Below are 72089 nucleotides of genomic sequence, written 5' to 3'. Positions count from 1 at the left end.
CCGCAATACAATAAAAACCTTGGTATGTAAATTGCAAAACATTTAGATATTGTAGAATATAACAATAACCACTAAACCATAGTAGGGCCGTTCAAATCGCTCGCCGCTCGTCACTCGCTCGACGCTCGTTCGGAAATTGCTCGTAAAATGCTCGTTCGGTTTGACGCTCGGTTGTAAACGAGCCGCTCTGATCGGTTCGGTTTGTAAACGAGCCAAGCATGAGCAAAGGTTCGCTCGACTCGGTTCGGCTCGAATTATTATTTAATTAGTATATATATACATATACATATACACATACATCTATAAACATGTATATACACATATATATACACAAATATAAATTATACATATATACACACACATACACCTATATATATACTCACACTTACACATACATATATACTTAAATATAAATTAAATTTATAGTTTTATATGTACCAATCTATTAGATTTTGGTCAACTATATACAAATTTACAACTATTATACGTACTAGCCCAACCACGCCAATAAAAAAATTAAAATCAAAACTAAAAGTTAAACCCTAAACGATAAACGAAAGTCTGTTCATCGCCTCAATGTTTCATGTCATTACCCTAAGTCGATCATCTTCTGCTCTCAACGTAATTGTTTATGCAATATGATCATCGTCTCGTCAGCCACAACATTGTTATTCATAAGAAAAATATTATGCCATGAAATATGCTTGTTTTTAAAGACATAAAAACGTGAGACCCAACATTGTTACTATCTCTCAGCAAATTTAAATTGGGCGACACGGTTGTCCAAATCGCTCGAACTTCGCTCGATGCTCGCTCAGAATTTTTACTGCTCGAAAAATGCTCGCTTGATTTGATGCTCGGTTTTAAATGAGCAGCTCCGCTCCGTTCGGTTTGAAAACGAGCCAAGCACGAGCAAAGGTCCGCTCGGTTCGGCTCGGCTCGTGAACAGCCCTAAACCATAGGGACCAAAACCACAATTTACTCTTGAAAAAAAGTATCATGATCTTTTCTCATATGAATTACTCCTCCCCTTGAATTTCAAATGATCTTTTTTAGAAAAAAATAATACACCGTATTAACGATCATTTCATTCTCCTTAATTTAAATAGGCTATTGCTATAGTTTTCTTAATTTAAAGAAAATTATTTTACAAGCTATAGAGTTACGTGATACGTACTAGAACATAATCAATGAATACCTAAATTATGTACCATATATGCAACTAGTAACAAATTCTCAAAGTAACACTACATCAATAATCACATACCAAATGATCAATGAATACCTAAATAGCGTACCAGATACTCAATGCATACCTAAATCTAGAATCATGTGTCATGTGTGCAAAAACAGTAACAAATGCTCAATGTGATAATCACGTACCATGTGTGCAAAAACAGTAACAAATGCTCAATGTCATAATCACGTACCATGTGAAGCAGTAACAAATGCTCATTATAATAATCAGGTACCATGCGAAGCAGTAACAAATACTCAATGTAACATTACATCTATAATCACGTAACGACTTATATTACAAATCTGATCACATAATAACAGAAAAACAATTAAGTTCTCATAATATTGAATGTATAATTATGTAATACGCATAACTTTAGTAAATACATTACACAATCAAAAAAATATAATAACGTAATTACGTACGAATACAAAATCACGTGACATTACACTTGTCATATATGGTACATTATTATAGATGTAGGGTTACATTGAGAATTTGTTACTCCTTGCATATATGGTACTGAAACATAATCACGTGACGTTATAGCTTGTAAAATTAAAAAACAAAAATTAAGCAACTACAGTAATAGCCTACTCAAATTAAAAAGAATGAAATGCTCGTTAATACGGTGCATTTTTTTTAAATATCCCCGTATGAAAAACTTATAAACGTTTGAAAATCGTTTGGGAAATAGGTCATGCGATGAAAAGACGATAATACCATTCCCACCCTAAATTAAAAACTACATGTGTCACACTGAGATTGTCCCGTACACTCCGTATGGTAATTCCATCTTGTATGTGATTTGTTGCCTATAAATGCATTGAGACTGATATCGTATTTACTCATTTGTTTTTAGGTTTGTAAATGAACTGAACGAACACGAACGATGTATGTTCATGTTCGTTCATTTACCTTCAACCGAACAAACGATCGGACACGAACATTTAAATGAACGGGTTTTCTTATTCGTGTTCGTTTGTCAAAAAATTGAACATGTTCATGTTCGTTCGCTAAAAGTATAAACGAACGGTTCACAAACATAAACGCACATAAACACACATAGTTGAACATAAAAGAACATAACAAATCATAACGAACATAATTGAACAGGGATTTGAATTGTATAGCAATAGTAGAGGAGAAGAAGAACCTAAATATAGGTAAATCTTAATTCACGTTTCATATGATAGAAAAGATTGCTTCTAAATTGGAAAATATAAATCAAATATATCAATACCAAGAAAGTTTTGAAACGGAAAGTCAAAGCTAGTTATGGGGTGATAAAGAAAATTAAATAGGTTTTTAAATTTAATTAGTAATAACTAAATTTAAAAGATGAACATAAACAAATGGATATAAACGAACACAAACGAACGAATTTAAATGAACGGACATAAACGAACGTAAATGAATGAACATAAATGAACGAACACAAACGATCGTTCATGAACGTAAATGAACAAACGGGACATTGTTCATGTTCGTTCGTTTATTTAAATGAAGAAAAAAATTGTTCATGTTCGTTCATTTATAAATAAACGAACATGAACGAATTTTCTACCGAACGATTCATGAACGGTTTACTGAACGTTCGGTTCGTTTACAAGCCTATTTGTTTTTTAATAATAAATAAGACTTTTATAAAATTGATCGACAAGTCTACTTATTGAGCTTGTATAATTATCTTGAACGAGTCAAGCAAGCCAATTCAGTTTTAACTCTTCAACTTAAGCTCAAAGTTAATGCAGTCAACTCAACTCGACTCGTTTATTTCTAACAAGATGAAATTTAAGCGAGCTCGACTCATAAAAACTCGAACCAGGTCATTTATTTTTTAAAATTGCAACTAAAATCAATATATTTTGGATAAATGCAAAGTTTATTACACAGATTCAATATATCCCAACGGTATATCAATGTAAAACTTGGTCTAAGATTCATAAAGATTGGATAGCTATTTGGATTATAAGTTATAAATATTAAAACTTTGCTTAACATAAACGAGTCAATGAGTGAGTTTACCTTGACATTGACTCATTTGCAAAAAGAAGCAATTTCAAGTGTGCTTCTCTCGAACTTTCTATAAATGAATTTCGAGTAGCAAGCTTTTTGAATACCCCTACCTTATGAACTTTAATTTTATTATAGCAAAAGTGATTTCAGCAGTTAAAAAAAAAACATTTCCGACTGAGTGCATGTTTGGGATTCCTTTTCAGAAGGACTTTTGGAGCTTAAAAGGAATTATTAACTTCTTAAAAGTTAAAAGGAATACCAAACACCCATCTGAGAAGGAATTTTGGAGATAAAAGGAATCCCAAACACCATTTGAAAAGAACTTTTATGCTTAATATTGGCTTTTGGGTTAACAAATGCTCCTGCAACCTTTCAAGGTTTAATGAATTCAGTATTTCAGAAATTGTTGAGGAAATCTATGCTGATTTTTTAACGATGTGTTAGTATATAGTAAAAACCTGGATCAACATTTAAAGGATTTGGAAGAAGTGTTGCAATTATACAGACTTAACCAACTTTATGCTAAAAGATCAAAGTGTAGCTTTGCTGGGGCAAAACTGGAATATCTTGGGCATGTAATTTCTAAGGAGGGAGTCTCCACTGATCCATCTAAAGTTGAAGCTGTGAAAAATTGGCATGTTCCTGCAAATGCTAAACAATTGAGAGGATTTTTAGGTTTAACTGGTTACTACAGAAGATTTATTTCTTCTTATGGTACCATTGCTAAACCATTGACAAATTTATTACAAAAGGATGCATTTCATTGGTCCGAGGAGGCACAAAAAGCATTTGAAGTACTGAAGTTAGCCTTAATACAAGCACCTGTCTTAGCACTGCCAGATTGGGCTCAGGAATTTATTGTGGAGACTGATGCTAGTTCAAAGGGTTCGTTTGTTGTTTTAATGCAAGGCAAACATCCTATAGCTTTTGTAAGTAAAGCTTTATCTGCTAGACAATGTATCATTTATGTTTATGAAAAAGAGCTGCTGGCAATCCTATTAGCAGTTAAACATTGGCATCAATATCTTATTATGAACCACTTTACTATCCGCACTGATCAGAAAAGTCTATAAAGCATTTGTTAGAACATAAAATTACAACACATTTACAACATACTTGGTTAAGTAAATTGATGGGATATGATTACAATATTGTTTATAAGAAAGGTGTGGAAAACAATGTTGCTGATGCACTTTCTAGAGTACATGGGTCGACTCAATTTCAGATGGCAATTTCTTCTTATGAACCTTTGTTACTGAATAAGATCAAGTCACATTGGGAACAGGATCCTACAGCTCAACAGTTGATTCAAACATTATCACAAGGGGTAGAGGTGAAACATATGAAGTGGGATGGTGAGCTATTGACTAGAAAAAATTGTGGATTGGTAAGAATGACGAGATAAGGCAAGAAAATTTGTGGTTATGTCATTCTTCAGCAATTGGGGGACATTCTGGAATGCAAGCAACTTTACAACGATTTAGAAATATGTTTTATTGGAAGGGAGCTTCTAAAGATGTGAAGAAGTTGGTAAAGACTTGTGACACTTGTTTGAAGGCCAAATATAAAGCTATAGACAGTCCGGGATTAGTAAATCCTCTACCTACACCTCAATCCGTATTCACTGACATCTCTATGGATTTTATTAGTGGATTGCCTAAATCGGGTGGAAAAGATACCATTCTAGTTGTAGTGGATAGGTTTACAAAATTTGACCATTTCATTTCCTTGAAACATCCGTTTACAGTAGTACAGGTTACGCAAGTAATGATGGACAATATATTCAAGTTGCGTGGTTGTCCACAGACAGTTGTATCAGATAGAGACCCTATATTTTTTTAGCAATTTTTGGAAGGAGTTCTTGAAGTTACAAGGAATAAAGCAAGCCCTTTCTACTGCATATCATCCATAATCAGATGGCCAGACTGGAGTGTTGAATAGATGCTAAGAAGCTTATCTAAGATGCATGGTTATGTCCGAACCTAATGCTTAGATCAAATGTTATCTCTTGCTCAGTGGTGGTACAATACCACTTGGCATTCTGCTATTAGAATGACCCCATTTAAGGCTCTTTATGGTGTTGATCCTCCAATACATTTACCTTATATTCCTTGCAATACAATTGTGGCAGACTTGGAAAGTTGGTTTAGGAGTATAGAGGAGATGTTGGTGATTTTAAAGTAGTCCTTGGAAAGAGCAAATAATAGAATGAAACAGTTTGCGGGTCATAAAAGGAGTGATAGAAGTTTTGAAGTGGGAGATTAGGTTTATTTGAAATTACGGCCATATGTTCAAATGATGTGCGTGAAGTGTGTTATAATTTTGATGTCTATTTAAGCCCCTTTTTACACTTTTAGCCAAGTTTTAAATTTATAAAACACGATATTTACTAACACTAAACACACATATGGGCAAGTGCACCCATCGTGGGCGTAGTATAGTGTTGGTAAGATACCGAGGTCGTCCAAGGACACAAGAGCTTTTAATACCGGTTTATCCTCAACGTCTAATCAAATCAAAAAGTGAGAAAAATGTTTTAAACTAAGAAAAATAAAAACTAACTAAATGCTGAAAAATAAAATAAAATAAAAACAGATAGACAAGATGAATCACTTGGATCCGACACGTGTATTAGTATAACCTTTGATTATCTTCGCACTTTTGCACTTGTTTAAGAGATTATCTTAGTTATTGTAGTAGGCCCCTCTTTTGAAGGCGACGGTACCCTCAACCCAGTAGTTTGAGTCAGCAAGGATACAATCCTAAAGGGTCGGATTATTGAAAGATAATGAATTAAGTTATTAATGCAAATTGTGGTAGGCCCCGCTTTTGGCGGTGACGTTACCCTCGGCTAAGTAGTCTGAGTCAGCAGGGATACAGTCCTAAATAACCGGGTTATAGTATTAATAGTAGTTAACTTATGAGGGGGTCAAAGAGTTTGGATCCCCGCCATCCAATACCTATGGGTATTGAAGGAGATCCTACTAAATTTGACCCAGGTCCCAAGCAGGACCTCTAAACGCTGAACAAGGGCAAGACCCTTACCAAACCGTTCCCTTAACCCCCGACCAGGTAGCCAATATACCTCCATATAGACCGTGGAGATATGAATGGTGAAAATCTTTTATTTTATATAGACAGTAAAATAACGCCAAGACACCACGGACAAACGATAAGGAAAGATCACCTTCAACATAAGTAACTAGTTATTAAAGTCATTAATACAAAACCAAATAAAAAGTGCAAAAGATTAAAAATAAAAAGTATTATACTAAACACTTGTCTTCACCAAGTGATGTAAGAGACTTAGGCAAACATGGCCTTGATTGTCAAGAACTCTTACTATCAATCTTGGATCCCGAGACGACTCACACACTCTATGATGGACAATGGATGATGGTGGTGGATGATGGTGTTATGGTGGTGGTGGGTGGTGGATGAAGTGTGAGAGAGGTGGTGTGCCAAGGGATGAAGTGGAATGAAACCAAGCTCCCCTATTTATAGGCTGAACAGAAGGCTGGGCACGGCCCCGTGTCCGCTGGACACGCCCCCGTGCCCGTCTGACATTCTCTCTCTTCATTAATTGTAATTCGCAATTACAATTAATGCGCCTGCTGTACTTTCACCACGCCCCCGTGCCCGCTGGACACGGCCCCGTGGTGGGCAATGGAAGCTTCTACTGGTTTGTCTTTTCTGCTGCTTCCTGGGCACGGCCCCGTGTCCGCTGGACACGGGGCGTGTTCAGTCTTCTGTTTTCTCTTCGTTGCCTTGGGAGGTGCCGTTGAGGATCCGGGCAGTCTACTTTTATTCCTTTTCTTGTATTTATGCTAGAATTAGTTGTCTTTTTGCTTCTTTTGTGATTTTGAGCTCATTTCATCCTGAAAATACAAAAGGAAGACAAAAACACTCTTTTTCCAACATTAGTACTTAAAAAGGGTTAGTTTTATGCCTTAATTGATGTGATTTATATGTTGCATTTTACACACATCATCAAACTTCTTTAAGACTGCACAAGTATTCAAAGTTGTCTCAAAAGTATTTTGGTCCTTTTAGGGTATTGAGGAAGGTGGGCGTCGCAGCTTATACCTTATAACTTCCTAGGGGATCTCACTTACATCCTACGTTTCATGTTCCGTTGTTAAAGAAAGCGTATGTACCTCCTATTAAACCGATAGTTCTTCCAGATGTGCAGTAGAGTCTGCATTGCAGCCTTTGGCTATTTTAGACAAGGAAATTGGCTAAGCAAGGGAATAAGCCAATTGTGAAATTTTTGGTTCAGTGGAAAGATATGCCTATTCATGATTCTACTTGGGAAGTTGCTAATGAGTTTATGTTGAGATTTCCAGATTTTAAAGTGGATTCTTGAGGACAAGAATCTTAATGGGGGGAGTTTTGTTACATGTCATAATAGTTTTACTTAGTTTTTACATATTGTAATAATCGAGAGTCTGTTTTGTAATAAGTGAATTGTTGTAGGGGTAGGTTGTAAGCATGCAACGGGCGGTAGTTAGTCGTTATAAGCAGTTGTAATCAGTGAGTTACTTAGTTTGGTAATGAAATTGGTTTTCTCTCCTATTTATGATTCTCTCAATTTCATATCCTAACAAAATTATAAGTAAACATACAACTAGAAAGAGATAATTATTCAAAATGTTGCATGTGGATAAGTATGAAAGCTTTAGAAATCATCCCTAGGGGTCTATTTCTTGGCTCTGAAGCAATCTAAAACTTTGTATATTTACTTAAGATTTAACATATTTCCGTAGGTCGAAGCCACTGCCCACCTGTGCTGTGCGTCCGAAGTATTTGCTCAAGACACTACAAACAAAATGCCATTTAGTGACACGCAAAAAGTGTCAAAAAAAAAAAAAGTGCCACCAAAGGCCCCTATGAGAATGGGCGGCACATGAAAAAGCTGCCACTAGAAGCTGTTTTAAAATAGGCAAACTTGGTTAAAATAGGCAAGCGAGAGAAATTCCAAAACCAAAAAAGCTATTTTAAAGGCAAGAAACTTATCACAACCAATAAACAAAGTTTTAACCACAACAGCAAGATACTATTTTGATCCATTAACCGGCTAGCAATGTCACTTGGTTGACTACTTTAATATCTAACATTGGAAGCAAATTCAAATCCTTGAAGCCCACATAAGTGGCTCTTTTGACATCTGGCTGGCTTATGGTCGCTTGCTTCTCCATAGGCCAACAACTGCAACAAGAGTAACACTCACAACAACAGCTGGTGCAGCAATGCCAGTCACCCCACCTGTATAAATTAAATACAACAAAGAATCAAGCTTACCATAATGTCGGTTACCAAATCCGTTTCAAGAATTTGTACCTACCCTTCTTGAGACGACACTCTACCAAATTTCTTGAGAATTATTGGCTCTTCCCACTCTGGTTCAATCTGTAAAATTTCAGATATTACACTCCACTATAAAGAAAATTCATATACAAGACAAGAACCCAAAGGGGAGCCTTTTTCTTTCTTGCATATAAGATTAAGGAGTACAAGTTTCATGATCGAGGATATGGTACCATTAGACAACTATCAACAAAACCCTTGCTTTTCTTGTAGTCCCCCTTCCGGAAGTATCCGACTGCCAACATATATAGATGTACACATTTTTCACCTTCATCCACGTAGTCGCCCAATACACTTTCAAGATTGTCTATTCCATATCGTACATCTTCCGGTTCTTTTGAATGAACAAGAGCCGATACGTAGTGATCAAGATCCATATTTTTCATTGAAACAGAAACCTCATTTTTTTCCCATATATGACGTCTTGCCTATTTGCATGCACATTGAAGACTCAAAAACCAGTTTATACGAGCTGGCCAGAGTATAGCTTCAGATGACCCGGCAAGAGACCTGCAAGATCACAAGAGACAAGCACGCCGTTAGCCTCGTCACAGGGAGGGGGGCCTCTCTGTGACCAAGCTCGGGCGTGAGAATAAGTATTTGTGAGGAAGAAATAAGTCAGGGAGAGAGAGAGTAGCGATTACCCCTTGCTGGAAGCTTTGGCGGGGTATTTATAGCTTTTGGGTGTGCTGACGTGGCAAGTTAGTTAGGGTCGGACCAGTCGCTATCATGACGGTTATGGAGGTGGGGCCTAGTTAGTTACGTCGAACCGTCGTGGTGTCCGGTTCGTTTCGTGGTGTAAGGCTCGGTCCGATCTGTTTGTGGTGATGATTCGGTCCGGTTAGGGACGTATCCTCATCAAGTCCCCCTAGTTCGTAATGTTTGTCTAGCAAAAATATCGAACTATTTGTCGAAGTATTCTGGGGTCCATGGTCTTTTGCTTGGCGGTTGTTTGTTGATTTTAAAATTTTGAAATTGGGCGGTGATCTAAGATTGGTGACCGTCAGTCGTTTTAAATTTCCCGCCCGATGTGACGGTTGGTGCGCGTCAGTTATCATGACGTGTCGTCGTTTGATTGGGGCTTTGAGGCGGTTTCACATCCCTATAAAAGGGGGAAGGTAATCTTTCAATTTACACTTTATACCTTTTACCTTCTTCATCTTCCTCTTCTTTTTCTTCTTCATCTTTGTTTGGCGATAAAAACGATTCACTTGTTCAGGTTAGTAAGTCCTTTTTTCTATTATGGCGAATAAGAGCAATCTTTCTGGTTGCTTTAACGTCTTGACTCAAAAGGGGTTAGACTGGTATGTGGAGAGTTATGCGATTCCTAGATCGCTAAACCCTGTACTTCCGAAAAAAGATACGCCTATCTATCCTTTCGTCCCGGGGAAGATTGGGATTTATACTCGTTTTTTCGACTACTGTAACTGTCGTCTGCCCCTGACGAAGTTCTTGGTTGAGGTTTTACTTTTTCACGAGGTACACTTGACTCAAGTGAATCCTTTTGGCCTTGCCAAAATCAGTCACTTCGAGTTGGCTTGTCGTAGCTTAGGGTCCGAGCCGGATTTGGATGTGTTCCGGGCCTTCTACAAGTTGAACCGGTCCGGAAATTGGTATACTTTTGAGGTTAGGGATAAGAATTCTTGCTGCTATACATGGATCACCACGAGTATAAAGGACTGGAAGGATCACTTTTTTCTAGTTGACGACCGGTGCGTTCCGGAATTTATGGCGTGGAGGGTAAAGAAGTCGAAACTCCCGCCTCCCCTTCCTGAAGATTTTTCGTATAACGAGAAGCTGTACGCCGATTTGATAAAAGAGGCCGGACGTATACAGAAATATCCGGAACACATCCTCGTCATGGGTCGGATCAGTACGATGTGGGCCGAACCGGAGTGGTATCCTACCCTTCGGTGGAACAAAGAGGGTTAGTTGTATGGTGCTCTCTGTACATTTATGCGCTACTTATTTATCTTCGAACTCTTTTTTTTTTGTTGGGTTGGTAGATATTACTTATCATTTGTCTTCTTGTGCAGTTATGGGTTTGAAGGAGGCGCTACGGTTGAAGTCCTTCGACTCGAAGGAGCTGGATGTTCGTGCTACTAAGACTCCGAAGGGCGATACCCCCTATTTGCAACTTGTGCAACAGAATCTTTACCCGATTCATAAGCCGGAGGCTCCTGGTGGTCAAGGTGGTTCGGGTTCGGCCCCTATTGCATCACCGGTTGCTCAGATTCAGGCGATGGTTACGGCGGATGATGCTGGGGGTCGGAAAGCTGGTTCGTCGATGACGAAGGGTTCTGGTTCTAAAATTATTATTGAGGATGAGGGGGTTCATCTCTCTGTTGGGGACACTGAGACGCGTGCTAGTGGTGAAAAAGGAGGTAATGATCGGAGCGAAGATGGGAACGCCGGAGGGGATGGTGAAGATGAAGGTGGACAGCCTCAGATTATTTTGAAGAGAAAACGGGCTGCTCCCACCAAAACTGACCCAAAGGCCAGGCAGCCGAAAAGGACGAAGGCAGATTTCAAAACAATTACACTCGATGATGACGATCAAGTTACCGAATTTTCTACCGCCGGAGGTGTACTAGCAAATTTGGATGCTCATCTCCATGAGGGCCGCACCCCGCGGGATCATCCGCTGCAAACTCCTTTGAGCCCGTTGTCTTTTGGTGAGGGTGGTGTTAAGGTTGTTACAGACTTGCGCACATCCGACCCCAAGAAAATCGTGCCTTCTCCTTCGGGTAAGTTTACTACGGGAGTTGCGTCTAATGTGTCCAGGCCGAGCTCTTCGCCGTTTGATGGTGGGGACAGTGCTTCTTCCTCCCCTCTATGGTATGACACTGAGGCTGTGTTCTTGTTTCGGGAATTAGGTTCGGGCGGCATTGAGGACATGGATTCGGGTCGGGCATTGGAGAAGTATGTCCCGGAATGGTCGTTGACGAACAAGGATCGGATTGTGGATGCTTTGTCGGCGAAAATGGCGTTATTCCATTTTGGGACTCCAGCGGAGCATTCTCATTATCGAAAGATGAGCGGCCCGGAGCTTGGAAATGCCCTTATGGTGAATCAAGCTCAGTCCAATTCGTTGGTGGTGGAAGTGTATAAGCGTTGGATTGAGTCGGAATCGAATTGCAACAAGCTTCGATGCGAGGTTGCTAATTTGGAGAAAGAGGACAACGTTCGTTCGAAAACGAAGCAAGAACTGAACTCTCTTCGGGCTCAGGTTGATCGTTTAAAGGAGCAAAACTTAGAAGCCAAGGAGGTTAACAAGTCGTCCCAAGCTTCGGCTGCGGCCGCTTATGAGGCTCGAGATAAAGCTTTTCAAGATTTGGAGACTTTTAAGTCGAAATTTGCTGATTTGGAGAAAAAATTAACCGGTGTAGAGATGAAGCATGCCGCCGAGCTGAAGGAAATGCAGGCATCTCATGATCAACTTCTGGCTGATTACCATCGCTTAGTTGATGGTATGTTCACAACCTTCTCTTCTCCCCTTTTTTTTATATATATTATTATCATTGATCCTTTTGAACGTCGTTTCTTTGTAGCTAAAGACGAAATAGAAAGAGCTCGTGACAGGGAGATCGAGTCGCACAAAACAACTATTGACGAAGCAAAAGGGATGTTGATTCGGTGCGAGCGTGACATGATTGAATCATACGCGCAATTGTCGGAGCTAAAACTTACCAAGCAATGGTTCTTGACAGATGGGGTTGCATGGGTTGTCAAACTGGTGCATCAAAGCCCTGAACTGGAGAAGGTGGTTGCTGACCTGGTCAACAGTGTTAACGCGGTTGGGGCAAATGAAGGGATAAAGCAGGGTTTTAAAGCTGCGCAGGATCTGGTTGGCTCTGCGGAAGAGGTTCCAGGTTATGATGCCGGAGCTCAGGGTGCCCTAGATGCTGCGGTGAAAGCTTTTGATGAGCTTAATATCTCCGTTCTTGACAAGGTAGTGGATTTGATAGATGAGCCCCTATCGGTTATTCAACAAAGAAGCAAACTTCCCATCGTTGGGGATGATGATGACATAGTTCAAGTTTGATTTTTTTTTTTTTTTGTAATCGTACAATATGTTCTGTCAGTATGTTTTGCTCGAAACAGTTTTAATCGTACCACAAGGAAGCATGACTAATTTTGTATTTAAGTCAGTTATTTTAATTTAGTTACTTAGCATTTGGTTTGCGTCCAAACCTTTGCCGTGTACTTAAGCGTGTACTAATTTTGTATTTAAGTCAGTTATTTTAATCGCTCTTTAATTTGGCGATCGCACCGAATGAAGGTGCTTCGCCTGCTTAATAGATTTTTATTCTCTTTTGAACTATTTAAGCCTTCTCGATCAGCGCGAGGCATGGGTCATGGCCCGTTCGTGCACATTTAGAAATTTTGTTCGAACTTATACATATGCTACCTTTATGCTTATAATGATATAGATCGCTTTATTTACTGGTTCGGGAAAAAACATCCCGATTACAAAGGAAATAAAAGGTTATCGGGGTAATATCCTCCCGATTTACATACTGAAATTTGGAAATACTAAAAGCGTAGATTAGCGATCTTCTTCAGCCGCAGCTGGTTGTTTACATGAAACACTTTTTCAAGTGCACCCCATTCCATGTTCGAGGCACTGGGGTTCCGTCGAGCTTTTCCAGCACATACGAGCCCTTCTCACTGGCTTCCTTGACTCGGTATGGCCCTTCCCACTTTGGGGTTAGTTTGCCGGGGGTTTTGGCGCGGCTTGCGTCGTTGTTTCGGAGTACATAGTCTCTAACTTTGAACTTGTAGATTTTAGCCCGAGCATTGTAATACTTTTCGATTTTCTTCTTATATCGGGCCTCTTTGATTGCCGCTATGTTTCGGCGTTCTTCCAACAAGTCAAGGTTGGACCGGAGTTCACGTTCGTTTTCTTCCCAACTCTTGCACCTTTGATTTGGGAGTCCGATCTCGGCCGGAATCACTGCTTCAGTACCGTAAGTCAGGCTAAACGGTGTTTCTCCGTTGCTGGTCTTGTGCAGTGTTCGGTGCGCCCACAGGACGTTTGGTAATTCGTCCGCCCAACCTTTTCCCTCCTGACCTAGCCTTCTTTTTATGCCGTCGACGATGCGTCGATTGATCTGTTCAACCTGCCCGTTGCCCTGGGGGTGGGCAACCGAGGAAAAAACTTGGTTGATTTTTAAACTTTCACACCATCGCTTGAAGGGATTTTCTGCAAACTGTTTTGCATTATCACTTATGATGTAGAGCGGAAGACCAAATCGGCATACTATTTGTTCCCAGAAGAATCGTGTCACATTATAGCCGGAGATGGTTGTAAACGGCCGAGCTTCTACCCACTTGGTGAAATAATCCACCGCGACCAACAGATATTGAGCGCTTCCGCTTGATCTCGGAAAATGTCCGACGATATCAACGCCCCATTTTTAAAAAGGCCATGCGGCGGTTACTGGTATCATTTCGTTTTTAGCTCGGAGGCTGATTGGTGCGTGCCTTTGACATTCGTCACATTGCTGGAGCTCTTTAACGGCGCTTTCATGCATCCCGGGCCAGTAGTACCCTGCGTTTTTTACCTTTGTTACGATCATTTTGGGCCCGGCGTGGATACCACAGATGCCATAGTGTATTTCCCGGATGATATAACTAGCTTGCTCCGGGTCCAGACATTTTAGCAACGGTCCGAGAAAGGTCTTTCGGTACAAACCTCCTTCCTGCATCTGATACTGGAGGGAGTTGATCTGAATCTTCCTTGCTTCTGCTTTGTCGGTTGGCAGAACGTCATGCACCAAATAGTTAATTATCAGCGTCATCCATGTTTGTGGTGGAGCTTCGACCTGCATTACTTGCGGAGCTGCGATTGACGGTGCAGCTAAAACTTCCACTCTTACTTCTTTGGCTAGGTGACTGAATGATACCGATGCCAACTTGCTCAACGCATCCGCCTTTTTGTTTTTGCTACGGGGGATATGCTCGACCCTACATGCTTCGAACGAAGCCATTGCCTGCCTTACTTGTTCGAGATACTCGATCATGTTTGCTTCCCTCGCCTCGTATTCTCCGTTTACCTGATTTGCTACGAGAAGCGAATCTACATGGGCTATAACATTCTTTGCTCCGACTCTCTGTGCTAGGCGTAGGCCAGCTAAGAGAGCTTCATACTCAGCCTCGTTGTTGGAACTCTTGAATTCTAGCCGGAGCGCATACGTTACATCCGTTCCGTCTGGATCGGTGAGAATTAGGCCCGCTCCTGATCCTTCGGCACTAGAGGCACCGTCGGTATACAAAGACCATGGCTTCTCTGGAGCTTTATCTGCCTCTTCAGTTCCTTTTTCCTCCGGTATTTCCACCAAAAAATCCGCTATCACTTGTCCTTTCAACGGACCTTTAGTTCGGAAGGTGATGTTGAATGCGCCCAACTCAATTGCCCATTTCGCCATTCGGCCTGAGACCTCGGGTCGTCGGAGAACGTGTTGGATTCTCTGGTCCGTTCGTACCTCAATTGGATGGGCCTGAAAGTATCGGCGAAGCCTTCTTGAAGCATGAACTAGGGCCAAGGCTAATTTTTCCAGGTTTGAATATCTTGTTTCGTAGTCTTTTAACGTTCGGCTTACATAATAGATGGGGATTTGTTTTCCAGTTCGGTGGGCAACTAATACCGCGCTAATGGCTCCGAACGATGCGGCTAAATATACCGTTAATACCTCATCTTCTTCTGGTACGGTGAAAGTTGGCAAGGTGCCCAAACATGTTTTAAGCTCTTCAAAAGCTCGTGCGGCCTCTCCCGTCCATTTAAACTCTGATCTAAAGCTCTTTCTGAGAACGTCCATGAATGGGAGCGATCGGTCTGCAGCTTTTGACAAAAACCGATGGAGAGCAGCCAATCGTCCATTTAAGGACTGAATTTCTTTAACCGATGTCGGGGGCTTCATTGTAAGAACAGCGTCAATCTTGTCAGGGTTGGCTCGTAAGCCTTTTGACCCGACCATGACTCCGAGAAACTTGCCTTCTTCTACCCCGAATGTACATTTTTTCGGATTTAATTTCATGTTGATGCTTCGGAGCCGAGTAAATGTTTCGAGTATGTCTTTTAGCATGGCGGCCTCATCATGACTTTTTATCACGATGTCATCGACGTACACCTCCATGTTTCGTTCGATCTGGTCCTTAAAAGCTTTGTTCATCAGACGCTGGTACGTAGCACCGGCGTTTTTCAAACCGAACGGCATCTTGGTAAAACAAAACACTCCTTCATTGGTGACGAAGGCCGTCTTATCCTCATCTTCGACCGCCATTTGTATTTGGTGATAGCCTTTGTAAGCATCCAGAAAACATTTTAGCCTGAATGTTGCAACGGAGTCAATCTTCTCATCTATCTCCGGGAGAGGAAAACAATCTTTCGGGCACGCATTGTTTAGATCGGTGAAATCGATGCACATTCTCCATGAGTTATCTTTTTTTCGTACCATAACGGGGTTTGATACCCATGTTTGATACCGAACCTCCCGAATGATTCCTGCGTCTAGGAGGCTTTTAACATCTTTTGCAATGGCTCTGGCTCGATCCGGTGCCATGTGTCTCTTTCTTTGTGCTATTGGTTTGACTGAATCTTTTACGTTTAGGTGGTGTTGTGCCATCGATCTGGGGACTCCCTGCATATCGGAGTGCTTCCACGCAAAGACGTCTATCGAGTTGCTTAACAATTCCCATAAAAGTTTCTTCGTTCGTTTTAGGAGTTGAGCGCCGATAGCCACTTGTTGTTCGGGGAAATCCGGATTGATTGCCCATAACTCCGTAGGTACTTCAGACTTTTTTGAGCTTGTTTCTGCCGTATGTCTTACTTCAGCGACCAATGAATTCGATTCTGAACAGATGGTTGCAACACCGGCTTCGGTAGGGAACTTAATAGCTCCGTGTATTGTCGAACTAATTGCTCCAAGAGCTCGTAACCCGGGTCACCCGAGTATTATGTTGTGCGAAGAATGAGTTCGAACAACAAGGAAAGTTAGTGGCACCGTCCTGCTTTTGCTACCGTCTTTGAATGTGGAAGAGTAATCTGTCCTATCGGACGGACTACCTCTCCTGAGAAGCTTATCAGTGGGGTAGATACTTCGATCAACTTCCTTTTTGTTTGGGAATTCAGCTGTTGGAAACACTGGATATACATCCACGTAAATACGTCGAACCAGGTGTCCGGCGACAACAGCTGAAATTGTGATCGGTCCGTCTCGAGCATCGTCGGGGTCGATCGGAGGGAAGTACGTTGGTTGGTGCATCCACGCCGCCATATGCTGGTTCGACCGCTTTACCCCTCTTGATTCGGCAGACCGGATCATATTGATTCCAGGCTCGGTGTTCGGATTGTCAACTACTGTTGCTGGCTTCTTTCCATCTTTTACTTCTTTTACAAGATGTGAGAGTTTACCGGATCGAACGGCCTTTTCGATTTCTTGCTTTAGAGCCCAACATTCATCAGTTGTATGGCCTTTGTCTCGGTGATGTTCATAATATTTCTTGGAGTGCTTATCCGAGGTGGGTCGTTGCTTCGATGGCGTGGGGAATCGAGTATTTTCCGTGCTGAGGATTTCGCTCGGCGATTTTGATAATTCAGAGAAACTGTTGAATCGTACGTTTCCTGTCCGAAAACTGCTTCGATCGGATTTTTGATACGGACCACGGTTTCTGTTCCAGTTATTGTTCCTATCTTTTGGAGGTGATGCGTTCCGTCTCCATGATGTGGTTCGGGCTTTGGAGCTCCTGGCGGTCGCTTCGTTCGGTTGGCCGCAAGCACTCTTCCCTCGAACAAAAGCTCGAGCCCGTTCCATGAGTGTCTCCATGGTTTTTGGGAGATCTTCGTGAAGTTTTTCCACCAATTGATTGTTCCGTACGCCGTGACAAAATCCCGATACTCGGAGCTGATCAACCGCCCCGCTTATCTGCATGCTTTCTCGGTTGAAACGGTCTATGAAATCTTCCACAGATTCTCCATCGCGGCGCTTTATATGGTGTACCTCAGTAATATCTTTTTTGCATCGACGCTGCTGACAAAAGTTTTGCAAGAATATACGTCGGAAGTCCTCGAAGTGATCGATCGACCCCTCTGGCAACCCATCGAACCAAACTCTAGCCGATCCGGTGAGAGTTTGGGCGAACATAAGACACCAAGCCGGCATTGGCCATTGCTCGACCTTAGCCGCTCCGGCAAACGCGAACATGTGGTCGTCCGGGTCGGACGTACCATCGTAAAATTTTAACGTGGGAGGCATCTTTAGCTTAGCTGTGTAGGTCCCTGTTTCGCGGAGGATTACGAACCTAAACCTTGTTATACAAACCTACTAGCGAGTGCGGAATCCAAGCTAGCAAGCAAACCGAGTTAGTAGCAAGTAGAGAAACAAACACACAAAGATTCACCGATTAACACTAGTCGTATTAATGCAAATGAAGGTTCGGTTACAAGCTCAATGTTTACAGAAGTGTTCTATAAACTCTCTAAGTGTGTGTGTGAGTTCTGGGCAGAATGCTCTCTAAGCTTCTATCTCTTGGTGTGTAAAATGGCAGAACTCAGAACTCCAGAACTAACTCACACTCAACACATGCATGGGTATATATACCCAGCTCAGCAGGTCTGGTCGAAGGATTCGACAGATGGTCCGAAGGATCATCTGTCGACCACATGTTACACGAAAGATCAGCATGGACCTCGAAGGATCATCCTTCGAGGTCTAATGGTCGAACCATGGTCGAACCATATCTTTCGATCACCTCGAAGGATCAGGTGTATCCTTCGAGGCTATCCTTCGATCAGAACCTCTTTCAACTGTTGTCCAAGTCAAACCGGAGGATGGTTGACTTGGTCAACTTACAATACAAATCAGGACATCGTTTATATCAGACCGAATACAGACAAAGTACAGACACAAGTGCACCAACAAACTCCCCCTTGGCTGTAGCTTTGTCTTTGATCTCTAATCTTTGTCTTGTTCTTCTAAAAGTGTAGACTCGTCTTGAACTTCGACGGTCTTTGGTCTTCAAGTCTTCAAGACTCTGATGTCCTATCATGTCTTCAATGTCGGAGGATCTTCAAAGTCTTCACGTCTTGAAAGTAGAAAGTGTATCAACAAACTACCCGTATCATGTAGGAAGTGTGTTGACAAACTCCCCCTTAACATAAGCTCCCCCTTGAGTTATGCTCGTGAAAAGACTTTATCTTTATGAAGTGAGATCCTTGTGGTGATGATGATGGCCAGCGGCGACTCGATCACCTTCATTCATTGAGTGCCTTCGTGTCTTCATTCCAAAGCTCGTCATCGACCATGTTCTCCTAGCCTTTAGAATCTGCACATGCAAGAAATCTAAACGCGTAATGAGAACAACTGCTTGGAATATAGTTAGCATAAACAAATGACACACGTATGACCATGTCACAATCAAACACCGTCCGACAGTTTGAAAGTTTAATAAATTTGCCAATTTTAGCCTTTTAACTTTCAAACATGCAAATTTCGACCGTTTATGAAGATTTAGTCAGTTCGGTTTTCAGTCAGGTTTCAGGTAGCGAAGACTTGAGCTCCAACATCGTACGATCGAAAATAAAGCAGAAATAAAATCTTTTTGGCTTTTATAAAGTTTATATTAAAACAAGCCTAAAATCTTTTTGGTATTTTTGAAATTAAAAGACAACAATTTAAAATCCTTTGAGTGTTATCAAACGACATCACCGCTAATGTCGTGCTGATATGCACCAAACGATGAAACTGTTTAAAAGAACTAATAAAGGTTAAGCAGTAAATAAATATATACAAACATTCTTTTTGCGAGTTTCGAGGGTAAGAGAATCATATCAGTGTACGGTCATGCCAAAACACTCTTGTTGTTCAGTTAGTTAACATTAAGATAAGCATCTTATAACAATTATCGGTATTGTTGTCCACTTAAGCTCAACTTATCAGATGTAATCATGTTTAGAGGATACGTTAATGTATGATTTATACTTACCGACCGGTGTTCATCCACATCACGACACATTCCCGTATCAAGGTATGCACGAGAGTTCATCTTACCAGTGAGTATACCGATTATCATCTGTTTGACCGTATAAATTGTGAGATACTCACTTATTTTGATTTGAAAACAAGTCCTATGTGATATAATCACTTATTGATGAGGAACTTGATTTTCGTATGCATGAGGGCACAGGTGCAAGTCCGTGAACAGGTCAGTACTTCCGTACAGCAGAGAGACGAACTTGACACCCGGATAGATGTGATATTTTATCACTTATTTGTATGGACATGTGATTGTTTATCACTTATTGAGGTCGAATGCAGTATGTAATATGTACACGTATGTATAGTATCATGGAAGATCTAGACTTGCGTCCCCGTTATATTTCGGTAAAAGATACAACCATGATACCCAGATGATAAGCAGCATAAAGACCGAATATCTCAGAACCTCGGCAATCTATCAAACGAAATTTCGGTACTAAGACCATATGCCAATGAATGGTTCCCACCTGATCTTCAGTCGATTAAGATTTATATCACCCTGCACACTTTAAAATGATTGTGAGCCTACCGATACATCTTATATAGAGCTGCTTATCGTTTTGCATTTAAGGTTTAAAGAGGTTTGGATAGACCACTGATGTACTATCATTTTCTCTTTTGCTCGCCAGGAAACTCATTTTTGTTTTTCTATTGTTTTTGTGTTTTTGAAATTTTTCGATGTTTTTGGATTTTCAGATTTTGGATTTACTCCCCCTAAAATCAATAAACTAAGATAAATTTAAAAACACACATAGATATTTACAAAAATGATTTTCCGATGTTGGTGTTACTCTTGTGCTTGACCTTAATGCCGTTTACCAAAATTAAGTTTTATCAGAAAAGATTTAACAAATTTTGGAAAAATGAGTTGGCATGTCGGTAAGCGGTGCGAACCATGACAACATTGATGAGTTTCACATTGAAACAATCACGTGTGAGGTGATATCCGAGATCAACGTGTCAGGTCAAAGAGTGCTGTACGAGATAATAACAATTCACAAAGCAGCTAAAATATCGACAAGTATAGGAGAGATTAAGAATTTAAAGGCGTATCCTGCAACTGTTCCGTGCATTGCAAGGAATCTAAGCACTCTCCCAACTGGATATCCACCCGGTGTGGACTTCAAGGTCGAATTTGCAACTGCTGAGAAGTCTCTTGACAGCAACAAAGTCATAAACCTCCGGGTCCGGCTGGTCTTCCACATTGTACCAGCGAAGGTCTTGACTTTCTCTTTCAGAAATGGTGTGCGGATGTTCAATCCATGCAAAGGCATCGACACACATTTCACTTCATTCGTTCCTGTGGACCCGATCAAAAACCATAATGACCAACTTTTGGCACGTTCTTCATTTGGTCGAATTTTGCAACTTCATTCATCCAAATTTTCTTTTTCTTTTCTCTCTCTCCATCAAAGGCAACAATTTCTTCTGTCGCCTATCTTGTGCAAGGACATTCCACTATCAACAATCCTAAGACTATCAATAGTTCCTCCTGGAACTTCCTGCACACTCACTCAGAGATTAGTTGGAGAGAGGGACCCAAGCCATTGTGGTCTTGGGTCTTCCATTTTCATCAATGACAATAACTTCTTGTCTTTGATGGTTTGTAAATTGTGATGGTCCCCCTGATTCAGTAACCGATTTAGGTTTCCATGTCTGTTTTGTTTTATCAGTGTCATTCTTTAAAATCTTAACTTCATTACAGTTTGAAGTTTTTGAATTTGTTGATTTTACAGAAACAGATTGTTTTTGAACCACATCGGTTTTAATTGCTTTTTCAATCCTTTTGACCTGTTGGCGTTTCTGCTTCTTCTCCCTTTCTTTTACAAGTCGGGGATCTTGTTTTGTGGAAGTAGATGGCTTACGGTCAGTCTTGTCACGGGGATCATCAACCTTCCCTTTTTGCTTATGAAGGTAAGGGCAATTTCGAATTATATGCCCAATGGTTCCACACTCAAAACATGATCTTCGTTCAACATACCTCGAAGAATCATGTGTTCTCTTAGCCGATGATGTTGAACTTTGTGAACCCGAGGTACTAGGCTGTGAACTGTTTTGTTCATTTCTTTTCAAAACAGTAGCTTTCTTGACAAAATCTAAGTTAGATTTATTTTCAAACGTTTCAATTTTGTCCGTTCCCATCGATTTCACAAAGTTAACATTTTTCTTCTTCTTTTGATTCGGCTTCTTCTGGACTTGAGCCGGTGCTTTACCTTTGGGCTTGGTGTGATTTTGCTGTTTTGGCATTGCTGGTAATTTCTTGTTGCCAAATTGTTTTCGAACTTCAGCCTTTGGGATTGGAGGACACTGTGTAACTGTAACATGTGGTCCTTTCTTCCCCAAAAACTTACTTGTCGAATTTTCAAAGACTTTATCGATTAAGGATTGATTAACGTTCTTAATAGGAAAATCTTTGTCTGAGTAAATTTTATCATCACCAACCAAAGTGTACAGCAAGGTCACACTCTCCGACTCCTTCTCAGACGAGGACTCAGTTGCAACAGTCTTAGCGGGTGTGGCAGGGGGATCACATAGAATGTGATTCTCAAGAGGTATGTCCTCATTTTTGACTACCGCATCAGACTTTGCTGGAGCAGCATCATCAGATTCATCATCTGAAGAATCAGCATCCTCAACCTCAACTGGAGGATCCTGTTTCTGTTCAGCAGTTACAGATGTATCTGCTGACACATCCGAATCTGAGGATACTTCTTTCTGGTATCCGAGTCCTGCTGCAAACTCCTTCACATCAAGAGGAACAGATGGTTCGAAGAACACTCTATCCTCCTCATCAGGCATGGCATCATAATTGTGTCTGACTGGTGGTGGACATTTTTTGTAACCTATGCATGTGACATCCCGTTTTTCTTTCTGAACGTCAATGATGTGATCCAACACGTAGCTAGAGCTCAAATAGCTGTCTAGCTTGAGTTGGATTGCCTCACTTTCCGTTTTTACACAGACCATTTCTTTTTGCATTGCCTCAAGACGTGAGATGTACAAATTAATGTCCGTTTGTTTTCTGGAAACCATTTTAGTCAATTCAGTTTTGTCTTTCTTTAATGTCTCAATCATTGACTTAAATTCCTTTTCATGGTTTTCATAAAACATATTGGCTTCTGTGCATTTTGAAAGATCCACAGTCAACTTCTGATTGTGGATGAATGTCACATCATATTTTTCTTGCAAAGCCTCGTGTTTGCTTTGCAATGCACACCACTCAGCATTCAAGGAATCATGTTTGTCTTGCAAGTCAAACAAACTAGCTTGTAAAGCATCATGTTTGGCTTGCAACTCAGACATGTTTGCCTCAAACTCAGCACATTTAGCCTGCAAGCTATCACAGTTATCACAGTTTACAGCAATGGGTTCATCGACACATACCTGACTTGAAGAACTGTCGACATTAGCCATAAAGGCTGAATGGAGAGAAGACGAAGTACAAGCAGCTTGATCCATCAGAACAGATCTTCTTTGAGTTTCTGCTGCAGCTTCCTCCAAAAGTTCATCAATATCAGCATCAACTGAGACACCAGATGTCTCACCCATATTCTCATCGCCTGACCCAGATGAATTTTCATCAACACTCCTGCTGTAACCAGAAGAGTCTTCATCTTCAGAAGATTCACCTCCACTGGCGGAAGATTCTCCACCACTGGTTTTAACTACATCCTTCACAACTTGAGCAAAGCAAGCTGTACCATTAGGACCATCACCACCAAACTGGATTGACCAGTCGCAACCTTCATCCATCTGAACTACAAGTGCCCGGTTGGCTTGATTGTTGACAGGCACTAATGTACGTTCATTACTTCTGTTCTGGTTCTGCTGGTTGCCCTGGTTTCTGAAGGGGTTCTGGTTTCCATGCTGTGCTGGCTTTGCACATTCCCGTTTAAAGTGACCCCGTTCACCACAGTTGAAGCACTTTACAGCTTGCTTATCGAACCCATACTTGGTGTCTCGCTTACTTTCCAAGCTGGTTCTTCCAGTACTTTCCATCCAATCCTTTGCTCTTCTTACAGCACTTGCAAAGGCCCACTTGATATCCATCAAGTCCATCTCTTCTTTATCTATCTGCCGATAGTCTTCCTGTGTCAGATTAATGTTACCAATCTGACCTTCTATCAACCCACAGTACGCGCTCACTATAGTGTTAAGTAGCTCCATGTGTTCCTTGGCTACTTCTACACTGACTTTGGAGAAGCTTGAAGTGTCGAGCTGTACTGTACTTGGCTTTGATTGTTGACCAGCAGATGATGTTCCTCCATAACATGCACGTTGTTGTTGAGCAGGAGGAGGTGGAGGTGGTTGGATTGGATTTCCAAATATGTCTGTGGTGGGAGGTGGCTTAACAGGAACTTGTATTGGATTGCCAAAACAATCTGTACTTGTGACAAACGCCGTTTGAATTGGAGCATGTGAACCAGTTCTTGCAGACGAAGAGCTGGAAGTTCCATAATACACTTCTGGATTCTGTGGCAATGGAACTCTCTTCGCCTTCAATGTTTCCTCCTGATCCTTGTTTTCCAAAAGCTGCACGAAGTCGTTAAAAGTTGTAGTTCTCAATGCTCCGTTATACTTAAGGATTTCCAAGAAACTACTCCATTGAGGAGGTAAGGCATCAGCAAACTTCTTCACCACCTCTGCTTGAGTTGTTGTAACTCCAAAATTGTTCAACTCAGTAAGCAGGTGATAGAAACGACTTGTCATGTCTCCCAGAGACTCCTTATCCATGCAAGCGAAGCTGTCAAATTCTTTCTTGAGTAGGTCATGACGCAGCTGACGTGTTGCTTCATTCCCTACTCCTCTTGTTTTCAACCCGTCCCACAACTTCTTAGTTGTCTTGAAGCTGACAAACTGGTGATAAATATCCTTGCTCAAAGCCTGGGTGAGAATGGCGTATGCTTTCTTTTCCAGATCATACGTTTTCTTTTTATCTTCGGGAAGATCAGCAAATGACGCAGTCTCTGAAGCAGCAACCTCTATGGCTTGATCGAAATCTGTGGTGAAACGTATCCACAGTTCCGTATTTTGACCTAAAACATATGTTTTAAACCTCTCAGCCCATCCTGGATATTCATTCAAACTCATCAGTTTTGGGGGTCGATTCAAACTTCCTGTTTCGCTTTCGCTTAATAAGATACTTTGTACACTCGGAGTTTGACCCGTTACTAATGCCCATTGATTTGATGGTAAAGCATTTGCTTGTGAAGATGTAGATACTGGAGATTCGGCCCATGATGGTGATAGACTTGTACACGTGTACTTTCCACTATCAGGAGCCGGTGTACCCCACCATGAAGGAGTAACTCCTGAACTTGTATATTTACCACTATCTGGAGCAGGATTCCACCAACTCGGATTCATCTTTGACAAGAAAAATAAATTCTAAGTGAATAATCCGAGAGATCACACAACCGAACGATCCTGTTCGAAAGATCTGAAATCACAGAAACTTGTTAACAATAAACAGACCACAATCGAAAGATCAACTACTGTTCGAAGGATCAACAGTACTCGAAGGATTACTGTTGAGTCTTGAACAATAATTTCGAAAGATTCAAGAACTCGAAGGATTCCCTTTTGAAAGATCCTTATCTTTCGAGTCAATCCCTATCTTTCGGACACTTATCTTTCGAATAGCTAACTTCCGAAGGATCACACTTGTTCGAATGATCAACAGTGTTCGAAGGATCACTGTTGACTTTCGAGCACTGGCTTCGAAAGACTCAAAATCTCGAAAGATTCACACTTGAAAGATCCTTATCTTTCGAGATAAAACAACTATCTTTCAAAAAGATTCCCTGATCGAAAGATGTGTTTCGAACTTCGAAGGACTACTCGAAAGATGTTTATCTATCGAGCTGTCACTGATCGAAGGATGGTCTTTCGATGTCGAAGGATATCTTTCGATGTCGAAGGATATCTTTCGAATGAGCACTGACACACTGACACAGATGTGACGGGTTGGTGAAAAGGTGATGGGTAGGTAAGTCAACTTTCGGCAGAATGGTATGGCAGGCTGACAACTTTCCCACCAACCAAGATTTTGAAAGATAATTTGCCCAAAAATGGAAAACTTAACCCAGAAACCGGTGACCGGAACCTTAACCGGAATATTGCCGGAATTCACCAAATCACTCAAAAACAAGTTTTCAAGTTACCCAACCCACTTTAAACACTCCCGGTTAGTTTAGACACGTTTTTACTCAAAGAAAAAGCAAGAAAACAAGTAAAAACAGGTGCAAAACCAAGTGTTTCAACACACCACAACTTGTAAAAACCCGGTTTTAAACAAGGTTAAGAGCCTTAGCTCTGATACCACTTGTAGGTCCCTGTTTCGCGGAGGATTACGAACCTAAACCTTGTTATACAAACCTACTAGCGAGTGCGGAATCCAAGCTAGCAAGCAAACCGAGTTAGTAGCAAGTAGAGAAACAAACACACAAAGATTCACCGATTAACACTAGTCGTATTAATGCAAATGAAGGTTCGGTTACAAGCTCAATGTTTACAGAAGTGTTCTATAAACTCTCTAAGTGTGTGTGTGAGTTCTGGGCAGAATGCTCTCTAAGCTTCTATCTCTTGGTGTGTAAAATGGCAGAACTCAGAACTCCAGAACTAACTCACACTCAACACATGCATGGGTATATATACCCAGCTCAGCAGGTCTGGTCGAAGGATTCGACAGATGGTCCGAAGGATCATCTGTCGACCACATGTTACACGAAAGATCAGCATGGACCTCGAAGGATCATCCTTCGAGGTCTAATGGTCGAACCATGGTCGAACCATATCTTTCGATCACCTCGAAGGATCAGGTGTATCCTTCGAGGCTATCCTTCGATCAGAACCTCTTTCAACTGTTGTCCAAGTCAAACCGGAGGATGGTTGACTTGGTCAACTTACAATACAAATCAGGACATCGTTTATATCAGACCGAATACAGACAAAGTACAGACACAAGTGCACCAACAAGCTGGGAGTGGAGCATTGACAATCCGTAACGTGAACTTTGACTGCGAAGTCATAGACGTGGGATGATATGGCATGAGTAGCTCTTGGTCTTGGGGGTTTAAACCCAGAGATCCCTGGAGAAACAGGTCGTTTAGACCGTTATTCATCGGAGCACTTGTTACGGAGGAGAATTGTGTAACGTGTGGTATAGAAGTAGAGATCATAGAACTTACCAGAGATCCGGAAGCGAAAGGACCGACGGAGACAGGGTTTCCCCCTGAGTAGGCATTGGTAAACAGGTTTGTTCGGAGACTTTGCAACATCTCATCTCGCTGTTGTTGCTGCTGTAACTGTCGCAACAGATCAGCATTCCTCAAAAGGAAAGCGTTGTCGAAACTCGGTAGTGGCGTGACAACTGGAGCGGTAACAGACAGCGTGGTGACAGAACTTCCACCCACAGAATTTGCAGCTGGAGGAACCGATGCGGAGCCTATCGAGGCTGCTGAAGCGACAACTGCTGCTGGAGCGACTGTGGAGTTAGCATTTCCTTCCCATATATCATTGTAAGATGGGAAAGGACTGGTGGAGATTACTGTTGGTAATTCTGCCATGACTTCGAAAAAATGAGAACGACGAAATGAATTATGTGAATTCGAGGGGATGGCGCCACTGAAGACTCAAAAACCAGTTGATACGAGCTGGCCAGAGTATAGCTTCAGATGACCCGGCAAGAGACCTGCAAGATCACAAGAGACAAGCACGCCGTTAGCCTCGTCACAGGGAGGGGGGCCTCTCTGTGACCAAGCTCGGGCGTGAGAATAAGTATTTGTGAGGAAGAAATAAGTCAGGGAGAGAGAGAGTAGCGATTACCCCTTGCTGGAAGCTTTGGCGGGGTATTTATAGCTTTTGGGTGTGCTGACGTGGCAAGTTAGTTAGGGTCGGACCAGTCGCTATCATGACGGTTATGGAGGTGGGGCCTAGTTAGTTACGTCGAACCGTCGTGGTGTCCGGTTCGTTTCGTGGTGTAAGGCCCGGTCCGATCTGTTTGTGGCGATGATTCGGTCCGGTTAGGGACGTATCCTCATCACACATCTTTAATCATATATAGATAGATCAACATGGATTATGATCCATATAATGTGTTGCCTATTTGACTTGTTAGTAATACCCTATATATCTTATAATAATATTTCAATCAAATCGAAGGATGAATGGAGAGAGGACATGTATATGTGGATTTTCGTCTATATATATTTACAATAACAAATTCATGGAGATAATTTTCATGATGACTGTTGATGCAACAAATACAAGACCAAGGCCTGTAGCGATATCTCTGGGTAAAAGGGTTCAGGGGTTAGATTAGCCTAACGCAGGTCGTGGGGTCCCCCCACGTTTGCAAGACGTGGAGAGAGGTTCACTAGTATTGTTTTTATCCTCCTTGGATCTTGAGCTGATTAGAAATCAACCCAGAAAGCGATCGTTGGGGAAGATGAATTATTTAGTGTGAAGAAGAGAAGCAAGCATGAAGCTAGTTCTCAAGAGGGAGAAGGAGAATCAGAGAGTTAGGGTGATATCTGCTGATCCTGGGGTGTTTTGTATGGTGAAATGGCCTGCATTTTATAGGGGAAGGTGTTTCTCAAAGGAGAAACCCGTGACTAGTGAATCTGTGCTTGCAGTGAGGGGTTTGCCCATTTTGGGGGTTGAAGGGTTTGGACCTGCGGACAAAAGGGTGTGCTCTCCCACATGGTCTGGTTGCAGCTGGGCAGGAGGTTTCACACGTTAAGTGTTGATGTGACAGGACACTGTGCTTGTCCTTTTTACTGTTCATGACCGTTGGAACATTTCCGAACCTTTTAACCTTTTAACCTTTTAACCTTTTAAGCTGTTGTGTCTCTAATCAGTTTATTAAGGTTTGAGCTACCCCCGTCATCAGCCCCCCAAGTCAGAGGTGTTTGTGATGTAAGCTCAAATGCTTCTAACTTTTACACATTATTTTTTATTGCTTAAAGGCTTCAAGGCTTTAAGGCGTTTGAGTTTTGAGATTTGAATTTCAGAATGATAGTAGATGTGATAGGCTTCAAGGTTTTAAGGCTTGAAGGCTTTAAGGCTTGAAGGCTTAAAGGATTCAACTTGTCTCACTCAAGAGGAAGTTGAGGCTTTTTGTAAAGAATGGGGGATCGATCTAAAGTTTAATCTGGTGGCTCTGGGTTTTGGCAAATCGATCGATTAGTGTCCCGTTGGTTCCATTGCTTTTTATTGCTGAGTATTCCAACTTGCGTCATCCGTTTTCAGTCTTTGTTCTGAATGTTTTAGAGTATTATCGCGTGTCGTTTGGTCAGTTATACCCTTAAGGTCTTGCTAGGGTTTTACACTTTGATGTTTTATGACCCATCGTTGTTGTTGTTCCGCCGTTTCTTCCAGTTAGCCAAGAACGACGATTGTTTTACCTTTGAAACATCTCAGGTTGATGTGTGTTTAATTTCGTCTATGGTTACTACCTTCAGTTCTTGGAAGTACCGATTTTTTCTGGATTTCTGAGTCCATTGTTCATTTCAGGCTTGTTTGGAGGCATCCTTATGCTGTTTTGAATGAGCTTGAACCTTTCAAACACGAGATAGATGGTTGTTGAAGTTTATTAGGGGGTGTCCTTTCAGGCTTTGTCCCTTTCCCGAACATCTTTTAGTACTGATGGATGTTAGCAAGTTGTGGGACAAGCCGGATCGTGACCCTGTGCTCGTGAGAGATGATCAAGGTATGATATTTTGTATTTTCTGCTTATGTTATATTTTATTTGTTGCAGTTATGTTTGCCTTAGACTTTATCAAGAGCGATGACACATCTAATGTTGTGTTTGGAGATACCGAGGCTACGTTAGACGAAGATGTTGTTGTTAGGGGTACTGAACATAGGTTCGAGGGTTCAGGCTATGTGAACGTTCCAAATGTCAAAGGCTTTACTAGGTTCGGTGCTTCCAAAGCTTTTATTCATTGTTTGACCCGACGTATGTTAAAGGTAGCTGACCATCCGTTGGCCTCTGAGCCAGTGCAACTGCGTGATGTTATAGAGGCTTCAAACATTTGGACGTTGGGGTTGAGGAAAAAACACGAGGATTTGTCCTTGGTGATTAGTAAGGAGAGTAAAGCAGCGGGTAAGAAGCTTGTAAGCTTGAAGGGTTTCGGGAAAGGTGGTGAAGGTTCCACCAATGTTAATCCCGAAGAGGTTTATGTGCCGGATTGGAAGGCCACAGTTGGTAACAGCTTTAAGTATTCATCCATTTGTGAGGATGTTCTTACCCATTTTGCTCCTCCTATTGTACGAGGTTTTTGCTCGTCTATGAACGACGACCTGATGATCTCGAAGGTGATGATGGGTGCTTGCAACCTTGTTGCCTTGCTTCTAGAGGGTGTATCCCGATTTCGCAAAAAGATGCAAGAATATGAAGTCTTTTCGAAAAAGAGGGATGAGATGAAAGCTTCAATGGTTGTTTTGAAAGAAGCCGAGGGCTATGCTGAGAAGGAGAAAGCATTGCTGTTTGAAGATTTGAGTAATTTTGTTCCCGCACAAGACTGATATGTTTGAGTTGGAAAACGCTTGGAGGCTGACAAGGTTTAAGTCAGGATCGATAAGGCTGCCTTGGAGGTTCAGAAAAGAGAGCCTTCTTAGAGGAGAAAGAAGGGTTAAAGGCTTCATTTGCCCAGGAAACTGGTGATAATAAATGGCTCATTGAGGATGGATTCCAGCAAGTGGTTACTTATCTTCTCCATTCGTCAGAGTTCAAAAAAGTCTTGGGTGATGTGTACATCGAGCTTCTTGCTCATGGGAGACACCAAGGTTTGTTTGCTGGTTACAAATATTTGTGAACCTAGGAAGCCTTAGAAAAAATCTTCTCTTTTTCAACACAAAGCCTTCAAAGTATTATGGGAACAGTTTTTAAGATAGAGCATTTGATTTACTCTTATGTGGGTGAAGTCTCCGAGTGTTTTGGTAAACCTTTGCCTGTTTTGCAGGAGCTAAAACTCCAGGGCCTTAATGAGGCTGTTTGTAACGAATTGTTGAAGTCCTTCTCGAAGAAACGTCCTTGCTTTGGAGATAGTGAGGAAACGTGTTCTGAAGGTGGTGAGGGCTCAAAGGGTTCAAGCCTTGAAGCCTCCGAGACAGCGGGTATCCTAGGGAGGAAAAAGAGGAAGCTTAAAACACCCAAGATGATGGGGTTTCGAATAAGGATGATGCAGCAAAGTCTATCATCTCTGATGCTGCCAAATGAAGAATAAACTTTAATTCATAGCTTTCTTAGCTTGTCGAACAATGTTACGAATTGTTTTCTTAGACATCTTTTTGTTTTAAGGGAACCGTTTAGGTCCTTTGGTGGTTAAAGCCTTGAAGGCTTGTGGACAATGTTTTATGTTTGATGGCAAGTATGGCACTTGCTATCTTTAACTTATCTTGCTATGTTGTTCTATTTATTCCCTTGTGTTTTCATTGGTTTTGTATTTTTTGTCTTTGTTTTGGGTGGTGCATCTTATGTTATTTATACCTTAAAGGGTTCAGTGCTGCAGTCACTTAGCCTTAGGATATTTTTAACAAGAAGATACAACCTCTATCCTATGTATGATATTTACTTAGAGTCTTTTTGGTTCGTAAGCCAATGTTGGGGCTTAAGGAACATTTGGTGTAGGCTGTTCAAACCCGTCTATGAGACATGTTTTTCAAGATTTCTATGAGTCTCATGGAGTTGTATTGATTTAGGAACTCACCCCTTATATAGGTCCATTCAACCCTTGAACCTATTGAGCGATGTGGCCTGGGAGCTCATCCCCTTACATGGCCCTTGCCATGGAGTTTCTTGCTAGGTTCTCAACCTGATTATAGGATAGAAAGACAAATTTTGATTCATCGTTCATTCATTTCAAAGTATTTTGATTACTAGGGGAATAGAACAACTTTTGGGAACTATTTGTAATACATTTGGTTAAACATGGAACCTTTTAAGGTTTTTGCCATTCCAATGGCGGGCAAGCTTTTTGCCTTGCGGACCTGCCAGCTTGTATGATCCCCCTTTGTGGGCTTTAAGGATAGTGTATGGCCCTTCCTACTTAGGGTCGAGCTTTCCTTGGCTTTCTTTCTTGCGGGCCTCATTGTTTCGAAGCACAAGGTCCTCAGGCTTGAAGCGTTCATGCTTCACCCGTGTATTGTATATGATTCTATGTTTTGCTTGTACATTGCTTTTTGTATGGCTGCTTAATCACGAGCCTCTTCGAGGAGTTTCAAATTCAACATCGTCTCTTTCTTATTTGGCTTGAGGTCGATGTTAATTGTTCTTTGTGTTGTTGCTCCGATTTCAACTAGGATTACAGCCTCTGATCCAAACACTAGGCTGTAGGGTATTTTCTTTGTGGCTCGTTTTCTCGGTTGTTTGAATTTCCAATAGCACATTGGGAAGTTATTCGAGCCAGTTGTTGTCGTATCTTCCTAATCGAGATTTAATCCCTTCAACAATGTTGTGGTTTATCCTATCAACCTGGCCATTGGATTGTGGGTAAGCTACCGAGCTGAATACTTGAGTTATTCGAACTCCTTGCACCAGGAGCTAGAAGGTTTCTCGGCAAACTATTTCCAGTTATCCATGACTAGTACCCCTGGGAGCCCAAAACGATAGATTATGCTTTTGAAATCAATGACATGTTTCCCTGAGATTTTTGCCAATGGTTTTACTTCTGGTCACTTGGTGAAGTAATTCACGGTTACCAATAAGAGCTTGGCTCCTCATTTGGCTAGTGGGGATGGACCAACAATGTCTATACCCCACTTGTGAAATGGCCAAGCCAAGGAGATGGGAACGGGGTCATGTTTGGGGCTTTTGGGTACCGGAGCATGTAACTGACAAGTTTCACATTTTTGCAGTTGTTCGGAGGTATCTCGATGCATGGAAGGCCAAAAGTGTTCGAGGTTCATCAACTTTGACACTACCGATTTTGGGCCACAATGAGCTCCACATATCCCTTCGTGAACCTCTTTGATCAGATATTGGCTTTGTTTTGGGTCAACACATCGAAGTAGTGGTGCAAGGTATCCTTTTTTCTAAAGGATATATCCTTGTAACACATACTGCCTTGACTTGATACGAACCCTTTCATCCCTAGTCTGGTCATTAGGTAATTCATCGTTTTTTGGGAACTTTTCAATGGGAGTCATCCAATTTGGCCCTTCTTCGGTGATCACATCTTGAAACTCGTGTTTTTTGGATGGATGGTATTTTTAATACCTCAACTAGTATCTTCTTGGTGAGATGTGCAAACGTAAGAAATGCAGGCTTGCTTACTGCATCAGCTCTCTTGTTTTGAGATCTTGGAGTTTATTTGATGGCACATGTTTGAAATGTGTTAATCGATTCGTTTGATTTATTTTGGTACTTATTCATGTTAGGTTCTTTTTCTATGTAGATGTTATTGTCTAAGCTTGAGAGAGTCTGTGAGGACTTGAAGCCTTTTGACACCCATATTTTTTGCAAGCTTGAGCCAAGCAATCAATGCTTCATACTCAGCTTCGTTGTTTGTAGTCTGAAATTCAAGACGAAAGCCATACGTGAATTCCAATTCGTTGGGATTAATTAGAACTAGCCCTGCTCCTGACCCTTCAATGCTGGAAGCTTTGTCGGTAAAGAGCTTCCAGGTATCATGGTTGGAGGGTTCAGCTGCAGCTGTATTAACTTCTGTTATGGCTTCTTTAGGGACTTACAAGATGAAGTCAGCCAAGATTTGAGCTTTGACAACTTTTCTTAGGACATAGGTGATTTTGTGTTCACCTAGTTTCACAACTCATTTAGCTAATCGTCCGGAATTTTCTTGTTTTTCAAGCACATTCTTAATTGGTTAGTCAATGATCACTTGTATCGGGTGTGACTGAAAGTACCTTCGAAGCCTTCTAGCCGTTTGGACTAGGGCTAGAGCAAGTTTTTTTTTTTAAGAAGAATATTTGATTTCTGCTAATTTTGAAGTTTTGAAAAAGTAAGCGGGTATCTGAACTTTGTTTCGTTCAATGATTAGAGCCGTACTTATGGTATTTCAGCAATCGAAAGGTAGATAGAGGTCGTTCCTCCTGTTTCTGGAGCCGAAATGGCTAGGGGTGAAGCCAAGTGTTGCTTCATTTGGTTGAAGGCTTCCTTTTGAGGTAAAACGCTTCAAAGCTGTAAGCTTTCCATTGAAAGTCTTTCTTGTTAGCACATCCTTTGAGGGTTGGCTTTTATGCTTTGTTTCCCCATGATGTGCCCTAAAAACGAGCACTTGACTGGATTAAGCTTCATGTTGATCTTTCTCGAGTTTTGGAAGGTTTCTTGTATGTCATCGAGCATTTGGTATTCCGTTTTGCTCTTGATCATCAAATCGTCAACATAAGCTTTAATGTTCTTGCCAGTTTGTTCGGTAAACGCTTTGTCAACTGGGCGTTAATAAGTGGCACCTGCGTTTCTTAAAAAAAAAGGCATTTTTTGGTAGCCAAATATACCTTTATCAGTGTGTAATGCGGTTTTTTTTTATCCGTCTTCTTCTTTCATTAGGATCTGATGGTAACCCTTTTAGGTGTTAAGAAAACACGAGAACGGGAAGCCTGTGAGTGAGTTAACCTTGAGGTCTATCTAGGGCAGCGGGTAGCAATCCTTTGGGCATGTTTTGTCCAAGTCTTTAAAATCGATACACATTCTCCAAGACTTGTCGGGTTTTTAAACTATTACCGGATTGGCCACCCATGATTGGTACTTGACCTCTCGAAGGGTTCCGGCTAGAATAAGCTTTTCCATCTTTTGGCATTATGCAAGGCTTCTTTTAGGGGCTTGACTCCGTTTCTTTTGTATAATGGGCTTAACATCAGGTGGGATCCATAACTCATGTTTCAACAATGCTACGAGGGATGCCGGTCATATCTTCGGGGCATCAAGCAAATACATAGTGCAAGAGCAACTTTTCAAGGTATGAGAGGGTTTCATTGTAAAGGTTAGTGTTTACCCTTATCCCCTGTTGAGGATGTTTTGGGCTTATGTCCAACCCTTGTATATCGTTTTTGTCCTTTCTTGAGCTTTCCCCTTCAACCACAAAAGCTTTTTGGCCAGGTTGAAGGGTTGTTGTCCCTTTTTCAATGAGAAACTTCACAGGGCCTTGACCAACTACAACTGCCATTCCGAACACACCTTGCCCTGGCTTTCCTATGATGATATCATAGTTGGAAGGGATATTGATCACCGCAAAAGTGAGTTGTTCGGTCCATCCCTTTGTTCTTTCGCTGAACAAACATTAGGGGTTATTTGGCCTAAAGGCTTGGTAGGTATGTATGTGATACCTTCGATGGAGGATTCAGGCTGTTGAAGCTTTGAACGCTCATCGTCGCTGAGAGGGTTAAAGCGTTTCAAGCTTTTCATCAGCTGAGAGGGTTAAAGCATTTCTCAAGCATGATTTTGGAGGATTCAGACTGTTGAAGCTTTGAACACTCATTGTCGCTGAGAGGGTTAAAGCGTTTCAAGCTTTTCATCAGCTGAGAGGGTTAAAGCTTTGTTTTCAAGGTCGACCATGTTCACTTCCTACTTTTATTCTTCAACCATTTTGTCCTTGACCCCTTTAACCAAGTGAGCAAGTTCGGAGTTGACGGCTTTTTCGGTCCTCTTTTTGGGTTGGAAGCAATTATTGGTATGGTGACCTTTCTATTCGTGAAACTCACAATACTGGCTTGATTATTCCAATCTTTTGTTTTTTTGGCAAATGTTGAGGAGGGCAGAAGCTGTGTTTTACCCCTTCGGTTGCCAAGATCTCTTATGTAGCCTTGGTTAAGGCTGTAAAGTTTATGGTTTTTTCTTGGCTTGGAGGGTTCCGGCCTTCGGGCCTTCTGGAATCCGAACCTTTGAACCGTTTGTCATAAGAACCATACTAGAAGCTCCAGTTAAGAGTCTTTTATTTTGTTCTTTGATGTCTACAGCTTATTCTCCTCGAATGTGGGCTTCAGCCCTTTCAAGTGTTTCTTCAAGGGTTTTGGGCAGACATTTATTGAAGTATCTTGTGAAATATTTGGAATTTAGCATTCATGAACCTTGCAACCCTAATCTTTTCATTGGCGTAACTTAAATCTTTCTTCTTGTAACTTTCGATGAAGTCTCTGAGACGTTCATCATCACGTTGTTTGGTCTGGAAGATTATCGTGGCGTCATTGACATGCCTCTGTTGTTATAGGGAACTTTTGCTAAGATCGTCAAAGGTCTGAACGCTTCGTCCAGGAAGGTCATTGAACCATATGCGTGAAAACCCTTCAAGGGTTTGCATGAACATGAGACAACATTCGGAGTTGGGTCATTTTTCAATTCTTGCAATCCCGGCGAAGATTTGGAGGTAGTCTTTAGTACCGTGATGGCATCTTTATCTGGGTTTGAAACTTGTAATCAACGATTTGTTGGGAGAAGCAAGACAAGTTTGTTAGGCTTGTAAGGTTTTGAGAGGTCTTCTACTACCCTTGAAGCTGGGTAACCGCTTGAGGTACCCTGGTGAGTGGTTGGCACTTGGTTAATGAAATTAAGGTCAAAGCCTTGAAGGCTTTCTGTGTCATCATCCACTTTTCACGTGCTGCAAAGGAAATTTTTTCCATCATCCGTGTCATCAGCTAGGGTATAAGGTTAAAGCCTTAAAGGCTTTCTGATGGTACTCATGAAAGATGTCATCATATGTGTCAAAAGGTTAAAGCCTTAAAGGCTTACTGTATAAGGCATTCCCATGTATGTGTTCATCACCGAGCCGAAGGCAGGGTGGCCATGGCTTGTTTTCACGAAGTAGCAATGGGAGGGAGAACACTTGAAGTTGGTGACTTACCATAATTGATCAAGAGTGGTTTTATGCCCCATAGGTGCACCGGTTGTAACGAGTCAGGAGGTAGTGGTTGGACTTGGCCTCCCAAAAGCTTAAAGGCTTGAATGGTTCGTCTGTCACACTAGGACCAGCTTTAAGGTAAGATGTGGCTGAACGTGAGCTGCTAAAAGGAAGAGATGGAGGGCCAGGTGATAATGAGGGTTTAGACTCCTCATAATTTAGTCTTATTATCACTCTTTTTCCCTTTCTTAAGCTCACATGCTAGTTGAGAAAAAATCTCTCATGTAAGAAATTTCTAGCTACTCCCTCAAGTGTTAGATCTATGTGTTCCGGTGTACGCATTACATCGATTTGAGTAGGTGCAACCCCTGACCGATATGGGTTTGTGTTTGAAAAGAAGTGAACTCTAGGAACATATCCCGTTGGAGTACTTTCGGGAGTAGAAAGGGGTGTAGATAAGACCGGTGAGATCCGACCCGAATTTGGTGTTAAATCGGTGTTGTTAGGCACCTGATTTACCTGACCGAGAGACTCGCTTTCAGACATGATGTAAAGAGAAAATGGAGCTACACAACTGGTCTTTAAGATAAAGTTAGCGGCGTAGCCCCACGGTGGGCGCCAACTTGTTGATGCAACAAATACAAGACCAAGGCCTGTAGCGATATCTCTGGGTAAAAGGGTTCAGGGGTTAGATTAGCCTAACGCAGGTCGTGGGGTCCCCCCACGTTTGCAAGACGTGGAGAGAGGTTCACTAGTATTGTTTTTATCCTCCTTGGATCTTGAGCTGATTAGAAATCAACCCAGAAAGCGATCGTTGGGGAAGATGAATTATTTAGTGTGAAGAAGAGAAGCAAGCATGAAGCTAGTTCTCAAGAGGGAGAAGGAGAATCAGAGAGTTAGGGTGATATCTGCTGATCCTGGGGTGTTTTGTATGGTGAAATGGCCTGCATTTTATAGGGGAAGGTGTTTCTCAAAGGAGAAACCCGTGACTAGTGAATCTGTGCTTGCAGTGAGGGGTTTGCCCATTTTGGGGGTTGAAGGGTTTGGACCTGCGGACAAAAGGGTGTGCTCTCCCACATGGTCTGGTTGCAGCTGGGCAGGAGGTTTCACACGTTAAGTGTTGATGTGACAGGACACTGTGCTTGTCCTTTTTACTGTTCATGACCGTTGGAACATTTCCGAACCTTTTAACCTTTTAACCTTTTAACCTTTTAAGCTGTTGTGTCTCTAATCAGTTTATTAAGGTTTGAGCTACCCCCGTCATCAATGACCATCCACAACCAAACATTAATTAAATTAATGAATTGGTATGTTGTATACTTACAACAACAATGCGGTGAGCCATCCAACAACTAATATCGTGGCCAGTGATGAAGCAGCATATTTTATCGATCACCTTTCCGATGGTTTCCATTGCTACAATTTGATGAAATCAAAATTAGTAAAAATCGATCACCTGATTTCCATTACTATTGAATTTCGGATCTATTTAATTCGTTTAAGTAGTTATTTGTTTATTCAACTAAATTAATTATAAATAAATTTATCTAATCTAAATATTAATAAAAAACTTCAATTAATGCCACATAGAATTTTTTACTTTCAACTTATTAAATATTAATTTAATAATATTATTAATATATATAATATCTAAATAAATCATTAATATCTTGAGTTAATATAAATATATCTAATATCTAATAAAAATTCAGATATGTGAATTTATTTGAACATTAAAGTCATAAGAACACATAATTAGGTATTATTTTATATTTTTGATTACTTAATGATATTATAACAAAATATGAAGAAAATAAAAAAAAACAGATTTATTAAGTATAAAAATGTAAGCGAAATTTTAATTTCCATACTATTAATTTATATTTTTTTGTGCTTCATAACATTGTACCCCTATGCTTGAGGGGTTTCAAACATATTTGTCTTCATTTTTTTATAAAAGAATTTACATTGATGACGAATAAATTAGATGAGTATTAAATTGGGTGAGTCATGCGTTATGGTGGCAGTCTCAAATTGATTGGATATGATACACTTTGCCATATTTACTGATCAGCCCCTACACTTCTGAATTTATAGTTTAAGCCTCTCAAATTGAGATTTTTAACTACTTTTACTTTATAATCGTAGACATCTATTTTTAATTACAAACTGGTAATTTTTCCCCGCGCTTCGCGATGAGAATTCGGTTGGTATCTATTTGGTTTGTTACGGTACCTACACTTGTTATAGTAAACGAAAAAGAAAACCTTACATCGATCGAAAACAATAAAAACAATTATCGACACCGGCATCGATATTGTTTAGTTGATATTGGTTCGGTTGGTTTGCATTCTATGTTTTTTGTTTCAAAATTATCATATAAACTTTATTGAAAAGGACTATTGTGTTGTTATTGTACAAATCCGAACGGAACCCAACTGAACAACATTTGTATCGGTACCGGTATTTATTTTTATTATTTTAGCTTTCGATAAATTAAGATCGTATCGCTACCATACCGTACCGGACTGAACAACTTCGGTACCGATACGTATTAATTTTTATGGTTTTTTGTTTGATAACAAATATCCTGTCGCTACCGTAGTGAACAGAACCAAAACCGAACAAACAACGTAAGTTCGGTATTGGCATTTATTTTTATTGTTTTATTCTATCGATAAACTAACATCGAATCGCTAGCATATTGTACCAAACAATATCGGTACCGTTGTTATCCGTATTCATATTTATGGTGTCCGGTTTCAAATAAAATTATTATACAACTCCGTCTGTGACGATAATTGAATATCGGTACCAGTACCGTCATAATTTGAAACGATCGATACCGTTTGAACAACATCGGTGTCGGTATCGACTACCGTTTTTATCGTTTCTGTCGATAAAACACATGTTGATTTCTATACCAAGTGCATGAACATACCGGTACTGTAACGAACCAAATCGATACCCATCCAATGTCCGTGCTAACGTACCATCACAATGCGCGAGCAAATAACTTGGAAAGTTAAAAAAATAAATCAACATAAATGCAGATTTAGAATTTTTTTTTTTTTTTAAAGTTAACGAACGTAAGTTAAATAATAAAAAACAAATTAAATGCTAAATATAATGCTACTAATGAAAAATAATGAAACAGTTATATGAGAATTATTAATTACTATTTATTATTGAAAAATCAAATGAATAATAGATAAACTACTATTAAAAATAAAAACAAATGTATAAAAAAATAAATGCCAAATATAATAAATAAATACCTAAGAATTTTCAAATACTATTTATTACTAAAAAATAAAATAAAAAATAGATAAAATATTACTAAAATTAAAAATAAATACTTAAAATTTTTCAATTACTATTCATCGCAACTTTTTATTAATATATATAATTCATGACAACATAATATACGCACATATATTGTACTATCATGTTTATTGATCGTAAACACAAAATAATTAAATAAAAAGAAAAAAAATAAAACAGAACGAAAAGGAAACGTAAAATCGTCGAATCACACACACCCGTTGCGGTGTGTTAATGCAATGAAATTAGTCTAAAACGTAAAACATAGAAAACATAAGCCGATCTAGAGTTGCAACGAACATGTCAAACGAGCATAAATACACGCCTTGCGACGGGCATGTCAAAAAAGAGAAAAAAATAGACAGATAAACGTTGAACCCTACTCGCGCGTTGCGGCGCGTTAACTCACAAAATAGAATGTAACGTAAAACAAAAAACTTAACGTTCAAAGTATATTGATGACCAAATAATTTTGTTTTTGATATGTGGGTCTCTTATGGAATTTCCAATATAAATTTAGAAAAATTACTAATATCATCTTTGTAACTAGCCATTAATGAAATTTTGATGTCTATTTTCATTTATAATATTAATTTACTGATGATTTTGTTATATAAAAATGCATACATTAATTAATTAATTAATTAACACTAGTAGAGTGCCCGCGCGATACGGTGAGAACTTTGCATTGCGACGCTCGTTTCTAGTAATTTTCTTATTTGTATAATATTTATTGTAGCATTATTTTGGGCAACGTTACACATATCTAGTAACCAATTAGTATTTAGCAATTAATTTTGTTAAATATTTTACAAGACTATTGATGCACAATAAAATAATGCATAAATAAAAAAATATAAGTCTTAAATATAAAAGATCAATAAAGTAAGACATAAATAAGGAAAAATAAATGTTTATTATAAAATTTATTAAAAATGAGCAGGTTGTCATGATACCTTGAAATGTTAACTAAGACAAACATAATCTTACATACGTTTCAAATTGGTATTAAGAAACTAATACAAAAGTTAATTATATTTATTTTTTATTTTTGTTAAAGTTTTGGAATCAATGAGGTATTGTTTCAACAATGTAATTAGATAGAGTTTTTTTCCCAAAAGAATAGTGGTGGAAAAAATATTTATCAAAATGGATGATTTGAAAAATATTTACCAAAAAGTGTTTTCTTTTAAGTTTTTTTCCACAATGATGATGGTGAAAAAAATAATTACCAAAATATTTACAAAATGTTCATAACAGGATTAAAGAAACATATATTTTTTTTCAGTTAAAACAAAAAGTTAATAACAAAATTAAAGAAACGTTAATTTTTTTTCCAAACTATCACTATCCAACAATATATATATATATATATATATATATATATATATATATATATATCCCCTATATATATAGGGGACCGCTAAAATAAAAATCACCTCCAGTTGTAAGAACCATGAGAACAGTACCCGTAAAAACAAACTTGTGGTGCTCAAAACTACACTCACGACATTTTTTTTGAATTTTTTTTTACAAATGTGTTTATAATACACGCATCTACGTTTATGAAAAAAAATTTTGGTCCAACTCGCCCCGTACGGTGTAGTTCTCATGGTTCTTACAACTGGAGGTGGTTTTCATTTTAGCGGTCCCCATATATACATATATATATATATATATATATATATATATATATATATGTATAGGTTCATGCGAGAACCACCTTTATTGCAAGAATAGCGATAACCAATGTGAACACAACCTAAAATAGCTAAAAAAATAACCCCCCCCCCCCCAAGCTAAATGCTAAAAACTAAACCCCCAAAAAAACCTAAAAAAGCCCTAACCCCCCCCCCCCCACCCCTCACAAGCTAAAATACTAAAAACTAAACCACAAAAAAACCTAAAAAATCTAAAAAAAAATCAAAAAACCACATAAAAATTTTTTTTTTATATTTTTTACATTAAAATCGCTACTTTTAGTAGCCAATTTTTTTAATAAAAGTAGCGATTTTTTTATAAAAATGTTAAAAAAAATTGTGTGTTTTTTAGCTATTTTTAGGTATTTATGGTTGTGTTTACATTGGTTCTCGCGGTTCTCGCAATAAAGGGTGGTTCCTAACGGATCTTTCTCCTATATATATATATATATATATATATATATATATATATATATATATATATATAGGGGGCTGCTAGAATGAGAACCACCCCGAGTTGTAAGAACCGCGAGAACTACACCCCACGGAGCGCCGTTCGCCATGATTTTTTTTTACAAGTAGATGTGTGTATTATAAATACAGCCGTAAAAAACATGGCGAACGGCGCTCCGTGGGGTGTAGTTTTTTACACCACAAGTTTGGTGTTTTTTAATTTTTTTTCTTTTTTCTTTTTTTTTTCACCAAACTTGTGGTGTAAAAAACTACACCCCACGGAGCGCCGTTCGCCATGATTTTTTACGGCTGTGTTTATAATATACACATCTACTTGTAAAAAAAATCATGGCGAACGGCGCTCCGTGAGGTGTAGTTCTCGCGGTTCTTACAACTCGGGGTGGTTCTCATTCTAGCGGCTCCCTATATATATATATATAGGGAGCCGCTAGAATGAGAACCACCCCGAGTTGTAAGAACCGCGAGAACTACACCCCACGGGTGGGCGTTCACCACGATTTTTTTTTACAACTAGATGTGTAAATTATAAACACAGCCGTAAAAAAAAATTAAACGCCGCGGCCGGGGGGGTAGTTTTTTACACCACAAGTTTGGTGAAAAAAAAAGAAAAAAGAAAAAAAATTAAAAACACCAAACTTATGGTGTAAAAACTACCCCCTCGGCCGTGGCGTTTAAATTTTTTTTTTTACGGCTGTGTTTATAATTTACACATCTAGTTGTAAAAAAAAATTGTGGTGAACGCCCACCCGTGGGGTGTAGTTCTCGCGGTTCTTACAACTCGACGTGGTTTTCATTCTAGCAGCCCCCTATATATATATATATATGTTATTTATTGTAAAACTCTTTTCTTATGTTTGTTAAAAGCAGTTTAAGATTAAGAGTGAGAAAAATGAGTTTTTAAAAAACACCCATTTTGATAAATATTTTTCAAATCACCTATTGGTAAATAAGTTTTCCACCCACACTAGTTTGGGAAAAAAAAAACTCTTCTTTAGTTACCTTTATACATATTGGACCCTTTTTTAAAGTTAAACAATAGTGTCAGCATTACTTAAAGTATCTATATATAATCTAAAATTTAGTTACATGTTCTGTTTTAAAATCAACATTTATGATGTTTTAAATGCAGTACTTAAAACAATATTGATTAAAATAATATATTACAAAATCATAAGTCCGCCTCCATCGATGATGAAGCCACCGCCCACCTGTCCACTATACACCCCGGCATCACACGGTGTCTGTCGTTCGCGATCCTTTTTTCTCTTCTCTTCTCCTTCTTCTTCCTTCTCCTCTTCGAATGCACTGATAATATTTATCATTAATTATTAATTAATGGCAGCAAGTTCTGGAAACTCCATTCCTGCTCCCGGTATTCCCCTAATTCCTCCATTAACCTTCTCAATTTCATTCTCCAATTAATATTATTTTTCTCCCTGATTTTGCAGACGCGATCCAGGTTTTGGTCTCCTCTCTCGCCGATGAATCCCCCATGGTTAAGCAAGCGTCCATGGCGTCTCTCAAATCTCTCGCTCCACTGTAAGTATTTGTGTTGTTTATACGCATATGCAGGACTTGATTGATTTGGTGAATTGGTGAATTGGTGAATTGAAATTGAGATTGTGATGGAATTGCAGGAACAAAATCCTAAGTCCGCCTCCATCCACCTTATTCCTTTTAATTAGGGTTTTGAATATGGAAATTAGGGAAGCTGTGGAGAAAGCCATCGACTCTCAACCTCTGAAGCTGTGGAATCGATCATCCACAAACAAACCCCTTCTCGATGAATTTTCACGGAAATCACCAATTTGTCATCATCTAATTATCCTCCACAAATTCCCCAAATTTCGTCTTCAACACACTGACAGTTGACCTAATTTCCAATCGCACACAGTTCATATTATCATACATTTTTAAAAAAAAATTATGAAATGGTTTTTGTTTATTTTTCTAAAATTGGTTTCTTTTTTCATTTTTTCAGGAATTTTATATCAGACATATAGATGGAAGCCAGATTAGTTCAGAAGCCGAAAAGCAACGAGTGATCATGTGTTTAAAAGCCGCGGTTGAAAGAAAGGCACCCGAGGGTGTGCGTCTCGAGCTATTCAAACCCGATAAACCCGGGCTGTTGGCCCAAGTGACACGAACGTTTAGAGAAAACGCGATGAACGTAACACAGGCCGAGATATCTACAACAATGGGTATGGCTCTAAACATTTTCTATGTAACGGACACGATTGGAAACCCGGTATTACTTGGACATTATTGCTTGATAATGGAGCTGATTTTAATTCTAAGAATTATTGTGGTTATGCTGTTTGTTGTTTTTTTTTTTTTTGGTGTTTTGTGGTTTTAGATTGTTGCATTGCTGCTTGATAATGGAGCTGATGTTAATTCTAAGAATTATTAAGGTCAGGTAATCATTCTTCGGTTTCGAAATCGACATGGACATCCAATATTAGCTCCGAAGATATGCTGACCGAAGTTCTGTCGTATTTCACGCAACCATCAATACCAGAGAAGACGGAGCGTATCTGGTACTTATTTAGCCTTCATAGTTCATATTATCATACATTTGAAAAAAAATTATGAAATGGTTTTTTGCTTATTTTGCTAAAATTGGTTTTTTTTCATTTTTCAGGAATTACCAAACGATTTTCAAATAATATTTTAACCAATTAACTCATCCATTTTATTTAATAATATAGATTTATATATATATAGATTTATATATATATATATAGACTTCTCATATTCAGATTCCATAACATCAAAATAAATGTTATCATCATTTATTATTATTATTAATATAGATTTATCTAATCTAGTACTAATAAAAGAGTATGTTTAATGACACATGGCATTCTCATACTAAAACAAGAGCTTACTTAATGCCATATGTCATTATCTCATTTAATTTACTAAAATTATTATTATTAATTAATTAATTAGTTAATACAAAACAATAAAAAATCCTTAACAACTTAATAGTAACAAATATTTTATTGTTTACTTACATAATGATTATTTACTTTTAACTTATCTACAATGTATACTTAGTTATGAGTAACAACTCTACTTATAATAAACAATTTCAACTAATATCAATGGGACATCTTCTTATTATTTTAAAAAGATTTTTTACTATATGTTAAAACATCCCATGCTTTGAAAACACTTCCAATGTTATTAGACGCGTGTAATAAACGGGTTTAAGGATAAAATATCTTCATAATAATTTTGATGCAAGTCTAAACTCACCGGATGTCCTAAATGAAGTTATATTTTTAGGCTTGCCAAACCACACATATTATCCGAAAGTAATATTGGCACTTGAACATTTATCCCTAGATTTCGTTTAATACCGCCAAATAGAAGAATTCCGTTTTAATTGAAAAGAAGACAGTTTCCTCTCGTCCTATGTTTTGCCATGACGATAAACAAAAGTATAGGACAGTTTCTATCTAAAGTTGGTTTGTTTCTACAAGAATTAGTTTTTACACATGACCAACTGATACGTCATCTATGGTAAAAATTTCACTTATGTAAATTTTTGTAGAGAATATAAATTTAAATAATTTATAAATTTATATCCTTAAAGTTTGTTTCTACAAGAATTAGTTTTTACACATGACCAACTGATACGTCATCTATGGTAAAAATTTCACTTATGTAAATTTTTGTAGAGAATATAAATTTAAATAATTTATAAATTTATATCCTTAAACCCGTGTAGTACACGGGTCTAATAATCTAGTATATATATATATATAGACTTCTCATATTCAAATTCCATAACATCAAAATAAATGTTATCATCATTTATTATTATTATTATTATTATTATTATTATTATTATTATTATTATTATTATTATTATTATTATTATTATTTGTTATCATTAATGCAATTAGATGTGTGAGCAACTTTACACCTGATGACTTCTCATATTCAGATCCTATAACATTTTTGCATTTAAACTTTCATTAAAATGAAAACTGCCACAGGTCATCCCAAGAGCCTACTTATCATGTCTCTATAAATACACAGCTACATTCAAGCATCCTCCCTTTCATTATGCAACATGTGACTAAATATCGGAACACACCTGCCAACATGAAGAAAACCACTGCTGTTGCTAACTGTTCTGAAAGTTTGGCGACCCTTGAAGAAATATTACGCCATGGTCGAGAAAATAAGAAACACACGGTATCAACACTTTCTATAATTTCGATTGTTTCCCCCGGCATTATTATTATTATCCATACATTAAATATGTTTCTTCTAATCCATGCAGAGTGCTGAGTTCAATTGTCGTGTGGTGATTAAAGGCGTACGTAATAGCGAAGAGTGGTTCAGACTTATGTGTGGAGGAGGAAAATGCATGAAAGGTGTATCGTGTGATCACGGGGAGTTGTGGTGTGCTGGCTGTGAAAACCCAGTTATGTTTCCCCGAGCAAGGTTTGGTTTTGGTATTCTATAGTTATCTGCGTTGGCAAACGCCTTTATACACTTAGACATCTGAAAAAAAAATACAGGTTCCATCTTGAACTTGATGTGCTCGATTCCACGGCAAATGCGGTCATCGTGTGCTTCGATGACACTGCACAGATTCTAACAAGCACCACTGCTCAGTCTATACTCAATGTGGAATCGGGTCTCTCGCATATCTACACCGTTTATTCCGAAAGCATCCAGGATAGCTTCACTCCAGTCATAATACAGAACTCTAACGGTAGCATCTCAGCGCTCCCAAACTGCTTACACTCACTTGTGGGCACCACCCGAACCATCCAAGTTTACACATCTACATACTACCATCATGGGGCCTTTGAGAGCTTCAACTGCAAGCGTGTGCTCCCAGACGAAACCAGTTGTCAATCCGTTGGATCTACCACTCCTACTCCCATGACTAGGAAGGGTAAAGGGGTGATGACAATACCAACACCGGTTAAGCTCAAAGAAACAATCAAAAAGTACATGTAAGTTTCTATATATACTTTTGACTTACCAAATTCCATGAACCACATAACTACATATCCATTTGTGTTGTGTTTAAGTAAATGTACAAAACTGAATATTATATGATACAAACATCATGTTTATTTCTTTATGACTCGCTATAAAACTGATACTTATTAAATGGAAAAAATATGAAAATAGATATAAATAATATAAACTAATAAATAATAATAAACAAGAGCTAACATATGTTTTCAATATATTACTTTTAATCTGATGACAGTTTTGATCCATACAGGTAAAAATGCAAAAGATAACCCATAAAGTTTTATAACTAGCATTGTAATAATATACTGTTCCAACATTATAAAATAATATTTTTATTGTAAAATTGAAAAAAAAAAGGACAAACCTGGGCTCTCACGAAACCGCAGAGTGCAAAGGTGGAAAATTGACCAGTATATAGACCATTTTCGTCCGAATGACCAACATTAATTTGGACCGAAGCATGATCCTTTGAAGTGATCAGCCTATTGGTGGCCGAACTGCAAAATAGTAACGATCGACACCATTGGTTTTGATATGTGCTTTTTCGATTTGAGAACGCATACGAGCCCATCGCTTTAGTGTTGAAATGCATTGTAATGGAACTTACCCCCGGTAAGTCGGCAACGCGCGGGCATTACCACTAGATTCCCACATTCCGTAAGGTTACCTTTCTTTATATCGATTATGATGAAATTTGTAGTGAATTTGTTTATGCTTCTTTGTTCGTTTGGATATTTAAGTTAAATCATTGGTTTATGCTTTTTTCCCCTATTTATACATGCCAAATAGCTAAATGGAATGAACTGAACTTCAACGAGCTTGAACTTCAGTTCATAAATGGGAATTTACTTGAACGGAGTTACATTCTATCAACCTTTTAGTACAAAATAATGGAATATGAACTACTAATATATACATCATCCAAGTTAAAGTTCTGCCTAACATTTCCTTTCTTTCTTTCACAGCCCTACTTATGAAGGTTCTGATTCAGATGGTTCTGTGGGTAGCGCTCCAGGTGAAAGGTATGTATTTAGCCTATAAGCATATACGTTTTACACATCATATCCATTTGTGTTGTGTCACTACTTGAACGAAGTTACATTCTATCAATTTTTTGTACAAAATAATGGCATATGAGCTACTAATATATACATCATCCAAGTTAAAGTTCTGCCTAACATTTCCTTTTTTTATTTCCCAGCCCTACTTATGAAGGTTTTTATTCAGATGGTTCTGTGGGTAGCGCTCCAGGTGAAAGGTATATATTTTGCCTATAAGCATATAGATATTTGATTTGACTAGCTCATACCCGTTGCTTATGTTTACTTCCTTAAACCTGTTGTAGACAAGAAACTACTAAGGGGAACGTCGACTACATGGCTATGCGTTAGCGGCAGAAGATTTCGTGAATTATTGAATAAAACCGGAAGCTTTATGAACTCCTTTAAGTTTTTTTCCTGTAATGTATGTTTTTAGACTTGGCATACATGTTTGTTCTTAAACAGATTACGCAACAAAGTTTCCTGTGCTATGCACGCCTTAAATTTTGTGTGGCCGGCTCATGGTACAAGCTCTTATCACGTTTTGTATGGCTTCTCTTACATTGTCTTTCGGCTAATTATCTTTTATCCATACATAAACATTTTCCCCGAACGCACAACAAAATGAAGGACGCTAACTGTTGGTCATGTCGTGCATCGCACGGGCCTACCCTCTAGTTTAAGCAGTATTAATCTAAAGTATTTAAGGAGTGAATTACTTGGTATTTTGAATCAAGCATGAGCACCCTAATTTAAATGATTAGATTTTTTTTGTGAAAGTAAAAAAATAAAATAAAATGGTTGAAAGTTTCATGTTTGTACTGACTACTTTTTAACGCTCCGCTTGCGGTATGCGCATATAATGTATATATGTGTAGGTCATCGGGAGGCAAAAGTGAAAGTGCACTAATTTTAACGTTATTTTACTAATTTCGTGAAAATAACGTAAAAAGCGGGGGATGGTTAATCATGCATCATGTGGTGGCGTTGATAGCCAAAGGAAAATGGAGTACACGCACTAATTGGTCTTTGCGTATATAAACCATCAGACTTTTTGGGGTCAATTTTGGTGGGTTTGAAGCATCAGTTTTTCACAAAGTTTATATACGCTGCGTATAAAGCTATACGCAGCGTATATAACTTTTCATAACTTCAGTCTCTCTCTGATTCCATCAACGGCCCGAATCACCTAAACATTTTATTCAACTGAACCTCTGAACGGAAGTTGATACCCTCTTCAAACTTCAATACAATCTCTGTAGCCAGATTTTCCCGCCTTCTCCTATCGATCTCTGATTCTTCCTCCACTTCTAGTTCCGGTTCAGGTTCAGCCCGTTTTTGTTTTTTACTTGATCGGCGTTTTCGTTTTGCGGGTTTTTCCGGTTCGTATTCCACTACCTATTGTTGTTCTTCCACTGCCCCGTTTTGATCATCGACTTGCAACGCTTGGTCTTCGGTATGGTTTTGAATAATCCTATCCGTCCAATACGAATCATTAACATCATCAAAGTCAAAGTCAAAGTCGAAGTCAAACTCTTCAGGATCGTTTTCATTCGACGGTTTTGTCTTCATATCATTGTCGGGTTGTTCGACAGTCGAAGGTTTCTTTAAAGATTTAGTAAAAACCGTTGCTCTTCGTTCGTAAAAGAAGGGGGTGATCGTCTGAAAAAAACAGTGATCTTTCATGGGATCTGGAGCAGTTAAATGCAGTTGTGACAGCATATCAGCTGCAGATGATAAAGCCAAAAGACCAAAATACCCCTATTTTTAAATGTAAAATTTCAAACATACCCCTCATTAAACGGTGTTTTTTTAACTAAGTTAGTCATTTGGATGAAAATGGAAAAAAAAAAAAAAAGCCAAACGTGGGGGACAAAATGGTACAAAAAGGTCATTTTGAATGAAAATAACAAGCGTGCCCAAATCTCAGGGACGATTTTGGCAATTAACTCAATCTATTTACTACAAGGTCACAATGATTAGCAAACCTTTTAGACTAATCTATTTACTGCAAACACATTTTTGACATGCATGAACCACATAATGCGCGATGCAAAAAGGGTGAGAAAAAACGAATAACCAAGCCTAAGCCTAATCAACTAACAAAACCATACTAAAATAATCAACCTAAACAAATACCTTAAAATTCGGTTTTATTTTGTTTGACTAAAAGTTACAGTTCCGTTTTGGGTATGCCTCGTTCCAAAACACAACCACACCAGAACCAACCTGAACTGCACCAAAACTAAAGCTAATGAATTGAGTAAACTTCTGTTTTACTCCCCGTGGTTTGGCCGTTTTAACGATTTTGCCCGAGTCCTTTAAAAATAGCCATTTTACTCCCCTAATCTATAAATCTTATCTCTATTTCACTCTCCGCCCCTAACGCCATCCAATTCAACCGTTAAATCCTGGTTACATGCCCCTCACATGAGGGGCATTTTAGTCTTTTCCCATCCCAGATATGTTTAACATTTTTTTTATTGATAAGAAAAATAAAAATAAAAGATAAGTATTTATTAACATAATTATTAAAACTTACAATTCAGCTTCTAGGGTTTCACCCACTACCTATTCATCTCAATTCACCATCTTCTTCTCCTGCAAGTGCCTCGTCGGCAATCATCACCACCGCCAACTCTTCTCCTGCAAGTGCCGCCGCCGGCAATCATCACCACTGCCAAGAATCACTTCCCTAGCCCCAAAAAACACTGGAATCATCATTAGTTTCGTCGTTTTCCATCATTTCTGAGATCCAAGCCAAATTTATCTCTCTCGCTCTCTCTCTCTCTCTCTCTAACTTCTCAGGCCGCCACCACCCACCACATCTATCGCCATCACCATCACCACCCCACCCACTACACCTGCTCTCTCTCTCTCTCTCCAAGTCGGACCCTAACGTGTATCATCAAACCCTCTAATTTCAAAATCCCCATATTTCAAACTCCTATTTCTCTTTCATTCTTTGTATAATTCAGAAAATACCAACAAAATGTGTATACAGAAAGAGAGAAATGGACCTAATAAGAGAGAAATATGAGAGACAGAGAGACCGAATGAGAGAGAAATATGAGAGAAGGGGACCGAACGGTGGATCTAAGTTCAGACAGTGACGGTGACCTAGGTTTTCGACCCAAGAACTCTAGCTCCGACGACTTTCCAGACTCAGATGATGATGGTGACGGTGGAGTCCGTTGAAATCTCGTTTTAGATCTGCTTTTAAAGGATTTTCGAGCAGTTAAGTAGGCCGCCGAAGCGTGTGGGGGTGTTGCAAGATGGTGGCGATCAGGTGGTGTTGTTGCAAGGTGGTTGTCGGGTGGAGCTGGTACAACGTGATGGTAGTGGTGGTTAGTGGAAATGGTGGAGGGTGGTGGTGGTAGTTGCCGGGTGGAGATGGCGGAAGAGGGTGGTGGTGGTTGTTCGGTGGGTTGGGGGTGGTGTCAAATGGTGTGGGTGGTGGTTGTTATAGTATAGAGAGAGATGCGGAGATGGAAGGGAATGATTTTATTTGTCATATTTATGTAAATGTAGATATATACATATAATTAATAATAAAATAAGGGAGGATGGGAAACGACTAAAATGCCCCTCATGTGAGGGGCATGTGACAATGATTTAACAGTTGAATTGGATGGCGTTAGGGGCGAGAAGTGAAATAGAGATAAGCGTCATAGAACAGAGAGTAAAATGGCTATATTTAAATGATTGGGCAAAACCGTTAAAACGACCAAACCACGAGGAGTAAAACAGAAGTTTATTCTAATGAATTAATATAAATGTTTGTTTTGGATTTATAACTCAAATTTATTAGCTGAAACCAAACATTTTTGAATGCCCCAAATTCGTATATTGCGAACCAATTTTTTTCAAACCTAAACATTTTAAGCCCAGTTGTATAATACAAACCCATACTTGAAACTGACTTGTTTCCTAAAATTGAAAAACTGAAACTTTAAGTTCTAGTTATGTTCAAGTTTTAACCAACCCGAACTGATCCATACACACTCCCGTAAACAAAAGCAAGTTACTACACATTTTAACGAACATTACTTGAGGACAAAAAAAAAAGGAAGAAAGCTAAAATCAAGCAAATTTGAACATTAAGAAGTAAACTCACAACAATAGTTAAATATCTAGCGAAAGAGAATAATTTAGCAGATGCCTAATAACAAACCAATGACAGTTAGCTTGCATCCATTGGGTCTTCTTGTAATACCGGTACCTCTTGTTCTAATACCCGCGGTACCTCTTGTTCTAATACCGGCGGTGGCTCTTGTTCTAATACCGGCGGTGCCTCTTGTTCTAATACCGGTAGCGGCAACGGTTTATACGATACTAACGGGCTATAGTTGAGCTCGTAACTTACATTAACAGACCCGAAAATGTTGAACCTTCCAGCACTATTATGAGCCACTTCTGCATCAAAACATCTCTTGAACACCACCCGGGCCCGTCCGCCTGCGCGATCAACTTCAGTTTCTGATTCCATCAACGGCCCAAATCGTCTAAACATTTTATTCAACTGAACCTCTGATCGAAAGTTGATACCCTCTTCAAACTTCAATACAATCTCTGTAGCCAGATTTTCCCGCCTTTTCCTATCGATCTCTGATTCTTCCTCAACTTCCGGTTCCGGTTCAGGTTCAACCCGTTTTTGTTTTTTACTTGATCGGCGTTTTCGTTTTGCGGGTTTCTCCGGTTCGTATTCCACTATCGGTTGTTGTTCTTCCACTGCACCGTTTTGATCATCAACTTGCACCGGTTGGTCTTCAGTATGGTTTTGAATAATCCTATCCGTCCAATACGAATCATTAACATCATCAAAGTCAAAGTCGAAGTCAAACTCTTCAGGATCGTTTTCATTTGACGGTTTTGGCTTCGTATCATTGTCGGGCTGTTCGACAGTCGAAGGTTTCTTTAAAGATTTAGTAAAAACCGCTGCTCTTCGTTCGTAAAAGAAGGGGATGATCGTCTGAAAAAAACTATGATCTTTCATGGGATCTTGAGCAGTTAAATGCAGTTGTGACAGCATATCAGCTGCAGATGCTGATGCTCCCGTTTGACTGTTTTCAGGCGTCTGCACGATTTGGTCAACATGTTGACCAAGGTCAACCTTCGCGTCACTACCAGACTTGACAACCGGCCCGGTCAGTTGGCTTGCAACTCTTTGAATCATTTCACCGATTTTGAAAGACGGCTTTGGAGTTGAAACTGGAGCAGGAGACACTTTCTTGGCAGGACGGTTTGGTTTTTTTACCGAACCGTTAGAAATGGAAACGCGTGCCTTTCGTTTTTTCGAACCAGATGAAGAAACCAGCTTGCTGGTCCTACCTACAGATGCAGGTGCGGGTGCATCATCGGTTATATCAGATAAAATTATCTCCTTATTAAGGTTTACACTTTCGGTCAAATCATTCTCGGATTTCCCACCCTTTTTACGAACTTTTTCAACCTTTTTAACCGTTTCTTGCATAGAAACATCTTCCAACATATCTCCACAATCCAAAAACTCCGGAAGCTCTCGATGCCCTTTGTAATGACTGTACGACGATAACTGAGCCTTAGTTATTGCAAGATCCAGTTTACCACCTTGCGCCGGGCCCTGGGCCAGTAATCTCACGTAATCCACAAGTTTATCGGGCTCGAAAGAACTCACGCTGGCGGATTCATCTTTTCCGCGTCTTTTTTCCGATTGTTTTTTAACTCCAGCATTTTCTATAACCTGATATTCAATCGTTTTATAGATTTCTTTCGGAACACAAGAGCATGCAAGCCCTAACTCGACACGTCTACTCACTTCTTCCAACGCACAATTGGCTGCGATTTTAAAGATTTCGGTATCGGTTTGCTTCTCAAGTTGAGAGAAGTTAGCATGAAACGGCTTTAAAACGGACGAACTGTTCCACGCGAACGAATGGTCTCCGAAATATGCTACTAAAAAGCTATCTTTTTTGTAATATTTCATGGCCTTCTTTGATGCGTTAGAAGGATCGATTATCTGTCCGGGCCACCACGGATGGCTTCTTACTTTACCCCAAACTAAATCCGAAACAGAGAACTCACCTTCGTTTTCTGGTGGCTTGAAATACGACGATTGATGCAGTGAAAGCATATTTCTGTTTCCGTGAAGCTCCGGTTTCTCTCTGTCTGCTTTTTGCTCATCTTCTTGCCCGGATCCATCATCATCATCGTCATCCTCTTCTGAATCTGTTTCGATCTTTAAATTTTCATCTTCTGATACAGGGGAAGATGATTCCGGAAGCTTCTGTTCTACATCCCGTGACTCGTAGAGCGGAACCTCAACATGCGCACGGCGCCCGTACACGATCGGTTCTCGAGACTTAACATGTTCCTCTCGATGTTGGATTAAAACTGGTTCGTTAGAAGATCCCAGAAGCTTCTGTTCCACATTAGCTTCAGAGTTTGCGGTAACATCAATCCCTGAGACTTCATCTTTCCAACCCAGTACTTCATCGATATCCATCCCTGCTGCATCTCCTCTGTCCACGTCAGCATCTTCACGTGAAACTATCGGATGTTCGACTGTATCTGCATTAGGTGGTACACTGTTGACTCCATCCAGACTGAGGTTGACTGTGGTCAACGATTCTGGAATCTTATCAGAATCTACAACCTCATTGCCTTTTTCTGTTTTATCATCCATAACACCGTTTCCGTAAGCCACATCTTGAACAGGTTCCGTAGGCTGTTCCATGACCTCCTCATTTTTGTTCAAACCCGCTTCATTTTCCTGTTCAACTCTTACAGCAGTTTTAGTTATAGTTTCACTTGTTGGATTGAAACCCTCTTTTTCCCTCAAATTGTCAACTTTGGCTTCTTGGTCAAGATTTTCAGCATGCACGTTAATTTCACCTTCACCCGCTTCTTTTACCTTTTCGACTATTACAGCAGTTTCAGTTACAACCACCACATCAATATCCTCAGAACCAGGGTTCACTGTCACCAACGGCTCTGAAATCTTTGTTGAATCTAACACTTCATTTTCTTTTTCAAGTTTCTCATTTACCACACAATCTCCAACAGTAGTTTTTTGAGCATCATCTGGTTTAACTTCAGTTGATGGATGCAAACTATCTTCTTTAACCCTTTCGTCAATTTCATCGGTTCTTGAACCGGCCACCTTAACTGCAGAACTTTGATTATCACCACAAACTAAACTTGTATCAACAGAACCCTCCTCTACTACCATGTCAACTTCCTCTGAACCAAGATTAGTTGTTAAAACCGATGAATCAGCAATTTTTCGGTCAGCTACCTCTTCAACAGATTCCACATCGATCAAAACCTTAGTTTCAACCGAACCAGTAACTTCTCCCTCTTTCACCACAACTTCATCTTTCTCCGACGCTAAAACCCTAATTCCATGCGAAACATCACAATCCTCACCCGAACCTTTAACATCCTCCATAACCTGATCTCGACTCTCTGGCTCTTTTCGCACACACTCCACTTTCTCGGACCCCGAGTTGCTATCCAAACTAACACCTGTACCCCCACCATCATCTTCTTCAACAGCACCAGAACCCACAACATCCACCATCATATCCTCCCCTTCATCTTTCTCAGTTACAGTTTTATCTACACCAGTAGAATCAACAGTAGATTTATCAACACTATCCTCATGTTCTTTCATGTTTCAGAGATTAACCTAAGTAGATCAACATCAAACACGTAAGTATAAACTACGTAAATACACAATTTGAACTCATAAAAAGCCCTAATTTGAGCAAAAAAAAGTCCTAAATTATGAACAGAAAGCAAGTAACGAAATTAAAGGACGAAGAAGAGGAAAAACGGAGCCCTAGAGAGTACCTTGTTGTTGGTGAAGAGGAAGAAACCCTAATTGGATGCGATTGAAGAGAGAAAGTGAAGCCCTAATCGGAGCGTGAGCGGGTGAGTACGGATCCGGTGACCTTTTTTAAACCGATCCGATAAAGAAAGCCAAACGCCTTGTTTTGAGTTTGAGTTTTGAGTTTGGGGCGTCGTTTGGATCTGCGAATGTACACTACATGTTTTTGTGTTTCGGTAAAAAAATAATTGTTATGTTATTTTATAAAAATAAATAATAAATTAATAATGATGACACAAATTAGTGGTTTTTAATGAGTTCGAATTTGGATGGTGAAAGTAATACAAATAAGTGGTTTTTAACTGGAGTCAGGTGTATGAGATTTTCGATGCGCGGTTATCTAGTTGGAAAGCTTCGTTACTTTCGATCGGGGGTAGAGTGGTGCTTATTAAATCTGTGCTCGAGAGTCTTCCTAACTACTATTTCTCTCTATTCAAGGCTCCGAGTAAAGTTATCGCTGATTTGGAAGCTAAAATCAGAAAATTCCTATGGGGTGGTCTCGAAGACAACAGAAAACTCCATTGGGTAGCATGGAATACGGTTACTCTCCCGAAATATCTAGGGGGTCTAGGCTTGAGCAAGCTTAAAAATATTAATGTTTCGCTTCTAGCCAAGTGGGGGTGGAGAATGAAGACAGAAAGAAACAAGTTGTGGGTTAGAGTTGTGGAAGCTATTCACAGTACTAGGCTCAATTGGGATTTCCTGCCTTGTAGGAGAACGATGGGTGGAGTATGGTGCAACATAGCTAAGGTGCTATCAAAAACAACGGTAGACGGTCGACAACTTAGACATTTTTTTAGAAGTAAAGTTGGAAATGGGGCTGAAACGTCTTTCTGGTTAGATCCTTGGCTGTGTAACGAGCCCTTAAAAGAGGTGTATCCTGAATTATTTAAGACTGAGAAGGAAAAAAGGTGCAAAGTGGTGGATCGGCTTTGTGATCAGGTGACCGAAGGCGGCCTGCATTCCAGGTTTGTATGGGCCTGGGTCAGACCTTTATGGGCTGAAGTTGAAGTCATGGAGTTGGCAGACCTTTGCTGTAGATTGAACCAAGTCTGTTTAGGTGATAATCCAGATGTTTGGGAATGGATTTGGGGCTGATGACAAAGAATTCAGTGTCAAAGCGGTTAAGAATCTTCTAAACAAAGCTGGGCAGTAGGACAGTAATCATCTTGAACCGATTGAAGAGTGTAAATGGATTCCGGTAAAGTGCAATATTTTCATGTGGAGGGCTGCCATGAACAAGGTCGCGACAGTGGAAGCTCTGAAAAGAAGGAATATCCAGGTGGAGGAAGAGTCGTGTGCCTTTTGCAGGGATGGGGTCGATTCGGTCTCGCGTATCTTCTCGTCTTGCATCATGGCTTCGGTTATGTGGAACCATATAAGTAGGTGGTGTAATATTCAAAACCTTTTTTTCTTCGGTTTCAAAGATATTGTGAAGATTCACGAGTATGTGGGAATTACCGGAACCAAAAAGGAAGCTTCCAAAGGTATCGTTAGGATTGCGGTTTGGTGTATATGGAAAGCTATAAACAAGGCGAGGTTCGAGAATAAAGAAATAGAGCAGAAGATATTATCAGTGAGGTGAAAGCTTCGAGTTTTTTATGGTTCAAAAATAGGACTAGTTTTAATAATCTATCTTGGTTTAATTGGTGTAAATTTGTAATTATGTAGTTGGTTTTTTGGTCGCCTTAATTTGAGATGGGCCGGTTGGTGGAATGAAGTTTACCTTTCAAAAAAAAAAAAGATTTAAGTGTCGTTTAAGAATTTTTTTTTGTTAATCTCTACATCCGATTTTATAGACAGATGTTGTTTAAGAATTTATTTTTATTAATCTCTATGTTTTTTAAGAATTTATTATTATTAATCTCTACAATTTATGTTTTTAAGTAACAAGATCAGAGATCATGTAAGGGGAGATTTATTGTACTAAGTGTAGAAGACAAACTAGATCATTAATCTTTCAATATCAATGGCTCAAAACTAGGAGGAACATTTTTTTAATCTCGGGTTCAAACAATTGAAGAAACAAACAGAGAAAGAGTATTCTGGTCCTTTTTATTTGAACTCATTCGCCCCTTGATTTTCAAACGACATAACTTTTTCATACATTGATATTTAAAAAAAAATATACACCGTATTAATGAGCATTCAGTTCTCTTTAATTCAAGCAGACTGTTGTTATAGTTTTCTTTAAAAAAGTTACATGATTTTGAATACCTATTACGTGATTTCGAATACCCATTACGTGATTACGTGATTTCGAATACCCGTTACGTGATTACATGATTTCATTATAGTATGTGGAACCGCATTAAGTGATTACGTAATGACGTAACAATAGTTTACTATGTATTTATTACGTGAGTACGTGATTTTGAATACCCATTTTGTGATTACGTGATTTCAATGTAGGATATTTTATATGAAACCACACTAAGTGATTACGTTATAAGCATAACTGTAATAACATTAGTTATAACAAATCATATTTAATGTGTAATCACATAATGTATTTATATTAAATGTGTAATCACGTAATTGTTTATGTTGAATGTGTAATCACGTTTGAGTACTCAAAATCACGTAATCACGTAATGAACTAATGGGTATACAAAATCATGTAATTCTTTTAAGAAAATTATAGTCGTAGGCTGCTCGAATCAAAGAGAATGAAATGTTCATTGATACGGTGTAAATTTAAAAAAATATATTAACGTACGAAAAGGTTTTAGCCGTTTGAAAATCAAGAGGGAGTTGTTTAAGTAAGAAAAGACTAAATTACCCTTCAAGCCAATGACACTTTTCCTTCTCTAATTCTCACATATACTTCGTACGAAATTGTTGTCTTGTACAAGTAACAATTTATGTTTTTAAGTAAACTAGAAAAATACAAGATACTTTTGAAATAAAATTGTATTATTATGATTTTTATTTAATGTGCTTAAAGTTTTTTTTTTCATGCATTATGGTTTATTTTATGATAAAACTAGGAATCTGACCCGCCGCGTGTTGGGGCGGCGTCAAACGTTAAAGTAACTCGAATTTATACCTTGTTTGACCCGACTCTTTGTCGATTACGTCGAATGAAAACCCAAATATAAGATTAAGCGCGTGCCCAAGATCGTTTTAGTCCGGTTCAATTAGAACTTTTAACAAGCAAAACAATATAGAGGCGCTCATGGCGACTTTTTTATACCAACAATTTAGAGTCGCTCCGCCACTGATCCGCCGTCGCTAGGCCACCTAAGATGGTGACCGGCCATAATACCTATCCGTTTTTCACACTCTCTAAAATCTCTATTCACACACTCACGTGTGTTTCTTTGGGTTAATCTCAAACCTTAGGAGAGAAAGAATGTATGAATTAGAGAGAGAAAAAAGAGGATCCGTGGATGTGTGATATTCAAATAAACTTTAAACCAAAAAATGGCACCAAATGACACCTATAAAGGTAAGGACACATGTAGCTCTGGAAGACATACAAAAACATGTGTGTTTCTTTGGGTTAATCTCAAACCTTAGGAGAGAAAGGATGTATGAATTAGAGAAAGAAAAAAGAGGATTCGTGGATGTGTGATATTCAAATAAACTTTAAACCAAAAAAATTGCCACCAAATGACACCTATAAAAGTAAGGACACGTGTGGCTTGCTCTGGAAAACATACAAAAACATCAGTGTGTGGTACAACAAATACATGCCCAATATTAACCTAAAGCCAAAATTACAAACCGATATTGCCTATTTATGTTACACATCTATATATATAATAAACAAACAAAGTGTGGGACACGTGTCCTCACATGGTGCAACCTCACTAGATTTTTGGCGGGAAAATGAGGGAATTGTCTAATTCTTACACGGGATCCGTTTATTAAATCCAAACCCGCATGGATTGACCCGGGTATATAAGGAACTAACCCTATTCCTTTCATTCAACACCTCCTCTTCCTACGCCTCTATCACAAACCCTTACTAGCGAAAATCCAACACCTCCAACACAAATCAGTTTTCTTCGTTGCGATTCCTACACTTCCATCACAAATCAGTTTTCTTCATTGCGATTAGTGGAAACGCTCAAGATTCCAACGATTCGGCTTAGTATTGTTTGTTCGGTCACAATCTAGACCAGAAACCCTAATTTCATGGCGATGCGGTTTACGAACAAACAGGTAAAACCTTGCAATTTTGAAATCAATAGTTTTTTAAAATTCATCATAATCTTCGTCTGTTCATCTTCGTTTTTTTTGTTCTTCGTGTTTTTTTTTGTTACAGATCTGTGGATAGAATGCCCTAGCCGCCGCCTCCAGCAGTGAAGGCTAGGGTTTCGACAAGTTAATCCTGAGCAAGTCCAGTTTTGATGGTAAGTTTTGGAGTTTTATTTTGCTTATTTTGTTTGATTTTAATAAAACGTTCTTCGAATAATATACAAAACTTCTGATTTTTTTAAAGGTGAATGTTGTTGATTAATTAACACTCGTTAATCTATCCGAACAAAATTCTATTTGATTTTAGAAATTGTTGTCGGTTTGTTTATAGTAATCAAAGATTGTTTTGAGTGTAGAAATTGTTTGATCATTGGATGAACTAGCATTTTGAGTTATTCGTCTCTTTAGACCCGTCTTATTTATTTATTTATTTATTGTAAGAACCAAGTTACTCTGCTGTCGTAACTTCCTATTCATTGGCCCACTGCAGGCTGTAAGGCGTTGTTCATCTCAGTTCAATATCTACAAAGCTGGTGCAAGTTGCAAGATCAGGTAATTGGAAATTTGTTTGAAAAAAACCCTTATATTTTATAAAATATGGTATGAAGTTGCATATCTCTTTTATTCATATTGTGGTTTTTACTTTATATTATAGGTGGGAAATTTGATTTAATTCCAGCCGTTGGTTGCAAGTGAGTTATTGATTAATGTTTTTTTTGCAAGTGTTATTATGGTTTGTATATTTATCATCTTCAATCCAAGTTTATTGAACATGTTTTAATCCAGTCTTTTGTTCATTGGTTGGAAATGTTTGCCAGCTCTCAAAATCAAAATGACCGGAATGGTCTTCCAACACACGACTCTTGGTAGGGCTTTTTTGGACATAGTCATGCGTGCCAGTTCTATGATTGATGTTTAATTTGTTTTTTAAATTTACTTGGTTAAATGTGCGTGTGCAGGGGATAGGACATTTGGTGTTTTGACAAAGATTAATCTTATGGACAAGGGGACTGGTGCAGTTTATGTAAGCTAGGTTTTGAGTTTTAGTTTTGTCATAATCAAGCTTAACAACTGGAATCTTCATTGCAGCCATGCTGTTCTCAACCATTCACACACTCTGAGCCTCATTTAATATTGCATGTTTCTTAACCGGTGAGGTGCAAATGCTTGATGCCATGATGATGTACATTGTGAAGGCGATGCTTTGTAATGTTTATTGTTTTTATAAATGATATAGGTTGCAAAGGAGGGTGATGAGAAATGGAAGCCTATGACTGATGAAGCCACTCTAATAAGGGTTCATGTTGTTCAAAACTTCAAATCCAATTGAGGCAATCCATGAACCATTAGAAGCTGGGCTGAAACTTGCTCGATAACATGTTTGCTTTCTTCAACTAATATAGCTCCAACTTCTGATTTCCAGCAGTTTTCATCATGGGTATTTGCAGTTCTTCAACTAATATAGCTCCCACCACCACTCACAACCTCAGTTCAGGTACAAAGCTGAAATCTTTAACTTGTTTTTCATGGAATCTGTGTAGTTATTTGTGGGTTTTGTGTGAATTGTATTCGTTCAAAGTCATATAGTTACATTTAATAATATGTTGTTTGTATAATTTTACCAATACGCTATACGCCTACAAAAGTTTGAATTTTGTTTTCCTACTGATGGAATTTCTGGATCCGCCACTGAATAAGTGGCCCACTATGTACGCGTTTCGGTTATTCTAATACATTAGTTTTATGATTATTTGAAACAGGCTGAGGTCAACTTTTTAGGAAGGCTTTCACATCCGAATCTGGTGAAACTTTTGGGATATTGTTATGAGGGAAAAGAGCTTTTACTTGTATATGAATTCATGCAACGAGGCAGCTTCAAGAACCACCTTTTCGGAAGTACGGTTCCTTTATTAGTTGTTAGTTAGTCATGAAATGTTTTCAATTTCTGAGTTTTGTCAATGTGGTGTGCATATGTGTAATGAATGGAAACTTATTCTGAGTGGTTTGACTTTTTCAGGGAGGTCAACTGTTCAGCCGCTTCCATGGGATATACGGCTTAAGATTGCAATAGGAGCAGCTCGTGAGCTGTCGTTTTTGCACACTTCGGATAAGAAAGTTATTTATAGAGACTTTAAGGAATCAAACATATTGCTTGATGGGGTAAGTTAACCTTTGTTGGTTGTATCGCATTCAGGAATGATTTTACTTTCTTTAGTATCACTGTATCATTGATTCTCCGTCTCTGGCAGTCGTATAATGCATAGCTATCGGATTTTGGGCTGGCTAAATTAGCATCGGCTAGCCAATCGCATGTGACCACACGGGTGATGGGTACATATGGTTATGCTGCTCCTGAATATGTTACCACAGGTAATCTTAAATTCTTAATCGTTTAAGCTTAAGGGCCAAAAGACATTGCCAAACTGTTAAACAATGGAGTAAACTTTCAATTTGTTTGGTTAAATCATTATTTACCAACCTTTGGATGGTCAATTTAGCTTTAAAGATTGTTGAATTTAGTTGTAAATTTGTAATGTTGACTTTTGGCATCATGATTAGGTTAAAATTGCATCTTTTCGTGGTAAATATAGATCCAAAATTTGAGTTTTTATGATATCAAATCTTTTTTTAGACGTGTCTCCGTGTTACTGTGTTATTGGTTGAATTTAGTGTAAGGGTGTTTTTTTTGTTTAACACAAGATTTAACCCGAACATGTTTCGTTTAAAAACAGCTTGACCCGTTAACTGTTCAAATAATGTGCACCGAGGGAAAGGTAGTTTTACAGCCAAGGCAAATGTTGTTTTAGGCTGCTGGGTGCTTCAACAATCATTATTAACAAGCGCACATGCACATTATTAACATACATATTGTATATGTTAATAATGAAACTTGTCAATAAAAATACTAGCCTATAATGAAACGTGTCAAGTGGGTCGAAATGGTTGAAAGTCGGTTAAAATGTATTTTTCATGCTATCAACAAGATTCCAGGTATATATGTTCTTCATTACCATCTGCCTATGGTTCCATTCAGGTAGGAAATTTTACATCTCCGGGTGGATAGGTAACGTGTCGTTCGGAGCGGATATTTAATGGGCCAAAATGGATAGAGTTTAAAGCAGCAACTATGGTGATGATCGGCTCCAAAGAAACTTCAGAAATTGATGGTGATGATGCACATATGCATGGAACAGATGAGGTTTGGCATGAAGATGCGTCACAGGGAGCCATTGAAGATTAGCCCGACGTGGCTTCTTACCCGCCATGAAGGCCGCATATTGGCGTTTTTGGGAGGGTCAACAAGTTTCACCCACCTGACGATGATAATGCGACAACATGGAACTCCGAGAACTTTTCAACAAGTAATTTGTCAAACACTTTGTATAATATAAATTATGTTTTGTTACACTTAATGATCTTATACTATTACTTTTGCATTGACTAATATTCTTGGTTATTACAGAAGTGTTTGTAATCTTCTTCAAAGTGGTTTTTGTGAGAGTTTGGACCAATTGATTCAAGTGTATATCAGTAGACAAAGTCGCGCTCCCATTGACTGGGATCTACGCCGACCACATGTTTCAAGAGAGGGTGACCAGGAGCACCGCCAAGATGAGCCGACTTACATTAAGAGGATGCGATTGGTAGTAGACTTTCATTGGTTCTTCCACCACCACATTTACCCTTACCACAGCCAATTTGGCATCACTCGCCTCATTCTACTTGGTCCCATCACACAATGCCTCGCTTTGAACTGGTAAGTTATAATGGGGGGGTGTTTGCAATATTCAGAGTTTATTTGATAAACAGATTCTGAATCTGGTTATGATTGCTTCTATATCACATCACTCTTTCCAAAACACACAACCAAACCTCACTAGGTTCTGGGCGGGAAAATGAATGGGCAAGCGTGTTTTACCATACCCGGATTTTTAACCCGATTATATAAAGTTTCTAGAATACCATCGAGTCTGGGGTCTCACTGGAAGCAGCCTCTCTATTCCCCTTTGTTATTTTTAAAGGTTTTTGGGATGTTTAGGATTGGACAACTGTTAATTCCATTATCTGTTTTGTTGTTTGGATTATGGATGGTTAGGTGAATTTTACATTTACCTCAATAGTTAGTTTTCTTGCAGTTACTTGATATTGTTGTCCCTAAATCTGATTGCTTTGACTCTAAATAATCAGGAAATGATAACCAGTTTAGAGTTTGACAGACATTAAAAGTCAACACATCTCCTTATTGATGCGTGTGTAGTGTAATATGTTTTAGATATATATTTTAAGCCCTTTTTACACTTTTTAGCCAAGTTTTAAATTTATAAAACACGATATTTATTAACACTAAACACACATATGGGCAAGTGCACCCATCGTGGACGTAGTATAGTGTTGGTAAGATACCGAGGTCGTCCAAGGACACAAGAGCTTTTAGTACCGGTTTATCCTCAACGTCTAATCAAATCAAAATGTTAGAAAAAGATTTTTAAACTAAGAAAATAAAACTAACTAAATGCTGAAAAATAAAATAAAAATAAAAACAGATAGACAAGATGAATCACTTGGATCCGACTCGTGGATTAGTATAACCTTTGATTATTTTCGCACTTTTGCACTTGTTTAAGAGATTATCTTAGTTATTGTAGTAGGCCCCTCTTTTGAAGGCGACGTTACCCTCAACCCAATAGTTTGAGCCAGCAAGGATACAATCCTAAAGGGTCGGATTATTGAAAGATAATGAATTAAGTTATTAATGCAAATTATGGTAGGCCCCTCTTTTGGAGGTGACGTTACCCTCGACTAAGTAGTCTGAGTCAGCAGGGATACAGTCCTAAATAGCCGGGTTATAGTATTAATAGTAGTTTACTTATGAGGGGGTCAAAGAGTTTGGATCCCCGCCATCCAATACCTTTGGGTATTGAAGGAGATCCTACTAAATTTGACCCAGGTCCCTTGCAGGACCTCTAAACGCTGAACAAGGGCAAGACCCTTACCAAACCGTTCCCTTAACCCCCGACCAGGTAGCCAACATACCTCCATATAGACCGTGGAGATATGAATGGTGAAAATCTTTTATTTTATATAGACAGTAAAATAATGCCAAGACACAAACGATAAGGAAGAATCACCTTCAACATAAGAAACTAGTTATTAAAGTCCTTAATACAAAACCAATTAAAAAGTGCAAAAGATTAGAAATAAAAAGTATTATACTAAACACTTGTCTTCACCAAGTGATGTAAGAGACTTAGGCAAACATGGCCTTGATTGTCAAGAACTCTTACGATCAATCTTGGATCCCGAGACGACTCACAAACTCTATGATGGACAATGGATGATGGCGGTGGATGATGGTGTTGTGATGGTGGTGGGTGGTGGATGAAGTGTGAGAGAGGTGGTGTGCCAAGGGATGAGTTGAAATGGCTCCAAGCACTCCTATTTATAGGCTGAACAGAAGCCTGGGCACGGCCCCGTGCCCGCTGGGTGATCGATGTCGTAAGGTCGGTCAAAAATAAAGTAATAGTGTCCTATTCACCTTTTACTAGTAAAGGGCAAGTAGGGTGTCGAATCCACTGGGAATCAGTGGAAAGTATGAAAGCCAGTTGTTTATGACTAATATCTAACTTAAAACCTAATTGCTTTTTTTCAGTTTTGAGAATAATTATGAAAACAAATGTAAAGTTGGATTTGTAAACAATAATGAGAAAAGGGACCAATCTTCGGGTTTTCAGGTTATGCAGAAAATCAATTTACTTAATTACTACTAGTTGGAAATCACATAGACATGATTTGTGAAACTTGTTTTGATAAATAATTAACGGACAATATATTTGATTGCAATGATCCATGATCGAAACCGAAATATTGATGCAAATGAATAGTAATCCAATTAATTACCAATTTTAGATTTCATAAACATTAACCGGTTCAATGATTAAAGGTTTAAAACAATGACATCCTAGAATTTAATCCCGGTTGTTGATGAACAAACCAAATAATTGATGAACAAGAATGATTACGATAATAAAAAATTGTTTAATCAAAACAAAAACAATAAAAATGACTAACCGAAAGATTAATCAGTTCTTAATCCAAAAAGTTGTAACAAACGCAAACCAATGTTCAAACATAACTCTATTCCCGAAGACGGTCACAGAAAATCTAGCCGCTCATGATGTTCGAACAATCCACAATGGCTTGAAAAAAAGTTGATTGTTGCATGATGACTTGGTATCTCGTGATGATTGATGATGAGATTGTGTGATGTTGAGAGTCCCCCCCCCCCCAAAGAATGATGTGCGGCTGCCCCCAATGTCGACAATGATATTGATGGTGTTGGGCCGATTTGGGAACCCAAAAATTAATCAATCTTTGCTGCCAAAAGATCGACCCAAAAATAATAATTATGGCTGCCTCTTTGTCGTGATGTTACTGCCAAACTTTTTGTGGATTAAGATGTTGTTCCCAAAATAACAAAAGTCCATGAAATAGGTTTTTTCTAAAACCTTAAATCCACCAACCCTTTGACCACGTGACTAGCTGCCAAAGTGTCACAATTACAATTTATGATGTGACTAAATGTGTTCACATTTAACTTACACTTTGCATCCTTCCTCCTTGTTGCCTTGTCAACCGTAGTAAACCACAACTCCAACAAACTTTCAACTAATGACCATTCAATCCCTTAACTTCTTTCTTTCACATTCCTTTTATAATTTCACTAAAATCAACTTTCAAGTAATGACAATAAAGCCCTTCAACTTTAATGTTTTATATTTCTCGCACATCTAAGCCACATCTTTGATTCGAAACACATCCCGAATATCGCCAATTACCTCACTCATCCATCTCGCTCGTTCCTCTTTCTCTTTAAATTCTGTAACTTCACCCATTTCACGTGCTTAACCTGCAAACATATAACTCTCGTAATAAAACAATTCTAAACATATAATCATACAAAATCAAACAAAACATGTAAGATAAGCCATTAAACACTCATGTCTCACACTCTCCATCACTGGGCACGACCCCGTGTCCGTCTGACACTCTCTCTCTTCATTAATTGTAATTCGCAATTACAATAAATGCGCCTGCAGGATGCTGACCACGGGCCCGTGTCCGCTGGGCACGGCCCCGTGTCCGCTGGGCACGGCCCCGTGGTGGGCAATAGAAGCTTCTACCACTTTGTCTTTTGTGTGGCAGGGCTGACCATCCTGGACACGGCCCCGTGTTGAGCTGGACACGTCCCGTGTTGAGCTGGACACGCCCCGTGCTGAGCTGGGCACACCCCGTGCTCAGCTGGGCACAGCCCCATGCTCAGCTTCTTGTTTTTGCTTTGGGAGATGTTGTCGAGGAGACGGGCATGCCACGTTTCTTCCTTTTCTTTGTATTTATGTTGGATTTGGCTGCATTTTTGCTTCTTTTGTTCATTTAAGCTCTTTTAACCCTGAAAATACAAAAGGAAGACAAAAGCACACTTTTTCCAACATTAGTACTTAAAAAGGGTTAGTTTTATGTCTCATTTGATGTAATTTATATGTTGCATTTTACACACATCACTTATGCATAAGGTACTGATATAGTTTTCAGTCCTTACGTGATAATGTACTGGTATCGTGTATTTATTTGTTTATGGTATCGTGTATTTATTTGTTTATGAAATTAATTCTGATGGTTTATATGTGTGCCACTGTTCAAGGGTTTATTTGCAAGGTTTTGCATGGAGTAGATGGGTTTATGAATCTGGGTCTTCGGTAGGGTATGCAAGCGTTAGTGGGGTGTTTGAGACGAAAGGTACCTCACCTATCATTTGTTGTCATTTTAGATGTTAAATTTCGGATGGTATTATGATTAAATGTAGGTTTTTTTTCTAAAGTCATGTTAGTTCCTTTGATTTTATGATGAAATGTTTTTGACATTTAATGCGATGCTTAGTTTTAGCATATTGACATATTCTATTAAGAGGCATTTTTTGTTTCAGGTTACCTTTTAGGAGCTGGTAAACCATACTTCTCTGCTTAATTGCTCCATAAGTCCTTTTCAGGTAAAGAAATCTACTTTTAAAGTGACCATCTCAGTATAACAGCTATGAACTACTATAAAATATATTAATTATTTCATATTTGGTGAGCTAGCAATTTTGACCTGTTAACCTGTATTTAGGGGTGTTCATCAGGGTTTTTTCTTCGGGTTTCGGGTTGGGTTGTTCGGGTTTTTGTCTAGGAAAAATTGACCCAATAACCGACCCATTTAAAGTTCTGGTTAGTTGGTTTTGGGTTATTCGGGTTCGGGTTAGTTCGGGTCGGGTTGTTCGGTTTTCGGGTTTCGATGTAAAATGAAAAATTTATGTTTTTTTTACAAGATATCATAAAATTCATATTGCTACTTTAAAAATATCATCAAAGTTCAAACATTATTTGACAATATGCTATTATAATATTTAAAAGTCTCAAAACTTAATGTTTCATATATTAAAGACTCAAAACCCAAACACTTTTATAAGAAAAAAACAATAAATGTTCAGGTTTTTTGTCGAGTTTCGTGTTTCGGGGTTTTCGGGTCGGGTTGTTTGGGTTTTTGGTAGGGAAAAAGTGACCAGATAACCGAACCATTTAAAGTTCGGGTTGGTCGGGTTCGGGTTTTCGGATATTCACTAATTCAGGTTCGGTTGGCTTTGAATTCGGGTCGGGTTTCGGGTTTTGGATAAAAATGAACAGCCCTACCAGTATCTATGCCATGTGGGATATCTTATTCTTTATTTGTTTGATGCCGCAAATCTGTATTTGAATGTGTATTCTAATTATTTTGGTTTCAACTTGAAAACTGAAATTTGAGATAAATTAAATTCATCTAATGCAAAGGGCTATACCTACCATATTAGCAATGATGAAGTACATGTATTCTGAAATTACTTTATTACGGCTTATGCAAGGTTGTGAGATTACTTTATTACCCTTCCCTCTGTCAAACTAAGGTAGCCCATATTTACAATTTGTAGATTGTTTGTAACTGTTGGTTGGCCAGAGGTATATGTTGCTCCAGAGGTACAAAAAGACGGATATCTTTAGGAGGAATATGAGAAAAAGGTAAATTTTCATGAACTTGCAGTTAGCCTCATTCAAGTTGTTGCTATCTTTGTTTTTATTGAAATTTTAGTGACTTTTTTGGCTTCTTAATGTACCGCATGGATGTTGATAATGAATATAGCGGACAAGTATAATCAAGACATCAAATTTATGTGTATTGTTTGATAATTGAGGTGTGTTTTTGTATATTTACTGGTCGATTATAAGGATTTAGCGTAAATGAAATTAAAATGAAAGAAGACGATTTCGCCTTTGAACTGAGGAAGTTTGTAAACTTGAACATGATTTTTTGAGTTTGATTTCGCCCTTTATCGATTCGTTTTGTAATGGGATTAATACGGTACTGAAACCCGGTATAACAACCGAAATAAAAATTTGGGGTGGAGAAGGGCAAGAGGATACTTAAGAGGTTCAAAGTGTTATTTATGTACTTTTGTTTATTGTAAATTAAACTTTCCTAGCCCGGGAAGTTCCCGGGTGATAGCCTAGTTATAGTTATATAATAATATGTAAAACTTAATTACCTTTAATAATTCAGGTTCTGCCTAAATTTTATGTTCAGAAGAAAATCAACGGTCTTTTTTAAGAAATAATTGATAACCGGGTTTGATGGTAGGCGTTCATGGGTTCTTTCATACAAGAGGGTTAGTGATGGAGTAGCAATTATAGATGGGTGGAAAACTGTTGTGGATCAACTTGGATTGAAGACTGGTTGTTTCTTGGTCTTTACTCCGTTTCAGTCGTACTCAGATTTCTTATTAACGATGTTTAATGTTGATTTCGATGTTGTGTGCAAAAAAAAACGAGGCTTTCAAATGTTTGTCTTGTGGATGATCCATGTTACAAAAATATATCTTTCATCTACGTCATTCTAGATCGTTCTACCTGCCGTGTTGTACATATTATCAAATTTAGTATTTCCTTTTGGTAAGATAAATGTTTAACATTAACATTATTTTCTTATTGTATATTTTTTACCATCCGAGATCATCTGGGATCACCTTGGACCAAGTTGCTTCAATGGTGATTACAATATTTTGGTAGATGAAGTATATACACATAATATCAAGATTGGAACATTTGGCAATCAGTTTTTCTTTAGTCGGAACTCGGCAAAGGTTGTTCAACAAATCCATATAAAGTTTGCTAAATTTGTTCCTTTTCAGTAGATGGCTTATGTTTTCATTTGTATTGGGTAATTGAGTTTCCATTACCTGTTTGAGTCTTTAAGTGGCTGTTCGTTTGGAAAATTGAAGCGTCAAAATCAAGTTTCAAAAAATGGAGAACCAACAAAACCGAAGTGTCAAAGTTGTCCCTTAAACAATGAAATGACATAAATGGCGGTGTTCCTAGTCTCAATTTTTAATCGCCTTAACCGCTTCCAAATCACGTCGAAATCGTTTTGTGTTTATCACTTATTATCCCTAGGTGGTTCGTCGATTATGTTCAATCAATTCATCGGATTCTGTTCAATCATGTGTTTGCTCAGGTAAAATTCTTTGTATGCTTGTTGTATGAGTTGATACTATCATGCGTGATTTCTATGATTTTATCTTTGACATTTTGACTTTGAATTTATCCATGAGTGTTATTAGACATGCTTAGCCGTCTGAGAGTGTGGATGTCCAATGATTTCTCGGTGTTTAGTTAGTATAGTTTCAAGGATGATTGAACTGAGAGTTAAGATTTCTGTTGATAGTATTCAAGTGTAGGCTGATAGTTCCATTGTCTTTCATGAGTGATTGCTAAAGCTAGATGATGCTATAATTTAGAATTTTGTGTGCTCCTTGCTTTATCCTTTTATGCCAAATTTGTAACTAGAAAGTCTTGATTAGTGATTAGTGTAGTGAGTAACATGTTTCTTTGACTTCCACCGGTTCTTTTGCTTATTTTCAGTTACTTCACAATAATTGTTTGAAGGTAATTGTCTATGCTTTGAACTTTTGTGATCTTTTTGCTTTTTGGAAAAGGCCCTGGCTTTAGGCCCCCAAAAACATTGGACCTGCCCCGGAGAGAATGTGATTGGCCAAATGTTTTGGATATCATATTAACTCAACTATGATGAAACGATTTGCCTTCACCAACTATTAATGATGCGTTCTCATCCAAGAGATTCGCAATAAACACTTCTCGCATACTAGCCTCCACTCCCCTAATGAATATACAACATAACAAAACAAGCGACTCAAATCTTCAAATATCATTCATCAGCCCATGGCATTATAGCCTAGTGACATTTTGAGGGTGAGATAAGACTTAGTGACTATTGTTGATTATATCTATAAACATGTGTCAAAATATAGAACCTAATCATGTTTATTCAATCATAACGTGAATATAGATACCAGGTTAGAGACACTTACTTGTGGGAGTGGTCATCTTTGAGGACGAAGATAAGGACATGATTCCCGTTATGGTACCTTGGGTTGATGGATCACCTTAGAGAGAATTTTAGTGTTGGTGTTCTTAAGGAGTTTTTCATACCTTTTTTTATCAATACCAATGATCAATATATAATGATCATAAGTGATGGTAGGTTATGAAAACTCTTTACATTCTCTATTAAAAGTACCTAAAGGGAAATCATAATTGCCTCTTAAACTAATCAATAATTACAATTACTACCATCAAGTAATTGTCAGGGACTAGTTATGTCATATTGGTAATGTTACCAAATGATCCGTAAGGCCACATCAACGGGTTATTTCTAACATTCTCCCACTTGGCCGAGTGATCATTTGTGATAAGTATAAGTTTGGCCAAGTTAAAACATTAATCAATGTTTCAAATTGAAATTGCAACAGAAAAATACAGTCATTGAGTTATTTTCAACTCAAGACCCCCATTAATCATGTTACAACCCCAAATCAAAACATACATAAATTTAAGACCAAAATGACTGAGGTAAGCCCTTTAAA

General features: G+C 38.8%; 1 protein-coding gene and 2 long non-coding RNA genes across 3 annotated transcripts; 2 read left to right on the top strand and 1 right to left on the bottom strand.

Moving 5' to 3' along the window:
- Nucleotides 1–52063: 52063 nt before the first annotated feature.
- On the bottom strand, nucleotides 52064–56054 carry LOC110908557. The gene is made up of 2 exons (XM_022153504.2): nucleotides 55843–56054; nucleotides 52064–55678 (listed from the first exon to the last, which is right to left on the bottom strand). The coding sequence occupies exon 2, from the start codon at nucleotides 55661–55663 to the stop codon at nucleotides 52193–52195; it is 3471 nt and encodes a 1156-aa protein (XP_022009196.1). The 5' UTR covers nucleotides 55664–55678; nucleotides 55843–56054; the 3' UTR covers nucleotides 52064–52192.
- A 3835-nt stretch (nucleotides 56055–59889) lies between these two features.
- LOC118486400 lies at nucleotides 59890–60191 on the top strand. The gene is made up of 2 exons (XR_004878865.1): nucleotides 59890–60049; nucleotides 60153–60191. It is a non-coding gene; the product is annotated as an uncharacterized LOC118486400 (long non-coding RNA).
- A 1690-nt stretch (nucleotides 60192–61881) lies between these two features.
- Nucleotides 61882–62492, top strand: LOC118486399. The gene is made up of 3 exons (XR_004878864.1): nucleotides 61882–61981; nucleotides 62103–62245; nucleotides 62335–62492. It is a non-coding gene; the product is annotated as an uncharacterized LOC118486399 (long non-coding RNA).
- The last annotated feature ends 9597 nt before the right edge of the window (nucleotides 62493–72089 follow it).

Source organism: Helianthus annuus, chromosome 14 (genome assembly GCF_002127325.2).
Source record: "Helianthus annuus cultivar XRQ/B chromosome 14, HanXRQr2.0-SUNRISE, whole genome shotgun sequence".
NCBI lineage: Eukaryota > Viridiplantae > Streptophyta > Magnoliopsida > Asterales > Asteraceae > Helianthus > Helianthus annuus.
This window is presented reverse-complemented; position numbering and strand designations above follow the sequence as displayed.

Excerpts from the sequence above, each read along its gene's own strand:
- LOC110908557 (XM_022153504.2), bottom strand. The coding sequence starts at position 55,663 with ATGAAAGAACATGAGGATAGTGTTGATAAATCTACTGTTGATTCTACT.